The following is a 59,105-nucleotide window of genomic DNA, read 5'->3' on the forward strand; positions in this document are numbered from 1 at the left end:
AAATGTCAGAGTAGTGGTCTTGTTTGGAGAGTGTGTTTGTGTAGTGATTGAGATGGGGCACACAGAAGGGCTTCTCATGTAGATGCAAGTTCTAGTTCATGACATAGGTGTAATTACAGAAGGGTTTGACTTAGAGTAATTCACTAAATTATATTTTTGTTTCATGAGTCTTTGTATATCCTTGTTTTATATTAGAAGAAAGAAAGCTTTTAGAAACCAGGAGAAGCATACTCACAATCTGGAAGCCCCTCAACCTCCCTCCATCCCCCCACATACACATGCTTACCTCCTCTGTTTAGCCTCAAGGCAGTGCTAGTCTCCAGGAAAGAATACATCTTTGGAATTCAGAGACCTGGCTTTGAATTCCAGTAGAGTACTTATTAGTTCTAGGGTGACCAACCCCTTTTAGTTTGTCTGGGGCTGAGGGGATTCTTGGGATGCAAGACTTCCAGTGCTAGACCCAGGAAAATACCAAGCAAACTTGGACAGTTGGTCACTCTGAGTTACCCCCTGAGCCTCAAATCTCTTACTTGTAAATGGGGACATGAATCCCTACGGTGTTGAATTATGAGGATTAAAGAAAATGAGAGATATGAAAACCCTGAATATACTGTTATCAGACTGTAAAAATTTCAGCTCAATTTTGCTCATCAATTACTAAACACATATAATTATAGCTACCACATGTAACATTCACTAAGTGAGGCAGCCTTCTAAGTCCTTGCTACGCAAAGTATGGTCCTTGGATCAGCACCACTGGAATAACCCAGAAGCTTGTAAGAAACATAGTTTTTCAGACCCCACCCCAGACCTGCTGAATCAGAATCTGTGCTTTAACAGGATCCTCACATATTTTGTGTGCATGTTACTGTCTGAGGAGCACGGCTCTCAGCATGTGAAGAAACTCATTTAATCCTTAAGACAATTATTTGGTTCACATTCTGATTCCAGAACCTCACCCAGTCTTAGAGTTCCAGTACCCAGCACAAGACCTGGCTCAAGGTAATGATCCTGAATAAATGTATATTTTATTCCTTTTCCTGTCTGGAAGCGTTGGGGCTGCCAAGGGCAAGATCATGTCTGGGAAGGATTTACATTCCATAGGGTTTAGAGGGACTTAAACTCCTGAGTCCTGGGGCTTTATCTGTTTCAAGTTTATGGTGGAACAGCATGAGAATCTGGATTCCTTATTCCAAAGCTCTGCAGCCATTTCTAGTCCATTAATTCACTCAATTCTTCCTCTGCAAGAATTGAGTGAGAATAAGGAAATCACCGGTTTGGTGACCCAACCTTCTCTTTTGATAAATGGGTGTGTATGTGGTTGCAAAAGAGCCAAGAGGACCCTGAATGGGGGAACAGCCTTGAGAGCCAACAGCCAGAGAAGAGCTGGTGCCATTTGTAAATCAGTGAATGGATTGCTCTGGGTATGTTTTGAAAGCTCTTGCTCCCCTTCTGGGTTCCTCAGCACTTGCCCAGAGGGAATCATTAATCAGCCTGATCACCTTAATTAAAACTCCCCAACAATTTTATTGGGGATTTATAGCTATTTGCAAAAAGCTCAGTTTTCAGCCATTAGGTGCAATGAGCTAAACTCTGAGTCATAGTGGACTCTAGATTCCATCAACACCTCCAGGGCTGAGCAATGCATGGATGGCTTTGAAGGTTTTATGTACGTAGAATAATTATTACTACCAACCACCATTACCACCGCTACCATTACTACCACCATTACTAAATAACAGCAGCTACTGCTACTATACACCAGACACTGTGCAAAGTTTTTAAAATGCATTATTTTATTTCATCTTTACAGCTGTCCTATGAAGTAAGAATTATTATCCCTATTTCATAAATGCAGCAATTGAAATTTCAAAAGATTAAGTAACATGCTCAGTAGCAGAGCTAGTGAATGTCACAGCTGGGATTTGAAAACAGTTAGAGTCCATGTCCTTAACCACTGCCTCCCAAGATGCCAAGGTTTTATTATGCTTCTCTCACTTTTGTGACCTCATGGCATTCCCATGAAGATCTTTCTCAACCCTTTCATTGGTAAAGGGATTGTATGTGTTGAAATTTTTTTTGCAACAAATACCTGAGTACGTGTCTCTATCTGGCTTAAACTATCAAGAAATATGTCACCTTACATTATTGAATAATGGTCCAGAGTAAGGTAGGCATCAGAGAGTGTATCATCACAGTGGCTCTGGAGCTGTGCCTCTGTGATCACTCTGGCTGGATTTTTGCCTGCGTGGAGACTTCATCCTCAGAGGGGCTTCTCTCATGGTGCTAGTGTGGCTATAGCCACCCTGGGCTTTGCTTCCATACGCCAGAGGAAAACAAAGGAGTGATTACTAGGAATGCTTTTTTTTACAGTGAGAAAATTTCCCTGCTTGAAACCTTCTGAAATCCACACTCATGTCTTAAAGGCCTGAATTTGTTCATCTGCACATCCCTGAACTAATTCCTTAGATCGAGGAAATGCCATGAGCTGGAAAAGGCATGGAAAAATTAAAAGTATACTTTTGTTATAGGTAGGCATAGGATTAAGCTGGTTGGGTTAAAAACAATAAGAGCATCATCCCCACCCTCAACCCCTAGATTGGAGTAACATTTCTCCCAAACTTCCTGGAAACTGCATAGTAGATATAGGATGAAAAAGATGTTGGGAAGAGAATCAAAATGTCTCATTACTCCTTCCTCCTCCTGCTGGGTCCTATTTTCTTGGCGGATACTAGGCAACTAACTAGAGCTATGTAGATGGCCTTGGTGTGCTACATTATAGTGGGTGGGGTAGACCTGTGAGTTGCTGTTCTCTTATAACGTGGAAATTCTATGGTCTTAATTTGAACTGGAACCATGGATAAACTCTTGACACTGTAGCAGTGGGCGAGTTATCTTCAGAAAAAAGCCCTTCTGATGTCTCTCATTGCACAGATGTTTCCGGATGGTTAAAACAAACTTAGTAGTCTTGTAGGAAGAACACTAAACTAGGGTTCAGAAGAATAAACAAAATGACTCCTGTAAAGGACCTCGCCAGAGCCTGGCATGTAGTAGGTGCTGGCATATAGGAGGTGCTGAGTAGGTCGGCCATGTACAACATCATTACATCCATACAGATCTGTTTACCAGCTCACGGTCTTGGTCAGGTCACTTAAATTCTTGGAGCTTCAGTTTTCATATTAAAAGGTTTGGTTGCTCTTACCTGTAAAGTGGAAACAGTACCATCTTGCAGCACCTTGGGTGGGTTATTTTGTGGTTTAGATGAATAAAGGTGTTGGATGCGTTTGTAATCAGTAATGTAATGCTCAAAAGAGAGTAGCAGCAGGGTGCTTTGTCAATGCTTTATTTTGAGGAATAAATTAATATTTTCAATAAATGTTATTGAGTATTTACTATTAACTCAAATGTTATTATTTACTCGTGTTTGAGATGCAATGTTGAATAAGATGCATTCTTGGCCGGCAAGGAGCTCATAGTCTAGCTAAGGACACTGAGAAGTGACCAAGAAATCATCCCAGGTCTCTCTGGGAGCCTGAAGGAGGACCACAAACTCAGTATGAGCAGGATCAAGAAAGGTCTTTCTAGGACATGACACTTGAGTCTGAGGGTGAACTGGAGTTAATGAGGAGGAGGTGGTTGGAGGCAGTGGAAACAGTCAGCGAGAAGATAAGTACGATAGAGCTGGACCACTCCAGCCTGGCTGGAGCACAGCAGTGGGGGCATGGAGAGGGCAGGGAGAGGTTGGCAGTGTCAGATCACACAGGGCCTTGTTTGCCATGCTAATAATTTGGAATTCACCCAGAGGGGAAGCCCTTTGTGAGTCATTAACACCCACAATCACTTTAGCTGCTTTGTGGAAAATAGATTGGAGAGGAAAACACTAGAGTAAAGAGACCAAGCAAGAAGCTATTGCAGGAATTCAGGAAGCACTGAAGAAGGGAAAAAGAAATGGACATACCTAGATGATAGTTAAGAAGTCAAATCAACAGGATTTGGGGACTGATTGGATGGAGGGGTGACAGACAAAGATTTGAGGGTTTTACCAAGTCTCTGACTTGGGTGAATTTTTGAGGCCATTCAGAAAGATGGAGAAAGTAGGAGGAAGAGCCAACTAAAGGAAGCTGTACACTTTGCAAGTGTCTACTGGTTCCGGATGCCACTCTGGAAAACCTCCCAAGGATGACTGTAATGAACATCTGGATCTGGGGTTGAAGAATCACTGTTGGGAAGAGTCTCTGTGCTCTTCTTCATGTCCTCAGTGAAGATGGCTTGGCAAGCAGAACACATCAGTGTTCACATGTGTGCCAAGTGGATGAGTCTATACATGCTGATAATTGGTATTCAGTCAACCAAGACAGGCAGTAGGAGGACTTTCGTCTGTGTTTTTGTGGCATTTGCTTGGTTTGTCTCAGACAGATTTGAATGTCTCTTTGCTGCTTGCAGATGTAGCTGCATGAGAATGCATTCCTTTTTCTTGTCCAAATATTAACAAAAATATTTTGCATAGAGCTGTGGGTGCCTTTCTGGAACATCTAAGGGCGTCGAACAGCTCTGGCTGAGAAAGAATTGATCCCTGCAGAGAAGGAAGCTGTGTCTCTGTGTTCCACACCCGAGTTCCTCAGCTGAGGATTCAGAGCTGCTGCTGGTAAAGGGAATAGGATTCTCACTATTTTTCAGAGGTGTTAGCATCTTCTGAGATGGCTCAGTTGCTGTTTCAGTACTGGGAACCAATATGTCTGACTCTGTCTCGAGCTGAGCCTGGAAAGAAGACCAAATTCAATCCACCCAAGTGGAGCTGAGCTTAATCATAGGAAGCATGGTTTTCTCCCACATTCCAGGCCACTCACTACTTCTCATTTTGGACAAAGGAGCCCTGGGTGGAGAAGTGGAAAGAAATGAAGAAGGTGTGGTACAGGTGCCAGGCTAACCATGCATTTCTGTTTGCCCTTTAATTTCCAAGACAGCTCTGTGAAGAAGACAGTCTCCTTCAACTTAGAGATGAGAAACAAAGCCAAGAGAAGCTCACTTTACCCAAGACCACACAGTGGCACTTTTAATATCATTGTGAATATATTAATAAACTCATTCTAAGTGAAAAAAAAAAAAGGGACAGCCTGGGGTGAAGTCATGGCTCTAGTCCTAGGGCCATGCACCTTTCTCATGATGCACATTTCTCAATAGGATACAAGAAGAAAGAAGAGAAGATCCACAGGGAACCTGGGTGACAATCATGGTTCCTTGTCTAAAATGAATATGACACCCCAAATGCCTAGGGAATCAGCAAGGTTTTGCTGAACTAATGGAAACCATGAAAACTGAGGACAGACTCAAGGTCCAAAATGGCCTCAAGGGGCTGATAAAAGGCCGATTCTAACAAGATGATATGGAATGAGTGTCATATGTTAGATTCTTGAAAGCAGCACTAACTAGACCTGCCCGAGCATTGTCACAGGTGCTTTATACAGATAATCTCATTTAATGAGCACAATTATGCTCAGATGTAGGCAGTGTCATCCCATTTTACAGAAAGAGCTATGGTGTAGAGAGGCTAAGTAATTGGTCAAGGTCATGATGCTAAGTAAATGGTGGATCCAGATCTGACTCAGGACGTGGCAGTCTCATCTGGAGGTCCTTCCTCTTGACTGCTATGCATTGTCAGCTTCTGATAGCAGCTAACTCAAACCCTGCTGAGTGAAACATTAGTTGTGTTTCCATTAACGTCAAGGGAAGAAATAAGGATGCTCTCCATTGGTGCTATTTAATAACTTAAAAAATTGAGTAAATAGAGCAAAGGAATGAGCAGAATTAGGGCTGGGCTAATCATTACTCATGGATGATATCAACTTAATAAAAACAAAAAGAGATTAAACTAAAAAACTATTTATAATAATATAAGATTGCAGTATGAGGGTGATATTTAAATGTAGCAAAATCAATGATTTTTCCATGTCAGTGATAGTCACTTATAAATCTTACTTTAAAAATCCCACTGAAAATAGGAATACAAATATAAAGTCCTTAGGGATAAACTCAGCAAGAAATATACATAAACAATATATAAGCTTTAGATAACAAAAATTCTCTGAGAGACATAAAAGAAAACATAAATAATTTAAGGAACATACCAATTTGAGAGTGGGAAGACCCAGTTCTTATGTGTATCAGTAGTTTCATATTAATTGTTGAGTTGCAATTCTGTTAACTCTATGTCAACATATTTTTAAAATCAAGAGAATACATATTCATAGGATGACAATAATCCTCAAATTAATTATTTGGTGATTTCTTTTAACTATTATATATTTTTATTATGGGTTTTAAAAATTGAGGTAATACATGTGTTTGGTTAAAACAATCAAATTATACAAAAAGACTTATAAAGAGAAACAACTCTTTCTTGCTTCATCCTTCCCATCATGAGCCCCATTCTTCAGAGACAGCCTGTTTTTTTCTTCTCAGATAGGGTTTCTGTCCCCCAGGCTGGAGTGCCATGGCACAATCATAGCCACCGCAGCCTTGACTTTCTGGAGGCTGTGTTGTATACTGCCTCAGCACCCCCTCCACTGAGTAGCTGGGACCACAGGCACATGCCACCATGCCCAGCTAATTTTGTATTTTTTGTAGAGACAGGGTTTTGCCGTGTTGGCCAGGCTGGTCTCAAACTCCTGGGCTCAAGCGATCTGCCTGCCTAGGCCTCCCTAAGTGCTGGGATCACAGGCATGAGCCACCATGCCTGGCCCAGAGACAGTCTTTATTAACACTTTTACCTATTTCTTCTGAGCATTACCTCCCTATTTTTAAAATATATTTTGCCACAATTTATAGATTGATCGATTCTAGACATTAATTACTGACTTCTTCCTATGACAGATGAAGATTTAATTCTCTTCCACCACCTCTGCATCTCTCCTTAACAGCTCAATATAATAATATCATTCTTCCCTTTTTCTATGGGTTACATTTGTTACTTTTAGTGATTTGTTTATGCTTTTTTTCTAATTTGGTCAATAAGAGCATCTTCTGACTCCTCATCTTGTAAGATGAAGGTGCTATCATCCCCCACAATCTCCTACCCCTTTCCACTCTCATTATCTGTACTTAGATGTCTACGTTAAGGTGGAGGATGTTTTTATCGTGTTATTTTACCCTAAAGTCTTTTTGTTTGTTCTTGTTCAACTTTAAAAGTTGACAATCAGTAAATAGGGATTACATGGCTGTTACTATGGAATCATAATTCACTTCAGAGCCAACTAGTGCACTGTGAGGACAGTGCTTTCATTGAACAGTTTTTTTTTTCTTCCTGGAGTTAAAAAAAGAGATTTTTTCTTTTGTTTTTTCATTGTTTGCCTTTATTGTCTTTTTAAGTCTAAATTGTCATGAAAATGACACAAATCTCTCCGACTCCAGCCCCCAGTCTGCCTCCTGTCTCCTGTTTGGGCTGATTGCTCATCTTCCCAAGACTTCCCTCCACACTTGCTGATGCCTGGCTCTCCTGGTCCCCACAGGCCACATTTACACCCTTATTTTGTTGGGCCTTATATCCTCATGACTTTCCAAGCAAAGACAGATAGGAAATAATTTTTCTCACTTTTACATAACTAAAATTGACTTTATTCCACTCTAATACCAAATGGCTTTAACTTTTGTTGATGATCTTTGCCTGAATCCTTTACTTCGTTTAGGGCTGCAAACGGGTGATTTTCGAATTCCTTCGTTCCTTGCATATTTATTAGCTGGCATTCTTCTGTAAAGATGATTTTTTCATCATCAGTGAGGTGTAAACTACTATTCCTAAAAGTGGGGAATTGCTTAGTCCCTTTTTTTTTTTTTTCCCCAATTTTCAGGGTAAGGAGTTGATGAAAGTGTCACAGGCCAGTTTTTTTTTTTTTTTTAATGTCAAGTGAACATATATATGAAACAGAAAGCAAAAGTTGGGTTGCCCTCCTATCGGGCCGACACATAAGCAATCCTCTGTGATTGATGGATTTCCTCCTATTTGGGAATCAAAAGGACAGGGAAGGTTGGAGGGTGCTGCACCAAACAAATTCAAATCCTAAACCCTTGCTCAGCACAGGTGGAGGAAGAGGACAGACCTTACCAACTGGGAAGGCTTCCTGACCAGCCTCTCCCAGCAGGAGAGGCAATGCACAGGAAATATCCTGGGCAAAAACTCTACCCATTGTAATTCTGGTGTTTTAAATTTTCATGCCCCAGATGTTTTTAGAATAATTGCTGTGCCTAGTGAAGCTGTGCCTGCCTCCGCAAAGGCAGTCCCTTCCCTGAGCTTCCCGTAAGCCCCATCCTCTCATGGAGCTTAGGTAAAGGAAGAAGATCTCAAATGACTTCCCAGTCCTATTTGGTTAATCTGTTGTGCTACGATGAATACCCCTGGGTTTGGAGTTCACTGAAGCTTCGCAGTAAAACGAGAAAGGGAGGACATTTAAAAGGCTTCATAATCCTCTTGTGTCTTGAAGCAAAGATTATAATTTCTGGTTCAAAGGAACCACAGCACAAACCATCTGCTTTGTTTTGTTTGTCCCAGGGGAAAACATATAACCAACACAATAATACAACCTCTGGTTCTGTTCTGGACCCTGTGCTAGGCAAGGCAGCCATGGAGATGGAGCGCAGATGTGGATGTGTAACCATATTGACGGGGGTAGAGAGTCATTTCCCTGCAGTCCCTCAAGAGAGCGTTTCTGCAAGCAAAGAGTTTCCCTATGAGGAAAGTGATGAGGTGGAACTGGGCAGAAGTCCTGTTCACAAAATGTCCTGTACAGTGTGGGCACAAAATAGGTATCTATAAATTTCACCTTCACGCCCACTCTGTCCCCCACAAAGGCAATCTCTACAATCTCCTCTAGATCTGCAGTTCTGCGCCTCCATCTGCAAAATGGACTGATAGGGAGGATCGAGTGGAATGCTTGGAGTGGAAGTAGAGAAGTAGATGGGAAAGCTCTGTGCTCACAGGCAACGAGTTTAGTAGTGCCCCTTATAAATGAGAAAAGCTTTGGAGAAGACTCTTGGCCCAGAACCTCCCATCCCTGCACATGTAAAGGGGAGCATTTCTTTCTTTTCTTGTGGAAGGAGGGCACTGGAAAGGCAGAGCTGGAGGTGGTGGTTTGGAGTGACCACAGGGACCGCAGGCCTTCCAGATACTCTCCTGGAAGAGAAAGCAGAGTCTAGAAGGCCTCATCTCCAAGGAGGCATGGCTTCTGCTTCTGGAATTCAGTCTTCCCATGGCTCCCACTTGCTTTGCTATACATATATATATATATATATATATATATATATATATATACACACACACACACACACACACACATACACACATATACATGGCTCCCATGCCAGTCTTCCCATGGTTCCCACTTACTTTGCTATATATATACATATATATATGTATATATATATATATGTGTGTGTGTGTGTGTGTGTGTGTTTTAGTTTTAGTTTTTGGAGACAGAGTCTCACTCTGTTGTCCAGGCTGGAGTGCAGTGGCAAAATCTCAGCTCACGGCAACCTCTGCCTCCCAGGTTCAAGCGATTTTCCTGCCTCAGCCTCCCAAGTATCTAGGACTACAGGGATGGACCACCATGCCCAGCTAATTTTTTGTATTTTTGGGAGAAATGGGGTTTCGCTATGTTGGCCAGACTAGCCTCGAACTCCTGAGCTCAGGCAATCCGCCTGCTTCAGCCTCCCAAAGTGCTAGGATTAGAGGCATGAGCCACCGTGCCTGGCCCCATTTTGCTATTTTTTTTTTCCTTTCAAAATGGATCTATTTTTTCCTAAGACTTGAATATTATTTTAAAAAATTCAAACCCTACAGAGAAAGTTCAGGTCCTTCTATCTCATGGAGGAAACTACTATTAACAGGCAGATCTACAGTCATTCAGACTTAAAAGATAAATATGTAGATATCTGAATAACTTACATTTTATTACATAAATGGAATGTCTTTGATTCTGCACCCCCCAACAACATATATATACATTTCTCCCCATTGTTGGTGTAACCTGGTGTCCTTAACATCTCTCCAGGTCTGCCCACATTTAAACAGAATTTGATCCTCTGGAGTTTCAAAGCCCCTTTCCTCTTCCTGGCTGCTCCAAAGATTTGACACTCCGCTCCATCTGGGACTCCTTGTGGAGTTATTGCCGACTTCTCACCTCAACACACTTCCCAGGAAGCAGAGTTGTGGATGCGTATGTCTATGTTTTAGCAAATATTTTCCTCTCCAGGGGCACAAACCATGGTGACATTTTGAGAGAGAGAGAGAGAGAGAAAGAAAACATGCACAGCACCAAGACCCTGATTGTTTGGGGACGCTCACTATTCATGAAATGCGCTTCATGGTTCTCTCCCCAAGAAGGTAAGTCTGAGAAGTTCATAACCGGCCCTCTGCTCTGGCCTTTTTCTCCCCCTTCCGCTTTTCATTTTTGATTAAAGCATAACTGAGATACAGTAAAGTGCACACATCTTCTATTTACAACATCATGTAAATAATATTGTAGCTGTCTGGTGTCAATTTTAGACTTAAGGGATTTTGATCTTTCAAGATTTCTATGTTTGGGATTATGGCCCAAACCCTCAGCTATCTGTGTAACCATCACCCAGACGAAGGACTGGACATTCCAGCAGGGTGCTTCCTCTTCCTGGCCTCCTTTCCCACTGGCCCACGTTGTAGAAGTTCCCAGGGTGCTTGTTAGGCCACCACTGTCGGCTGGGCCGCTCCTTTTCCTATCCCCAGACATCACTTCCTCACTTCCCCCCAGCACCTTTTTCGAAGAAGTCACTACCCTGACAAAAACCAGACCCTTTCCTTCAGCTTCTTGGTTCTTCCCAGCTTCATTTTCCCTGCATCCTCACTTAGTCCTGGACCCAGATGCAGACCAAAGCTCCCAGCAGCACCCCCGCCTGCAGCCCTGACATAGTCCAGAAAGGGTTAAACCCGGGCAAGCACCAGCTCCACGCAGTTAATCCGGGATTCTCGGCACTGATCTCTGTGCCTGTCATTTGCATTTCTCTTCTTTGTGCAGGCTTTTCTTCCTCCCTTTCCCGGGGCCCAGGCGCCGGCATTAGCATACTGCGCCCCGCGCGCCTGCTGCAGGGGGCCCCCCGCTGTGTGCCAGCCTGCGCAATCTGCAGGCGCCATCAATTTTTCAGCACTTTTCTCATTTCTCATTACCGTCAGGCCCATGCGGCTCCCCGCTCAACACCCTCCTCGGCCGGCCGGCCGCACTGCCGGGGAGCAGGCAGGCCAGGGGCTGTCACGTCCCTGCCGACCCTCCGGAGCACGCACTTGGTTGTTGAAACTCCCACCATAATTAATCACAGTATTAATCCTGGCCAAGCCTGTCTTCCTGAATAATTATGTCAACACGCTTGGGTGCCTGTGCCCGACAGAAATTTTACCAACCTTGAGAACTAGACTATATCCCTGAAGCCAGGACTGCCATGGGGGCCCGGGCTCCCTGCCTGCCCTCTGCGGCACACTCACAGCATGCACACACATACATGCACCTGGCCTGCTCGCACACGTGTACAGGCACACACACTGCACAGAACTATAGGCGTTAGAGAGGAGCAGAATGCTGAAACTCACAGTAGACAGCATTTCTTTTCAAACAAGCAAGCATGGCCACACAATGAAGTTATCTTTAGGTAGCCAAGTGGGTGGTTGTCATAGCGATGTGTGCATTATTAAGAGAGTGTTGTTCATCCTGGCAGCTAATCTCTAATGAGGTTGGCTCATTATCAGGTTGAGCCAAAGTTGGCTTTTGCTCTCCTTTTTTGCTGGGGCCTGGGGTCCAGCGAGGTCTCGATTCTAGCTCCAAGCTGGATCACCGACTCCCAGCATCTGTCTTTTATTTGGTTACCCCAGCTTCCTTATGTGCTCTTCTAGGGGAGCAGATAAAGGAGGACAGGGCTGGGCGGGGCTCCTGGTGCCTTCACCTAGTGTTTGTCCTGTAGCAGCGTGCCTGCTATAGTTTGTGAAACACTTAACAGCACTTGAGAACTATGTTGTCCCAGGCAACTGGGACATGTGAGATTAAACCGCAGATTGGTCTGCAGACAATCAGCTACTCTGCTTTCCTTCTGCACCTGTTTCTTTTGCCTACTCAGTTCCACGAAACCAGCTGTAAGGACCAAATGGTACCTTTTGTGTCATGATCACCATTTAATGGGAACTTCTTAATTCCCAGTGTTCACTGCAATTTTGTGAATTCCAAGATTCGTGAAAAGTCTACCTGTCACCTCAAGTTCAGGTGCCTGGTGGCTGTTTCACCTTATGACCAGATGTCCAGTTAATTTTAAATCAATTTGGAGATTGTTTGCCATTGCTTTCTTTATCTGTCTCTGTTTGGGTTTTTTTATAGGATGCTACAATGGTCTATTTGGCTCAAATTTAGATTTCATGCTGCATGTGATTTTCATTCTTGCCTCGTGTTTTAAAAAATTAAGTTGCTTCTAATTTTCTCACTGTTTGGGCCAGCAGAACATCCTCTTCAGAAGGAAAGGAGAAAGCAAACAAAATAATCTGGCTCAAAGCTTCACCAGGGAGATGGTGGCCATTGCCTGAGAGGTGAGTCAGGAAAAGGAAATGGTTTGTACCTTTATCACTAAGTGTCCTGTTGCGGTGAGCAAAGATGTGCCCTCTCAGGTACAGCCCTTGGTGATGCCCCCAGCACTGCCCTTGCAGACGCCCCCAGCACTGCCCATCTTCAGTACACCAGTTCCTCCAGAGCCTTTGGCAGTGTTCTGCAGCCCAGTGAAGGGATGGCATTTTATGGTAGGTTTTCTTAGAGCACAGTCCACTAACATCAGAGTCACTTGAGGACTAATTAGAAATGCAGATTTTGGGGTCCCCTGACAAACTGTTCCTCAGCTAAGCATGATGCACGTCGATTTTTTTTATGAGCCTTTTTGGTGTGTTTCACTTAGTAGTGTTTTTCCTTGTCCTTTTTCCTTTTTAAAAAGTAATATAAGGATATCGTAAAGCTGGTTTAAACAATGAAAAGAGAAAATGGTTTCTAGTCCCCGGTCTGTCTCCTCGGGGACTCCTATACTTTTCTGTTTTTATTTTGTGTGTGTCTTTCAGAGATATTCTTCACATACATATGTATATAAATTCTTTTAAAATCCACAGTGGCAGCTTCCTAAATACACTGTTCTGTCACTTGCTTTTTTTTTTCCCCTCTATGCAATATATCTTGGCTATGGTTTCATACCAGCATATTAAGATCTTCCTCATTTTTAAAAATGACTGCACAGTACACTTTGTATGGGATGTAGCATGTTTTATGGGTTTTGAATAAAGCTGGTGTCTGCTCCTAATCAGGTACCTTTCTCTCCTTAGGCTTTAAGAATATGGTCTCATAAATCTGCAACAACCCTTGGCAAAAGAGAGACTTTTTTTTTTTTTGGCCCTATTTTAACCATAGGATAGCCCATCTTGGTTTGGGTTCACCAGAGGTAGAAGCTGACACCAGGATTCCAGTGGGGGTAATCTGGAAGGTGATCATAGGTAACACCTGCAAGTGAGACAGGGAAGGAGGTCATTAAAGGGGGTGTAATCAAGCAGGTTACCACTGTGGGCAACTGGGGCTTAATTCTTCAAGGGCCACTCCAAGGCAGTGCAGAGCATGCCTTGGGGTTATTCCACCTGAAGTGTGGTGGAGCTGGCCACTGGTGACTGACAGGTTGCTTGTGGGAGTGGGGGTGCTAAATTCCCCTACCATTTCTGGCCTGCCTCACAGGGTATGGGGACTCCATTGACCAAAGAAAAACCTTAGCCCAAGAGATGCAGGTGCCAGTAGCTGGAAGTTGGGCAGTTGTGCACTGAAATGGTAAGGGCAAGGGTTATGATTGTCATACCAACAGCAGTCACCACACAGCTGGAGGCTAGAGCTTCTAGATTCATCTATATACTTAAGAAGAGCAATGGACGTGGATGCAGTGCCAGAAACACAGACTGTTTTCCTAGCTCTTCTCTTAATGGTGACTTTGGGTGAGTTGAGTCATTCAAGCTTTTGGAGCTTAACTTTCATAATCTGGAATATGAGGCTAGTGGCACTCACTTCTCAGGATAACTTTGTGGACTAAATGAGGATTTCCAGTTTTGGAAAAAAGATTTCAGAGTCCTGAGTGCTAGTGATTACTGCTACTATGTAGCAGCCAATACCCAGGAAAGAAGGCCATTAACATCCTTCAGAACCTACCCAAGATCACCACATTTGGTGAGATCAGAGCCCCCATTCCCTGCACTCATGCAAGTTATTCTCCAAAAATGCCAGAAGTCAAATTCAAACCAATCTAAATGGCACCAGGATGCCAACGAGAAGAGGAGGACAATGCTTCCCAGGGACATTCCTTCCATCAAGAGCACAGCAGACAGACCCTTTAATTCTGCAGTAGCAGGAACACCATGTTTGCTTTTCTGAAACAGCCTAGATTTTAGAGTCAGAGAGATTCTTCGGAGTCTCACTGTATTGCTCATCCAGGCTGGAGTGCAGTGGCGCGATCACGGCTCACTGCAACCTTTGCCTCCCAGGTTCAAGCAATTCTCCTGCCTCAGCCTCCTGTGTAGCTAGGACTATGTGGTGGCATGTGCCACCACGCTCAGCTAATCTTTGTATTTTTAGTAGAGATGAGGTTTCACCATATTGGCCAGGCTGGTCTTGATCTCCTGACCTCAAGCAATCCACTTGCCTCTGCCTCCCAAAATGCTGGGATTACAGGCGTGAGCCACCACACTTGGCCAGAAAGATTCTTGAAGCTTGGTTGGCTCATTGGTTTCAAACATTTTTAGCCTTCAAATTCATTCTTTTTTCTGTTTATTTTTATTTACTTATTTTTTTTAGACAGAGTCTCGCTCTGTCTCCAGGCTGGAGTGCAGTGTCACGATCTTGGCTCACTGCAACCTCTGTCTCCCAGGTTCAAGCAATTCTCCTGCCTCAGCCTCCAGAGTAGCTGGACTACAGGCGCCTGCCACCACACCCGCTAATTTTTGTATTTTTAGTGGAGACAGGGTTTCACCATGTTGGCCAGGGTGGTCTCAATCTCCTGACTACGTGATCTGCCCACCTCAGACTCCCAAAGTGCTGGGATTACAGATGTGAGTCACCGTGCCAGGCCCAAATTCATTCTTTAGAGAGAATGGTACTCAGAAGCTTTGTCTAACAAAAGTGGAGGGCTCCTTGGGTGTGATTTGGTGGGGATCCAGGCCCTCTCTCAGATCCTGCCACACCCACCTCCTCCTTTGTCCACACCAGCAGGCCTTAGGCTCCCCCAGGCTCTGCAGGTGCTGTTTAAAAAACAACTTGTCTGGTACATCCCTTTTCAATGAACAGAAGAAGAGATAGGGCACATGGTGACTTCATGCTGGGGCTTCTTTAAATGGGTACAGGGAACCCAGGCCAAGGCACTTTGGTAGGGTAAAAAATCCTTGTCAGTGCTGTAAGACCCCCATCTTGGAGAGGATGAAACTGGTGGCGACCTCCCCCCATTGCTCTGATTCTGTGCTTTAAGGATAGGTTTTTGGGTCCTTTTGCCTCTGATCCCCTTTAACCCCTCTCCTAAGCTTCCAGTCTGGCACCAGGAGCTTGTCAACTCATTTCCTGTCTAGCTGAGCATGCTCCTTCCCCCATTACCCTTTGCTCTCTGGCACATAGACCAACAGAGATTCCTACTTCCTACCTGGCATGGAGGCATTGTACTGCTCGGCTCATCTCCCTCCTGCCAAGCCTTCTGCTTAGGAGAGGGGGCAAGATGCCCAGAAAGATGAGGTGACTCGCCTAGTGTAGTCAAGCTGGTGCAGAGCTCTTTGGACCACATGTGATTCTGAGAAGTTTTTAAGCCACAGTTTTCAGGCATCTTCTGTTTTGCCTTTCTTCTTACCCGGATTAGCCTCTTCTAAGGAGGCCCTGTCTCCACTCCAGCAATCAGCCAAATGGCACTGGAGAAGGGCAGATTCTTGATTACTAATGAGCATATCGTTTCTCCAGGAAGGAACAGTTGGAAATGGGGTTGGATGTTGTCATGTGGGTTGGCAAGAACAACACTGATCTTTCTGTTGTAACTCATTTCCTGGCAAGTGGACCCCTGGAGCCTCAGTTTTCTCGTCTGTGAAATTGGCACTGTGACACCTTCCCTCTTGAGTTGCTTTGAATACTACATAGAATGACATATGTGAAAGGACTTTGGAAATAGGAAAGGCTGCAGAACTGGAAGAGATTGTTTTATTATTGTACTTTGTTGATGACTATGGAGGTATGACTTTACTGAGGCTGAACGCCAGCCTCATAGGGAGCCTGGCATGGTGGGTTGAATGCACCTGCTTCTTCAGGGAAGCTCACTCTGCCTGGTGAGAGCTGTTCTTTCGCATGCCCACCAGCAATGGGGATGGGAGTCAGTGGATGGGGGATGGGAGTCCAACGGCCCACTGGAAAACAGGCTTCCCATGCTCCAGTGGGAAGATTCTGAGTATGTCCTCCTTGGTATCTTAGAGGTTCCCTGGCAGCATCAGGCCCCAGTAAGCTGCTTATTAATGTGTACTTTACTGGCTTTTCTCCCTTCCCTGCCTCACTTTCCCCTTTTTCCCTCATCCCTATTTCCTGGGGGGTCTCCTCCCAAATAAACTACCTGTATCCAAGTCCTTGTTTCACAGACTGGTTTCAGTGGAACCCAAACTAAGATGCACAGCCACTTGGGCAGCAGTGGGAAGAGGGCTGAGAGAGGGTGTAGAAAGATCACAGAAGGTTAACTGTGAGGGAAGCAGGGCGCAGAGACTAGAGATCCTGGTTAAAAGGCCCAGGGAGGCTATAGGACCCCTAGAAATACCTAACCCCTGCTGGCTCGACGCCAACTGGACCTAAGCCTTCCAGCCCTGGTAGCTTGTCTTCAGAGTGTTCTCTGCCTAAGTCCACTGCAAGGCTCACCCATGTTCAGCTGTGGTGGGGACAGAGCACACAGGTGTTTAGTGCCACAGCAGAGGTTCAACATCTCAATTCAGTGCATGCCTGCTGAGCACTGTGCCACGTGGAGCCTCTGAGGCTTTGCCTCTCAGGCATTGGGAAATTCAGGCAGTGGCATAGGCATGGACACACATGGCACATTTAGGGACAGCAAGTGTTCCCTGAATCAAGTGTGGCTGGCCACAGGGAGGGATGGTTGGGGTAAGAGTATTGGGAAGATGAGGCTGGTCAAGAAAATTGGGGGCAGTTTGTAAAGAGTGAAGTGTGGGGCTGAGGAGTTTAGACTTTATCCTGAGGGTAGTTGATGAAAGTTTTAATCAGGGAGGGACAAGTTCAGGGTGGCACACTCATTTTTTGAGATTTCTTCTTGTGTCAGCTACCCCATAAACCACTGATTCCTGGCTGTCCTGAGAACCTCTGGACTTTCACTCTGGCTTCCTAACCTCTTTTATGACCGGATCTTCCCAGGAGCCACTTACGCTAGCGGCTTTTGGTCATATCCTACCTTGTCAAATAGAGAACCTAGGCCCATTTCTTTTCCCATGGAGTTTTTGGGAGTCAGAAAGACCTGAATTCTAATTCCAAGGCTACCAATTTCTGGCTGTGTAACTTCAATATATACATCCATATGTATATCCATATGTATACATCTATATATATACACACACACATATATATATCCAATATATACATCCATATATATATATAAACTTTTATTTTAGGTTCAGAGGTACACATGCAGGTTTGTTATATTGATAAACTGTGTCATGGGGGTTTGTTGTACAGATTATTTTGTCACCCAGGTACTAAGCCCAGCACTCAGTAGTTATTTTTGCTGATCCTCTCCCTCCTTCCACCATCCACTCTCAAGTAGGTCCCAGTGTCTGTTGTTCCTGTCTTTGTGTCCATGAGTTCTCATCATTTAGCTCCCACTTATAAGTGTGAACATGTAGTATTTGACTTTCTGTTCCTGTGTTAGTTTGCTAAGGATAATGGCCCCCAGCTCCATTCATGTTCCTGCAAAAGACATGATCTCATTCGTTTTAATGGCTGCATAGTATTCCATGATGTATACATACCACATTTTCTTTATCCAGTCTGTCGTTGACAGACATTTAGGTTGATTCCATCTCTTTGCTATTGTGAGTAATGCTGTAATGAACATTCACGTGCATGTGTCTTTATGGTAGAATGATTTCTATTCCTCTGCATATATACCCAGAAATGGAATTGCTGGGTTGAATGGTAGTTCTATTTTTAGCTCTTTGAGGAATTGCCACACTGCTTTCCATCAATGGTTGAACTAATTTACACTCCTACCAACAGTGTATAAATGTGTCCTTTTCTCCACCACCTCACCAGCATCTGTTATTTTTTGACTTTTTAATAATAGCCATTCTGATTCTACAGTGATGGTATCTCACTGTAGTTTTGATTTGCATTTCTTTAGTGAACAGTGACATTGAGCTTTTAAAAATATGCTTGTTGGCTGCATGCATGTCTTCTTTTGAAAAGTGTCTGTTCATGTCCTTTGCCCACTTTTTAATGGGGTTGTTTGTTTTTTGCTAGTAAATCTGTTTAAGTTTCTCATAGATGCTGGATATTAGACCTTTGTCAGATGCATAGTTTGCAAATATTGTCTCCTATTCTGTAGTCAACCAATATTTTTAATCCCTCTGAGTCTTTTTTTCTCATCTGTAAAAAATTCATGTCTTTGATGATTAAGTAAAATAATTCTTAGGCGTAGATCAAAGATTTTATCCTCCTCAACAGATACTAATTTCACTAATACTTTAAAAATACTCACAATGTGGGAGACACCAGGATCATTAACACACATTTTCTGTTTTTTGGCAGCCCAACACCTCATGGGAAGGTCTGGCTTGTAGTTTAACTGATGGTGTATAGTAGGTGCTCAGTTGCCTGTTTGGTCCTTTCTCTCTTCTTGATCACCCCTTTCCTCTCTGGCTCCCACATATGGTTCAAAACCTGAACACACACATTGGCCTGCTCCTCTTCTGGCTCACAAGAGAAATGAATTGGCTGGCAGGAGACCAGTATCCACCTGATGAAGCAATAAACCATGTGGCATGTAGATATTGGCTATAAATAGCTTCCCTTCATTATCTCCTCACTCAAAGCCCTTGCCTTTGAGTACCACGTCATCCCTTGGTGCTGACACACCCAAACCAAAGGCAGTCTCCCTAGCAACTGAACCACAGTCAGTGGTGGTCTGACCACACCCTCTCATGGTTGGCAACCATGCACAGTTCCTCATTTTATTTCTGCTGCAGGGCAGGTTGGCTACTGGCTGATTTTTGGAACTAGAAACATCATTTTGCTCCTTAAATGATTAAAAAAGGCACACATGGGGCTTCTTTGTGTTAGTTCTTTTGTATCTCCATATCCTGTCCCTGCATGGATTATTTTGGTGCATGCTGCAGACTTGTTTTTGGAACTTGAATCCTGAGCAAGTGAGAAGACTTATTGGATGCTGTTCAAGGCTCTGCATGACAAACCTTGCACAAACACAAGGTGTGATTGCCACTGACAGGGAGGATCATGAGCTAGCTGGGATGTAGGGAAAGATCAGGTGGCAAAGGTCTTTCAGGTGCAGGTGTATCTTGCCCAGGGTGCCCACCTCAGCAAGTGATAACAAAGGCTAGAGTTACAGTGCTAGGCCCTGGACTTAGACTGGGGAGACAAGGACAGGATGATCACAACAGACATTCCTGTTTAAAAAGAGGAGGAAAAAGAGAGACATAATAGTCACTGGTCCATAGTAATTCTGAAATCTCACAATAAAGAAAAAGAGATGGGGAGAGAGAAAGCCTCATTTCTTTAAAGAGGAGGGTGGTGAATATGTATAGAAAAGGCGAAAAATGATTACATTTTATCTTCCTGAATCTTCTGGGCAGACCCAACTTGCCAGCTAAGGTGATGTCATCGTTGTGGCATCACAACACTTCTAACAGTGTCCCAATCTGGCAGGAGCTGTCATTGAAAACAATCACTGGGGTTTGGCAAAGTGAGGTAGGTGGGGGCTCTACCCTCAGCAGTGACCAGCAGGTTGAAAATGGTTTGACCCAGGCATTCCTAGGAAAACTGGTAAAATAAAATTAAATGTGCATGTTTTGGTTCTGTGCAGTACATGGATGTCAATAAAGTGATTATTTCATACCATATTTATCTGACATTGGCTGGTGCTTGTGGGTTGGTACAAGTGACTACTCCCAGGGAGAGCAGTAAAAAGGCATAAACAGCATTATGGAAAAGGGAGAAAGGACAAGAAGGCACACAGGAAAGGGGCCCACTGGGATATGGAGGATAGGGATAGGAATCTCTGATTCTCCATAAGAGCTCAAGGGGTGTATGTGTGTGTTTGTCTGTGTATGTGTTTTGTGGGTGTCTGTATGCGTATGGGTCTCTGCAGGTATATGTGCCTGCGTGTGTGTGTGTGTGAAAGCATCAAGAAATAGCAAAAAGAGAAGTTCTGTTGTTGAAGGAGACATTCCAGAGTGAAGTCATGGATGAGGCCTGTGTGGGGAAGGTGGGAGGCAGGACATAGGGTCTAGGCAGGCTAAGGGAGCAATGCAAGGAGAAGGAAGTGAGGTGGGCCTGTGAGATAAAATAGGGTTTTTTTTTTCCAAGAGAAAAAAGTAAGCCAGGGACAACTACAGTCTAATTTAGCCTTTCTGGGCTGGGGCACTTGTGTGGGAACCAGTAGGCAAGGATCTATGTGGTCCCCCAGGCTAGGCTGGGTGGACCCAAAGGAGTGCCTTGCTTCTATGTTCTTCCTACCTTGAATGGAGAGGTGATGCTTGCAGCTGCCGCAACCATATCTTGACCAAGAGACAATAAATCGCCAGTCTAAGTGGAGCACAGGGAAAATAAAGTAGAAAGATATCTGAAAAATGCAACTTGGGGGCATCAATGAGCCCTGAACTGCTACCTTAGATTACCATGCCTCCCCCTTTTTTTGTGTTTCTCTGCTGACATCAAGAAATGACTACAGCAGCCCAGAATGGTGGGGGACACAGGAGACATCTGGAGGATGTCCAATTGGTGAAGAAAACCTGGGATCTCACACTAGGACCACAACGTACTATGGATTATTTTTATATGTTGCATAAATGTGGAGGATAATTTTTCAAAAATGTAAACTGATGTTTATATTTTTAGTTCCCTCATTTTTACCATCGTGTCTCTCCTGCCCCCCTACTTTTCAAGAAACTAGGAGGCAATCCTGAGAAAATTGTTTCAGGAGAAAAAGTGACAGCCAGAAAGCAGAATGTAGCCTTCAAGTTTCTTCCTGACTTTGGGCCCTGAAACTGGAGCTCTCAGAAGAGGAAAAGGACCCTGGGCATAGACAGAATGCTTAGGAGACATACCATGAAGGAGAGTAGAGTGTTTGAGGAGAAGAGGCTTCTCCCAGGGTTGGGGAGGAGGAGAGCCAGACAGAAAGTATGAAAGCACAGGTTCTTGTGGCCCTAGAGAGAGAGATCCCAGTTGTAGCTTCTCAATCAATGGAGCATCAGGGAGGCAGCTGAAGCCAACACAGGCTGGTGAGATCTGAGAGTGGAGTTCTATGCTGTTTCCTCTGTGGAGTCCTGGGGAGGTGGGGTATGTGGCATGTGGAAACAACCTGACAGAGATTCTGTTGTCCTTCCCATTCCATGTAGCATGGCATAGAAATAGGGAATAGAAACAGATTTGGGGGTCTGAGGGAGTTATAGGACAGGAACAAGGAACAACTCAAAAAAAACAACTTATACAGACTGGTGAATGGGGACGATGGGATGAGGACTTCTTATCTGATACCTAAGGGGACAGGTGACTTGCTGATCAGTTGTTCAGTCCCATCCTGCCCTTGCTATGCCTTGGACCTCTGGATGTTCTTAGGAATTTAAACTGTACTAGTTAGTTTCCCTGAAAGCAGAGTCTGAGACAAGCATTCATGTGCAAGTAGTTTATTTGGGAGGAGTTCCCAGGAGGAGTTCCAAGGAGGAGTCAGGGAGTGGGATGAGGGACTGAGGGAAGGAGGATAAGTCAATAAAGGAGGCATTCATGAGGAAGTTATCACTGTGAGCAACTGGAGCTCAGTTTCTCTGGGAATCCTCTGAAGAAGGAGCCTCAAAAATTGTCCTCCCAGAGAATAAGGAGGCTAGGATACATTGTCACTGAGGCAGCAAAGCACAGATGCATGGCAGCATGTGCTTGACTTAGGTGCAAACAGCATGCCTGTCTTCCACATCTGGGCTGAAACCAGATGCTTGAGGGGCCTTGGTGTGGAGCATCCCAAGGGCCTATTGCACAACCCTGGGAAGGGCAGAGTCAAGCCATTGCCTGAGTTTAAGTTATCATCACCATGGTGGAATGAGCTTGGAAGATAAATTAAATGGGGTAAAAGAAAACTAAAGAAAGTTATATTTGTGACACATCTGTGTTTCTAAATTGAGATTTTATGTTTGCTTTATATAAAATATTAAGACTAATGTCAGTTCCATATAATGGGATGAATATAAATTTTAGAGTCAGACCAGCATTGGATTTGAATTCAGATTCTGTCACTTACTAGCTGGGTGACTGTGGGTTTATCATGTCACCTCTCTGATTTCTGATCCTGTATGTGTCAAACCAAGAAGGTTGCTGAGGGGTTAACAGTGACTCATGAAAGTCCCAGTGATGAGTTCATATGCATCATTTTACTAAACCTTAGTTAGTTTCCTTTATATGGTATAGGTCCACTCACTATTAAGAGAATATTGTCTTTCAAAATGTTCTTAGTAAAGCTATTTCTTCTGTTGTAAACAGATTTAAATGGGGTGAACCCAGGTGACATTGTCTTCAGGGCCCTGGAGCCTGGGACAGCTGTACCTGGAAAGTAGGCCACTCAGAGACTAGCATTTTGTTATTTTTCTCTCCAAGCATGACACATACTGCACATGGGCTCATTTTCCTAAATCACCTTTGCAAATTAAGCATCTTACTTTGCTACTTGTTTTTGGGTTGGAAGCAGTATAGTAGAGAAATTCTCTTCCTTTCTCCTTTCCAACGTCCCCTACCACAAGTCACTAAAGTCTGAATGTTTTTCAGTTCATTGCTACAAGTGGTGAGAAAAGCATCAGTATTTGCAAATGCCAAATGATACAGCTTCAACGGAGGATATACAAAGCAGTGAGGTAGCAGCGCTGCCTGGTGTGCAGTTGTCCTTGAAAACCAATGGACTCAGTGGAGACTCCTGCAGACAAAATGTCTGCCCTCCTCAGAGGGCTAAACTGGAGCACATTGCAGTTCTCTGAGCTTGAAGGAAGATATGGACTGTGGAGCACATGATGCTGCTCTAGACTCCCTTTTTCTCCCGAGGTTCCCAGCAGAGTGGTCTTTGCTGCAGTGGGCAGCACCCACTTTGGGACCCCCAGATTGACATTTCAGTATCTGAGCACACTTGGAATCCTCAATGGCCCCTCTTCACTCACATTGCAAGCCTCAGGCATGCTATGGAAAGTCCTCAAGGCTCAGGTCCTAAACCTGGCTAGGCATCTGATATGGTTTGGCTCTGTGTCCCCACCCAAATCTCATCTGGAATTGTAATCCCTATGTGCCAAGGGAGGACCTGCGGGGAGTTGATTGGATTATAGGCACAGTTTCCCCCCTGCTGTTCTCTTAATAGAGTTCTCATGAAATCTGGTTGTTTGATAAGTGTGTGGCTCCTCCCTAGCCTCCCCCTCTTTCTGCCTTGTGAAGTAGGTGCTTGCTTCTCCTTCACCTTCCACCATGATTATAAGTTTCCTGAGGCCTCCTCAGCCATACAAAACTGAATCAATTGAACCTCTTTTATTTATAAATTATCAAGTATCTTTATAACAGTGTGAAAATGGACTAATACAGAGAATTGGTACCCGGGGCACTGCTATAAAGATACCTAAAAATGTGGAAGCAACTTTGGAACTGGGTAACAGGCAGAGGTCGGAACAGTTTGGAGGGCTCAGAAGAAGATAGGAAGATGTGGGAAAGTTTAGAACTTCCTAGAGACTTGTTGAATGATTTTGACTGAATTGCTGATAGTGATATGGACAATGAAGTCCAGGCTGAGGTGGTCTCAGATGGAGATGAGGAACTTATTGGGAACTGAAGCAAAGGTGACTCATGGTATGCTTTAGCAAAGAGAATGGTGGCATTTTGCCCCTGCCCTAGAGATCTGTGGAACTTTGAACTTGAGAGAGATGACTTAGGGCATCTGGCATATGAAATTCCTAGGTAGCAAGGCATTCAAGATGTGACCTGGCTTTTCCTGAAAGTGTACAGTTATATGTGCTCACAAAGAGATGGTTTGAAATGGTAACTTACGTTTAAAAGGGAAGTAGAGCATAAAAGTTTGGAAAATTTGTAGCCTGACCTTGTGGTAGAAAAGAAAAACGCATTTTCTTGGGAGAAATTCAAGTCTGCTGCAGAAATTTGCATAAGTAACGAGAAGACAAATGTTAATAGCTGAGACAATGGGGAAAATGTCTTCAGAACATTTCAGAGATCTTCACAGCAGCCTCTCCTATCACAGGCCCAGAGGTCTAGGAGGGAAAAATGGTTTCTTGAGTTGGGCCCAGGGCTGCTCTGTGCAGCCTCGGGACATGGTGCCCTGCATCCTAGCTGCTCCAGCTCTAGTCATGACTTAAAGGGGCCTAGATACAGCTTGGGCTGTGGCTTCAGAGGGTGCAAGCCCCAAGTCTTGGTGGCTTCCATGTGGTGTTGGTCCTGCAGGTGCACAGAAGACAAGAGTTGAGCTTTGGGAGCCTCCGCCTAGATTTCAGAGGATGTATGGAAATGCCTGGATGTCCAAGAAGAAGTCTGCTGCAGGGGCAAAGTCTTCATGGAGATCTTCTACTAGGGCAATGCAAAGGGGAAATGTGGGGTTGGACCCTCCACACAGAGTCCCCACTGGGGTGCTGCCTAGTGGAGCTGTGAGAAGAGGGCCACCGTCCTCCAGACCCCAGAATGGCAGATTCACTGACAGCTTGTACTGTGTGCCTGGAAAAGTGGCAGGCACTCAACATCAGCCCATGAAAGCAACTGTGGGCACTGTACCCTGTAGAGCCACAGGGGTGGAGCTGTCCAAGGCCTTTGGAGCCCACCTCTTGTATCAGTGTGCCCTGAATGTGAGACATGAAGTCAAAGGAGATTATTTTGGAGCTTTAAGATTTAGTGACTGCCTGGCTAGGTTTTGGATTTGCATGGAACCTGTGGCTTCTTTGTTTTGGCCAATTTCTCCCATTTGGAATGGAAACATTTATCCAATGCCTGTACCCCCATTGCATCTTGGAAGTAACTAACTTTGTTTTTGATTTTACAGGCTCATAGGCGAAAGGGACTTGCCTTGTCTCAGATGAGACTTTGGGTTTGGACTTTTGAGTTAATGCTGGAATGAGTTAAAACTTTGGGGGACTATTGGGAAGACATGACTGGTTTTAAAATGTGAAAAGGACATGAAATTTTGGAGGGGCCGAGGGTGGAATGATATGGTTTGGCTCTGTGTCCCAACCCAAATCTCATCTCCAGTTGTAATTTCCACATGTCAAGGGAGGAACCTGGGGATAGGTGATTGGATCGTGGGGGCGATTTCCACTATGCCATTCTTGTGATAGAGTTCTCACGAGATTTCATTGTTTGATAAGTGTGTGGCTCTTCCCCGTGCCCCACCTCCTCCTGCCTTGTGAAGAAGGTCCTTGCTTCTCCTTTGCATTCCACCATGATTGTAAGTTTCCTGAGGTCTCCCCAGCCATGCAGAACTGTGGATCAATTAAATCTCTTTTCTTTATAAGTTATCCAGTCTCAGGTGGTATCTTTATAGCAGTGTGAAAACACCTAATTTCTTACTTATCTTCTTAGCCCAATTACCCTGGTCTGTTGTCCTCGGTTTTCATTCCACCTTGAGCTTGCCTCTCTGCTCAGTTCTCTGGTGAAATATCTATTTGGCTTTTAGAGTTTCTTTTCACCTTTAGATGCTTTTTCTTAGCTGGACTACCTAGGCTTTTTGCTTTGAGGGCAGAGTTTATCTCACTCTGTCAATCACAATGTATACCAGCCAGTTTTAATGACAATGATACAGCATAAGAAACAGCACACATTGATTGTTTTTGCTTATTGCTCTGTGGGACGGTGAATGTGTCCCTGTTTCTGACTGTGGGTTGCTGGGGGCTCCTCCTTCTGATACTAGAGGCTCCTGGAAACATCTCCTTCTCATGTCAGATGGCAGAGGCTCAAGAAGCCAAGCCAGGCAAAGCAAGCACATTTGAAGTCCCTGCTCACTTCATAGTCATACAAAGAAAACGACAGATAGGCAGATAGGAGGCAGGACTAACTTGCAGCTTCCACTTGGATTGACAGAGCAGCGTGTGGAGACTCACATCATGAACTTTTGCTCCAAGAACTACTGCAGGAACATACAGGAAAGCCGGAGAATCCATAGACCCTTTGAAGAAAGCAGATTGCTGCTGCAGGCCCCAGGAGACAGCTGAAAAACTGTGAGTGCTCAAAGTGTGAAAGTGTGAAAGGGGGATCACCCGTCCCTGAGCGCACACACTCAATGGGGTACCTGAAGGTCCAGATCATGGGATAAGGATTTGAACTTACCTGGAGCTGAGACAAATTTAGAAAGCTGAGTGAAATGTAGGGGTAGAAGAAGCAACAAGAAGATCCCTGTGGGCACTCTTGCTCCCCAGGAAAGCCATTTCTGACTTTATCTCATAGTGATCCTTGGGGAAGGCTGCCAGAGGAACTGGGAAAAGACCACAAGGAGAAGAAAACTTCCAGCTGAACTTTGTAACAATTTCAATGCAACGCAAACTTTTCTGGACAGAATCTCAGGGACATGGTGAACCAGGAGTGTAGACACAACACAGAAGCTGCAGCAGGAGTGGAAGTGTAAAACCTGAAAGCCCTGTTTGCTTTCTCAGCTGGGAGGCTGGTAGCCTAAGGCAAGTTCTCAGCCCTGATTATCTGCTGCCGGGAAATAAACTCAGTGCTGTTGGGGGGACATGGTGGGAGCAAGACCAGCCTTTTGGGCTGCGTGGGAGCTGGGTGAGGCCTGTAACTGCTGTTCCCCCCCACTTCCCTGGCAACCTGCATGACACAGCAGAGGCAGCCATAAGCCTCTGGGAATATAACTCCATTGGCCTGTGAACCACACCCCCATCTCCCACAGCAGCTGCAGCAAACCCCACCCAAGGAGTGTCTGAGTTCAGACATGCCTAACCCTGCCCCCATCTGATGGACTTTTTCTACCTGCTCTGGTAGCCAAAGACAAGGGACATAATCTCTTGGGAGCTCTATGGCTCTGCCCACTGCCTGATCCTTCCTATACTACTGCAGCTCATGCTCTCCTGAAAGCACCACTTCCTAAATGGAGGCCAACCAACACAAAACTAGTGCAATAAACAAAACTACAATGAAGGACCCTCACAGAGTCCACTTCACTCCCCTGCTACCTCCAATGGACCAGGTGCTGGTATCCACAGCTGAGAGACCTGAAGATGGTTCACATCACAGGACTCTGCACAGACACTCCCCAGTACCAGCCCAGAACCCTGTAGCTCCTCTGAATGTCTAGATCCAGAAGAGAAATAACAATCACTGCAGTTCAGCTCTCAGGAAGCCACATCCCTAGGGGAAGAGGGAGAACACCTTATCAAGGGAAAACCTCATGGGACAAAAGAATCTTAACAGCAACCCTTGTGTACCAGATCTTCCCTCTGACCTAGTCTACCTAAAAGAGAGAGTACCAGAAAAATTCTGGTAATATGACAAAACAAAGTTCTTTAACACCCCCAAAAGATTATACTAGCTCACCAGCAATGGATCCAAACCAAGAAGAATTCTCTGAATTGCCAGAAAAATAATTCAGGAAGGTTAATTATGTAGCTGATCAAGGAGGCACGAGAGAAAGGTGAAGTCCAACTTAATGAAATAAAAAAATGATACAAGATATGAAGGGAAAAATCTTCAGTGAAATAGCATAAATAAAAAACAATCACAGCTTCTGGAAATGAAAGACACACTTAGAGAAATGCCAAATACACTGGAAAGTCTCAGCAATAGAATAAAACAAGTAGAAGAAGGAACTTCAGAGCTTAAAGACAAGGCTTTTGAATTAACTCAATCCAACAAAGACAAAGAAAAAAAGGAATAAAAATAAAAGAACAAAGCCTCCAAGAAGTTTGGGATTATGTTAAATGACCAAACCTAAGAATAATGGTGTTCTTGAGGAAGAAGAAAAATCTAAAAGTTTGGAAAACATATTTGAGGGAATAATTGAGGAAGACTTCCCTGGCTTTGCTAGAGATCTAGACATCCAAATACAAGAAGCTCAAAGAACATCTGGGAAACTTATTGCAAAAAGTTTATCACCTAGGCACATAGTCATCACGCTTCTGAAGTGAAGACGAAGGAAAGAATCTTAAGAGCTGTGAGGCAAAAGCACCAGGTAACCTATAAAGGAAAATCTATCAGATTAACAGAAGATTTATCAGCAGAAACCCTACAAGCTAGAAGGGATTGGGGCCATATCTTTAGCCTCCTTAAACAAAATAATTATCAGTCGAGAATTTAGTTTCTAGTGAAACTAAGTTTCATAAATAAAGGGAAGATACAGTCTTTTTCAGACAAACAAATGCTGAGAGGGTTTGCCACTACCAAGCCAGCACTACAAGAACTACTAAAAGAGCCTCTAAATCTTGAAACTAATTCTCTAAATACACCAAAATAAAACCTCCTTAAAGCATAAATCTCACAGGACCTGTAAAACAAAAACATAATTAAAAAAAAACCCAAGGTATTCAGGCAACTAATAGCATGATAAATGGGATAGTACCACACACCTCAATACTAACATTGAATGTAAGTGGCCTAAATGCTCCACTTAAAAGGTACAGAATGTCAGAATGGATAAGAATTCACCAACCAAGTATCTGCTGTCTTCAAGAGACTCACCTAACACATAAGGACTCACATAAACTTAAGGTAAAGGAGTGGAAAAAGATATTCCATGCAAATAGACACCAAAAGTGAGCAGGTGTAGTTATTTTTATATCCAACAAAACAAACTTTAAAGCAAGAGCAGTTAAAGAAGACAAAGAGGGACATTATATAATGATAAAAGGACTTGCCCAACAGGAAAATATCACAATCCTAAATATATATGTATTTAACACTGGAGCTCCCAAATTTATAAAACGATTACTACTAGGCCTAAGAAATGAGATAGATGGCAACACAATAATAGTGGGAGACTTCAATACTCTACTGAAAGCACTTGACATGTCATCAAGAAAGAAAGTCAACAAAGAAACAATGAATTTAAACACTACCCTAGAACAAATGGACTTAACAGATATTTACAGAACATTCTACCCAACAACTGCAGAATATATGTTCTATTCATCAGCACATGGAACATTCTCCAAGATAGACCATATAACAGGCCACAAAACAGGTTTCAATAAATTTAAGAAAATTGAAATTATATCAAGTACTATCCCAGACCACAGTGGGATAAAACTGGAAATCAACCCCACCTAAAGGAACCCTGAAAACCATGCAAATACATGGAAATTAAATAATCCGCTTCTGAATGATCATTGGGTCAACAATGAAATCAAGATGGAAATTAAAAAATTTCTTTGAACTGAATGATGATAGTGACACAACCTATCAAAACCTCTGGGATACAGCAAAGGCAGTGCTAACAGGAAAGTTCATAGCCTTAAATGCCTATATCAAAAAGTCTGAAAGAGCTCAAGTGGACAATCTAAGGTCACACCTCAAGGAACTAGAGAAATGAGAACAAACCAAACCCAAGCCCAGCAGAAGAAAAGAAATAATGAAGATCAGAGCAGAACTAAATGAAATTAAAACAAAAAATACAAAAGATAAATAAATCACAAAGCTGGTTCTGTGAAAAGATAAACAAAATTGGTAGACCATTAGCAAGATTAAACAAGAAAGGAAGAGAGAAGATCCAAATAAGCTCGATTAGAAAAGAAACAGGAGATATTACAACTAATACCACAGAAATACAAAAGATTATTCAAGGCTACCATGAACACCTTTACATGCATAAACTAGAAAACATGGAGGAGATGGATAAATTCCTGGAAATATACAACCCTCCTAGTTTAAACCAGGAAGAAGTAAAAACTTGAAATGGTAATAAAAATATTGCCAACAAAAAAAGTCCAGGACCAGACAGATTCACAGCAGAATTTTATGTGACATTCAAAGAATTGGTACCAATCCTATTGACACTATTCCACAAGATAGAGAAAGAGGGAATCCTCCCTAAATCGTTCTATGAAGCCAGCAACACCCTAATACCAAAACCAAGAAAAGACATAACAAAAAAAGAAAACTACAGACCAATATTCCTGATAAACATAGATGTAAAAATCCTTAACAAAACACTAGCTAAATGAATCCAACAGCATATCAAAAAGATAACCCACCATGATCAAATGGGTTTCATACCAGGGATGCAGGGATGGTTTGCCATATGCAAGTCAGGTCAGGCACGGTGGCTCATGCCTGTAATCCCAGCCCTTTGGGAGGCCGAGGTGGGTGGATTACCTGAGGTCAGGAGTTCGAGACCAGCCTGGCCAACATATTGAAACTCCATCTCTACTAAAAATACAAAAAATTAGCTGGGAATGGTGGTGGGCACCTATAATCCCAGCTACTCAGGAGGCTGAGGCAGGAGAATTGCTTGAACCTGGGAGGCGGAAGTTGCAGTCAGCCGAGATCGCACCATTGCATTCCAGCCTGGGCTACAGAGTGAGACTCTGTCAAAAACAAAACAAACAAACAAACAAACAAACAAACCACAGTGGCAAATCAATAAATGTGATACACCACATAAACAGAATTAAAAACAAAAATCAAATGATCATCTCAATGGACACAGAAAATGCATTTGACAAAATCCAGCATCGTTTTATGATTAAAACCCTCAGCAAAATTGGCTTAGAAGGCACATACCTCAAGATGATAAAAGCCATCTATGACAAACCCACAGCCAACACTATACTGAACAGGGAAAAGTTAAAAGCATTATCTCTGAGAAGTGGAACAAAAACAATGATGCCCACTTTCACCACTTCTATTCAACATAGTACTGGAAGTCCTAGCCAGAGCAATCAGACAAAAGAAAGAAATAAAGGGCATCCAAATCCTTAAAGAGGAAGTCAAGTTATTGCTGTTGGCTGATGATATGATCATATACCTAAAAAACCCTGAAGACTCTTCCTAAAAGCTCCTAGAACTGATTAATCAATTCTGCAAAGTTTCAGGATACAAAATTAATGTACACAAATCAGTAGCTCTGCTATATGCCAACAGTGATCAAACTGAGAATCAAATCAAGAACTCAACCCCCTTTACAATCCCTGTAAATAAATAAATAAATAAATAAATAAAAGACTTAGGAATATACCTAACCAAGTAGGTAAAATAACTCTATAATGAAAACTACAAAACATTGCTGAAGGAAATCATGGATAACACAAACAAATGGAAACACATCCCATGTGCAAGGATGGGTAGCATCAATATTGTGAAAATGAACAGACTGCTGAAAGCAGTCTACAAATTCAATGCAATTCCCATCTAAATACCACCATAATTCTTTGCAGGGTTAGAAAAAACAATTATAAAATGCATATGGAACCAAAAAAGAGCCCACATAGCCAAAGCAAGACAAAGCAAAAGGTACAAAGCTGGAAACATCACATTATCTGATTTCAAACTATACTACAAGGCCATAGTCAGCAAAACAGCATGGTACTGGTACAGAAATAGGCACATAGACCAATGGAACAGAATACAGAATCCAGAAATAAAGCCAAATACTTACAGCTGACTGATCTTTGACAAAGCAAACAAAAGCATAAAGTGGGGAAAGGACACCCTGTTCAACAAATGGTGCTGGGATAATTGGCAAGCCATATGTAGAAGAGTGAAACTGGATCCTCATCTCTCGCCTTATACAAAAATCAACTCAAGATGGATAAAAACCTTAAACCTAAGACCTGAAACCATACAAATTCTAGAAGATAACATTGGAAAAACACTTCTAGACATTGGCTTAGGCAAAGACTTCATGACCAAGAACCCAAAAGCAAAAATGAAGATAAATAGATGGAACTTAATTAAACTAGAAAGCTTCTGCACAGCAAAAGAGACAATTAGCTGAGTCAACAGACAACCCACAGAGTGGGAGAAAATCTTTGCAATATATATCTGACAAAGGACTAATATCCAGAATCTACAAGGAACTCAAACAAATCAGCAAGAGCAAACCTTGACATGAATAGACAATTCTCAAAAGAAGATAAACAAATGGCAAATAAACATATGAAAAAATGCTCAACATCACTAATGATCAGGGAAATGTAAATCAAAACCACAATGTGATACCACCTCACTCCTGCAAGAATGGTCATAATAAAAAAATAATAGATGATGGCGTGGATGCGGTGAAAAGGGAACACTTTTACACTGTTGGTGGGAATGTAAACTACTACAACCACTATGGAAAACAGTGTGGAGATTCCTTAAAGAACTAAAAGTAGAACTACCATTTAATCCAGCAACCTCACTCCAGGGTATCTACCCAGGAGAAAAGAAATCATTATACAAAAAAGATACTTGCACATGCATGTTTACAGCAGCACAATTCTCAATTGCAAAAATATGGAACCAGCCCAAATGTCCATCAATCAATCAGTGGATAAAGAAATTGTGGTATATATGTATACCATGTAATACTACTCAGCCATAAAAAGGAATGAAATAATGATATTTGCAGCAACCTGGATGGAATTGGAGACCATTATTCTAAGTGAAGTAACTCAGGAATGGAAAACCAAACATCATATATTCTCATTCATAAGTGGGAGCTAAACTATGAGGATGCAAAGGCATAAGTATGATACAATGGATTTTGGGGACTTGGAGGAAAGGGTGGGAGGGGTGTGAGGGATAAAAAGCTACACATTGGGTGTATTGTACACACTGCTTGGGTGATGGGTGCACCAAAATCTCAGAAATCACCACTAAAGAACTTATTAATGTAACCAAACGTCACCTGTTCCCCAAAAACCTATTGAAATAAAAAAAATAAAGCCCCTGCTCACTTCATATCCACTGACATTCCACTGGGCAAAGCAAGTCACACAGCTAATGCATTGTCAGTGGTGTGAAGACGTACACTCTGCTTCTTTTAGACACTGCAGAGTCACATGGGGCACTGCAGAGTCATGTGGCAAAGGACGTGATGGGGTCAGGGAAGAGTTGGAAAGGTAATCCAACTTACCACACTATGCCAGGCCCCATGGTCTGGGCAGCCTCTGGGCAGCCTGGGACAGCCAAACATCTGACTGTTAAGGAGATAAATTACCCTTGGTGGTGAATCATCTTTCTGTGAATTACCAAAAGATGTCTTTTGTGGCAGATTAGTTATCAAAGGTGCCCCTTCCTTTAGAATAACACAGTCCCTAGTCTGGGTGTTTGGCTTGGCAAGCAGAGTACAGTCTGGAACTCAGCCTCCACTTGCTCCCTGGGTGGGTCACGTAGTGCAGGGGACGCTGCAGTCTGTGTTCTGTGACCCTGTGCACACCCAGCCAGTGGTTTATAGGGCCTAGGAAAGTACCTTTGTCATGACTGACTCTAAGCTATGCAGGTTGGAGCAGTCTGGGATAGCTTTTTTGTTGTTGTTGTTGTTGTTGTTGTTGTTGTTTTGATAGACCCAAGTCAAAAGGCTTATTATTATTATTTTTTTTTACTTCACTTTTAGAGAAGAAATGGGAATTTTTTCCTTTTCAAAAGTCACCTTGCCAGTCAACCACATAAGCCAAAGCTAATGTAGAAGAAACTGATGGCTGTGGAACCTCCCTAATTGTAGAGTAGTACACATGTCTTTGAAGAAAGGCCCTGTTCTTCTTTCCCTGGGAATGACCACACAACCTGCAATTACCCTCGCCTTCTAACGTCAGAGGAAATGCCACACCTCTTCACATAACAGTAATAACTGAGTCTGACCATGCAGGAGGCTCCTGAGTGCCATGGTCCGCATTGACTGGTTCTGCAGTGTAGAGGAAGTGGGCAGTGTGCTCCATCACTGTCCTACAGTTTTTGTGGTGGCCAGATGAGGTCACAAGGTGTCATTCTCACCTTCGTCCTGCCCACTTATCAGAAATCTAACAAATAGATTGGAACTCTGGAGTCCCTATAGGCATGGCTTCTGTTTGGGTTGGGAGGTGAGACTCAGGCTTTGGTCCAAGGGATTATTGGCCCCAAATCCTTTACCCTATTCTACCTCCTCACCCTTGACATAGCCTCTTTGTGGGTAGTTCCCCACCCCTTGACTTTGACCAATGATACATGGGCAGAAGCGAGGATGTGTCACTTCCAAGCCTAGGCCTTAAGAGGCCTTGGATGTTCCTGCTTTTTCTCTGTGCCTCAGAGAGGCACCCCTGGGTAACAACATTCCCCTTAGTCTGGTCCCGGGAGTGGATACTTGTGGAGTAGATATGAGCCAAACCTCAGTGAGAGCCAAGACCAGCTACACTCACAGTTTGAGGCAGAGCCACTCAGCCAAACCCAGTCTCATCAGCCAACCTCCTGCTGACCCCTAGACACATAGGCCCACAGATCTGTGGATGCATAAATGAAAATGCATGATTATTACTAAGGTTTGGGGTGATTTGTTATATAGCATTATTGCAGCAACAATTAACTGATACATTTGTTTTTTAGTAGATTGCCACAGTATATTGACCTTGGATGCCAGCCATGGCTGGGGCACAGGAAGCGCCCCAGCAGAGAAGCCACTCTCTTTTTGACTTCAGGGACAGGATCTGCATGAAGGAGAAAGTGTGTGACTCAATTAAGATACAATTAAGATCTCCTCCATGGTCTCCCTTTTATCTAGTGTCCTCATTATCCTGGTTTCTTTTCTTCTTGCTGTGGGGATGGCACTGCCGTTGCATGCTGATGAGCATGTCTGTGGCCCAACTTCTGAACTAGAGATTTCTGAGTAATTAATTTGGATTTAAGCTTCTCTAGCCAGCCCTTGATAGACCCATGATTGAGTGCATTGGAAGGCATTGATTTCTCCTCGGCATTTTTTTGGTGCTTAGAGGTCAAGAGTCCATTTGGTACCTGCCTATCTAAAGTGAGTCTCAAAGTGAGTTTTGAAAAATATGCCATTGTTTCAAGCAACTTGGCCTACTCCTGGGATCCCAAACCCCTCCCCAGTGCTATGAACGTTTTTGCATTTCATCTCTACCATTTTGTCACAGAGCAATTTGACCTCATGAAACTATAGAGTACTGGCTGGGCATAAGGCTTGGCTGGAGCTCAGGCAGAGTACGGGCATCTTGACACAAGGCCCTTACTAATTTGAATAGAGTGATGAGCAGGTAGAAATAAAGATGTAATTCCAAAAGACGAGTTGAGAATTCACTCAAGAACTAATAGCCCCAGTTTTGAACATTGTTGTTTGTGGATATACAATGTACTCTGATTTTTCCTATTTCCAAATCTCCTTTAAGACCTAGTCTTCCTAGATTTCATCAGATTAAGTAAAACCACTCTTGCTCTGAAATTATGCAGCGCTTACTACAATGGCTTTCAAATTTTTGCTGTGTTCCAGGGTAAGAAATGAATTTGGTGTATTAGTTCCACACATTTTTATATAAGTCTAGTTTAAAGTTTTACTCTATGTTCTCCTAGAGGTAGACCTTGAGACAAGGGTTCATATGCAAGTGGTTTATTTGGGAGATGATGCCAGGAAAGACCAGGGAACAAGAGAAGTGAACCTGGAAAGGAAAGGGGGACATTAAAGGGTGCATTATCAACAGTTGCTTAATTTCCCTGGGAAACACTGGGAAATAGTTTTGTGGGAACCAGCCTTCAAGTTGGCCCCAGCAATCCTCGCCTACTGTATTCATACCCTTGTTTAATCCCCTCCCACACGAACCGTGTGTGTGGCTTGTTTGGCCAATAGAACATGCTGTCTGTGGTCAGCAGTCCTTGAGATGGCCCCAGTTATCCCTATCTCCTGGTAGTCATACCCTTGTATAATCCCTTCCCCAAGAACATGGGCCACTTATAACCAATAATAAGCGAGTCACTTCTAGCCGATACAATATGGTCAAGGTAATAAATGTCAATTGTGAGATTAGGTTACAGAAAGACCCTGGTTTTCTTCTTGTTTGTGCTCTCTTGGTCTTTTCCTCACTGGATCCGAGGAAAAACCAGCCACCGTTTTGTGAACTGCCCTATGGAGAGACCCATGTGGTGGAGGAAGTGAGGCTGCCAACAGCCAGGGGAGTGAGCCTAGAAGTAGATCCTCCCTTAGTTGAGCCTTGAGATGCCTGCAGCCTCAGCCAGCACCGTGAGAGAGAGCCTGCAGCCTCAAGAGAAACCTTGAATCAGAGGCACCTAGGTAAGCTGTCTCCAGATTTCCTGACCCCTAGAAATTATGAGTTAATCATTTTTTAAAGCTGCTAAGTCTTGGGGTAATTTGTTTTGTAGCAATAGATAATCAATGCAGTATCTGACTTTTGAGGCTAGGTCATAAAAGACATTGCTCTTCCCACTTCGATCTCTCTTTCTCTTGGATTACCAGCCCTGGGGGAAGCCAGTCACAGATCATGAGGAGACTCAAAATGTCCTATGGAGAGGTCCATGTGGTCATGAGCTGAGGCCTCTTGCCAACAGCCAGCACCAACTTGCCAGATATGTGAATAAGCCATCTTGGAAGCAGATCGTTCAGTGCCGTCAAGTCTTTGGTTGGCTGCAGCCCCAGAAGACATCTTGACTACAATCTCATGAGCAATCTGGAGCCAGAACCACAAGTTAAGTTGCTCCTTAATTTCTGATCCAAGGAAAGTGTAAAATAGTGAAGTTATTGTTATATTAAGCTGCCATATTTTGGGCGTAAATTGTTTTGCACCAAAAAATAATGAATGTAGCATAGAACAAGAGACTCAGAGTTATCCTACCTAAGTAGAGGAGCTGGGGTATTTATACACCAATACCCATCTATCAATGGATGAGAGCTGTTTCTAGGGTCTATTAATTCTCCAGCAGTTCCCTGTGGGCACAGAGGGCTTCAGTGGCCAGAAGAAGCCTGCAGGCAAAGAGATCCAGATGTCGGCAGTTGGAAGTCAGGCCTGGGTGTACCGAAAAGTAAAGGTGAGGGGATATGGGATGGGTTGCTCACGGGACTTGCTAACTTGCAAACTCAGTTGAAATTTCATCTACATTACTTCCCTCCTCCCAGGCAAGCTTGGAGTACCTACTCCTTCTTTAGGGCTTGGTCCCTCCGGGTGGTTTTCTGGTAGAAGGAAGAGGAAAAGGACAAGCATCTCTTTATATAACTGTGCCCATCTCTGACGTTCCCTTTGTTGGATGGTGGTGGTTCTTGGGCCAGCAATGACTGGTTGTTGATGCCCTCTGTGGCAGGAGTTCAAAGGCTAGACCTCCTTGCAGTGTGCGTGTCTAGATTTTCTGAATGGCCCTGTGTCAATTCCCTGATGGATATTCACCTCTTCAACTTCCACTCAGCTTTCACTACTGCCTCCCTTTGACTGGTGGGCAGCCCTGTTGGGTGGAGTAGAGGCAAGATAAGTCAAGTGCAGCCACTTTAGGTGATGTTGCTTGACTTTTGGGGGAATCACATCGTCAGCCTCACCAAAATGCTGAGGTGCAGGTTGTTCTGGGCTTTTCTCTGCCGTGTACCTCCTCTTCAGGAGTATGCCCTGCTAGGGTGGACACAGGACACAGGGCATTCCCATCTTGCAGTAATCTCAGATCTTTACCACTGATTCAGAGCCCTTTCCATTGTCTTCTAAATGGGAACAGCACTCACACCTCTCGGGAGGAATCATTTCTCATCCAGCACTACTTTCCAGTTGGTGACTCAGGTGTGCATCCCAGCTTCTGTTTTTGGAGCAACAGAAAAAGTCTTGCCAAGTACCCTGTAATACAAATAAAATGCTTTCACAGTGCTGGGCAGTGGGTACTCCACGAATGTTCATTTCCTGCCTCTTCTCAGTGATGACAATGGAGGTTGCACAGGTGTGGTTGGCTTGAAGACATGAGGTTTAATACAATAGGCTCAGAGAGAGGGAAAGAAAAGAGCTCATGCATTCTTGGCTCCTAGTGCAGAGCGTAGCATAGAATGGGTGCTGTAGGTATTCACTGAAAGAATGAAAAACATAGCTGATGTAGGAGTCTTTTCAACAGAAAGCAAATGCATAGAGGCATAGAGGTCCATAGCGCCATCCTCTGGGAAGACACAGGGTGGTGGCCTTACCCTGTTCATCAGTGGCCAGCTCCTTCAGGCCAGGAACCTTTCCTTCCCAGCCAGGCTTCCGTTATTGGGCACCAAGCCGCTGCCATCCCACTTGCTTTTTTTTTTCCCTGTAAAATGTGGCCATAGCCAAGTCCCTCACCATACACCCTCCCTTCCAGAGGAAGGCTGCTCAGGCTCCCTCCCCCTTCCCTTTCTTCCTTCTTTTCTTGTTCCATCCATATATTTCTGTATCTACTACAAAGGTCAGAAAAACAAATCAATGAAGAGAAGGACCCAATAATCCTAAGACCTGACTCAGGGATGGGAGGTGGCGAGGGAAGCCGCTCAATAAAATGAAAGAGAATTTAAAAATTCCCTGAACAAGGCACAGCATGGGGTCCCGATCAAAGGACTAGGCGCTTTGGTCCTGTGTGCACGAGCTGGATGCTCTGAGGCTGGGGGAGAGATGGGCTTCCAGGCCTCGGTCTCCCTGCCTGTTTCCTTTCCATCACACACACAAAAACACATACACACACAAAAAAACACATACGCACACATTCATTCTCTCTGTCTCGCTCGCTCGCTCTCTGTCTGTCTGTCTCTCTTCTTGGACCACCATTTGTTAAGGAAACATCTGACTATGGATTTCAGGAGTCTGGGAAGCAGAGGGAAGAAGACATTGACAGCTTACTTATTTCCCTGTAGAGGTCCCATTTGCCAGCGCTGCACCCAAGATCTCCACCCACTACAAGAGAAGTACCAGGTCAAGGGTATTGATAGTGACTGAGGAACAGAACGTTACAGATCCCACCTGGAATTTTCTGAACCTACCTTGAAAGAAGGTATGAAAATAAAAGCTGGTGGATCTTAAAAGAGCTAAATCAGCTTCTAAAGTCCCTTCTTCGTGAACAGCAGCTCTTCCATGAAGTCCTTCCTGACACCTATCACTCCCTAACCCCCACGGAGCACTCTTTCCTCAGAGCATCCACTATACTCCAGTACTCTTCTACCAGAGCACCAGGGTTGCATTATCATTCCTCATTATTTGTCTGTCCCATTCTATTCTAGGAGGGTCGAGGGTAAAGCAGATCAACGGCAGACTGCCTGAGCTCAAATTGAGCCACCAGCCCTTACTGGCTGTGTCATCTTGGACAAGTAACTCAACCTTAGTTTCCCCATCTGTAAGCCTTTGTGGCTTTTCTCCTCCAGGTTCTATAGCCTCTGTTCTTCTCACAGTTTTTCATGTAACATGGCTTCCAAAAACCCCAAAAAGGTTTTTTTTTTGTTTGTTTTTTGTTTTTTGTTTTTAGCAAGAACAGCATCATCAGAATAAGACTAGAAGTTCCTCACTTTGGGAAGGCTCCCTTGGATGTATATGTTCTAGCATGTTTGCTATCAAGGGACACATCACTTTATGCTTATTGTGCAGAGCTATAGAAAATATGTGGACTTCCATATATTCCTAGGTAGAGAAGACAACATATGTGCATGTCTATGTTTATGTGCATGTTTGTGTGTGTGTGTGTATGTGTTGTGTGTGTGTGTGTGTGTATGGGTATATGTGATTCTTTCCCTGCTTGTTTCCAGAGTTTGGAGGTGGCTAGCTGATTGAAACAGAATAAAGATTATGGGAAGGATGCAGAAATAGATACTTTAAGATTTCTGAGTTGAGCAGATTAAACATGTATGGGAAATTTGGCTTTTTTTTTTTTTTTTTTTTTGAGATGGAGTCTCACTCTGTCGCCCAGGTTGGAGTGCAGTTGCACAATCTCGGCTCATTGCAAGCTCCGCCTCCCAGGTTCAGCAATTCTCCTGTCTCAGCCTCTAGAGTAGCTGGGATTAGAGGCGCCCCGCTAATTTTTGTATTTTTAGTAGAGACAGGTTTCACCATGATGGCCAAGCTGGTTTCAAACTCCTGACCTCAAGTGATCTGCCCGTCTTGGTCTCCTAAAGTGCTAGGATTACAGGCATGAGCCACTGCACCCACCATTTGGCTGTTTTTTTGTTTGTTTGTTTGTTTTTAAGTTAAAATTCTAAAGGAAACCTTCTTGGTTACCATGTTTTATTGGGAGGAGGAAAAATGGTTTTACTTGCTGTCCCTAACTATTTCTTGCTTCCAATAGGTCAGAGAAATGGCAGCTGGATCCAGGAAGATGAGAAATTTGAGCAGGCTTAGAAGTTGGCAGCCTACAACACATTGATTTGTGTCTTTTTTTTTTTTAAGCCTACCTTTTCTTTGTCTTTTTCTGATTTATAAAGCTACAAAACCAAATATAAATCTTTTATTTGTAAGCCACTTTCCACATTATTCATCTAATAACCCTCTGTGTGGCATACACATTATTTTTTCCATAAATTGAAGCACCATAGAGGGTGAGAACGACTTGTCCATTATTTGGATATACAATTTATCTATTCATTCTTTTATTGATAGACATTTCAGCTATTTACACTTAGGGACTTTTATAAATAAAGTTACTATGAACATTATTGTACAGGTCTTTTTGTGCATTTGTGTTTTCATTTTTTGCCAGGTCATATAATAGGTGAATGCTTATTAGAAATTGATCACCAGTTTTCCATAATGTTTTTTTACCAGTTTACATGCCCACAAGTGGCGTCCAAGGGTTATAGTTCACTACATCCTCATCAATGCTTGGTATTGCATCTTTGGTTTTAGCTATTCTTGTGGGTATGCAGATGTAATTCATTGTGGTTTTAATTTGTATTTCCCTGATGGCTAACAACTTTGAGCATTTTATTACATGTGACCTGGCCATTTGAATATCTTCCTCAGCACCAGAAGGAATGAACTATTACTATTCGCAATAACATGGATTAATTTCAAGCACACTGTGTTGAGTTAAAGAATCCAGACACAAAAGAGAACCTACTGTATGATTCTATTTTTATGCAATGAAAGAAAAGACAAAGCTGATACATAGCGACAGAGGTCAGAATAGTGTCTGCCAAGGAAGATGGAGGTGTGGAGGGTGTGTTGATGAATGGGTCATTAGAGAAGTCTCTGGGGGTAATGGGAGTGCTATTGATCTTCATCTGGGTGAAGATTACACAGGATTTGTTTCCTCTGGCTTTATGAGCTCAACCTGGTCCTGTGCCAGAACATCTCTGTGTGTGGTCACCGAAGGCCAGTGGCTGACACGCCCTGCTCCACCAGCCCAGGAGGAGGCCAGAGAAGGGGGCCTGGCAAGCCAGAGAGCCACATTCTGCCTTCTCCCATAGTATTAGCATTTGCTTCATCATATAACTAAGCAAAACCGCTTCACCCAGTTGTTCATTTTGTACATTGTACAAAGTTACATGGCAGAAGAAGTGAGTAGGCACTGGAATCCAGCTGTAGGCCCTGGCAGTTTCAGATCAGAGCAGGTGCCCTTTCCTAAACATCCTCTGAGAGGGAAGCCTTTTAAAAATTTTGTAGAAAGTCATGCTTTAAGCTAGCATGGCATTGTGGCTAATGTTGGGTCATAAACAGCTGTTCATAAGCAAAGTTTGCCTTGGTACTTGTTGAAATGGCAGTTTCTAATCACTTTGGTGGGGAGACATCTCTTCCTAAAATAGAGGCACATTTGGGGAGTTTTTTTTTTTTTTTTTTTTTCTCGAAATAGAGGCTCGTTGTATTGCCTAGGCTGGAGTATAGTGGTGTAATCTCAGCTCACTGCAGCCTCCACTACCTGGGCTCAAGAAATTCTTGTGCCTCAGTTGCCCAAGTAGCTGGGATTATAGGCATGCACCACCGTGCCTGGCTAATTTTTTTTTTTTTTTTTTTTTTTTTTTTTGTAGAGACAGGGTTTCTTCATGTTGGCCAGACTGGTCTTGAACTCCAGGCCTTAAGCGATCTGCCTGCCTTGGCCTCCCAAAGTGCTGGGATTATAGGCGTGAGCCACAGTGCCCAGCCTTTGGGGGTATCTTTATGCTTGTTCTTTCATTCTTCTCCCATCCATCCGTCCATTCATCCATCCATCCATCCATCCAGCCAGCCAGCCAGCCAGCCAGCCAATGTTTTCTGTGTATCTAGGATGGTGCATGCTATGTACTGAGTGCTGTGCTAGCTGCCAGGGATGCAATGGCATTTTTCTTTTTATGCTCATGTCTCTGACTCCCCAGTACTTTGAAACATCTCTGGCCACAGTATGCAACATATTTTTGATTTCCTGGCTGAAGAGTACAACTTTGCCCTTGGATGTCACATACAAGCTGGAGTAATCTTCATGAGGCAGTGTTTTCTCAGCTTCACACCATCAGCTCCTCTTTGTCTGTGGTTAAGAAAAAGTCCTGTCAGGTTGGGCTCATCTGTAGTGCTGCCTGCTCTGGTTTTTGGCCACCAGAAGACTACGTGGAGGGACTGGTGTAAAATCTTACTGCTTCTTCTAATTTAGACTCAACTAGAGAGTATTCTTGCATTCTGAAATAGGGGAAAAATGAGATGGGGTGTCATAATAATCAAAGTGATAATTCCTTACATTCGTATAGCATTTTAACTATTTCCAAACCATTCTCACATTAAATATCTTTTTCACATTAAATATCTTAACATCCAGTGATAAGGGGGTAGATGGTATTAATGTACCAGAAACTCCATTGGATTAACTGGCTAGATACTCTGCCCCACTGCCAGCTAATTAGAACTGGGTCCTAACTTCTGGTCTTTAAGGAGCCCCAACAGATAAGGAGTGTCAGTCAGTTACCTTAGAATTAGCCAAGCAGTCGCAACATTCTCTTGGGATGAAGAGATTGCTATTAATGCTTAGCATTCTTGTTCAACAGCACTTCTACCTAGCTGGCCTGGGAGTTAGAAGTCTAGAGAGGTGGTGGGCAGCTGGTAGCCCACTCCCATTGGGAACAGAACAAGGAGAGAAGGAATAAAAGGCTCAAGGAGACAAAGTGTCTCAATAAATACTTCTAGCTGGGTTGATAGCAGAACCAAGAATAGAATTTTAGATGATCAGATGGTACAAATTTGTCTTGTAGCAACTGACCTCATGTTGCATTGTGAGATTTTTGTTTCAAAATAAAGATTTAAGTCATTTCCTATTAACCTTTTTATAATTTCTCATCTAGAAATAGACTTTGCAGAAACAAGATGATGTCATATAAGTCAAAGAGGACCAGGCTTGAAGAGAAATAGCCCTGCTTTCTGACTGGAGTGTATGTTGTTAATATCAAGTTGGCCTGGAGAAGTTGTTAGCCAAGAAAGGCTATGGTTGTACTTGGAAAGTGGGAACATTGGGAACTTACTGGGGGACTCCTGGTACTCAAACCTGGAGGGGTCTTGGAGACCTAGGTGGGTGGGCTAGAGCTGACTGGGACAGTGTAAAACCAGATGGTGCTTGGCTTTATAAGGCATGTTGATGTTCACTATAGCAGGAAAGGACCTTGAATGCGGTTATGATGGAGACTTGGAACTTGGGCATTGGCAAGTAGGTGTCCAGGATAAAGGCAGACATGGAGAAGAAATCTGAAAGGCCCTTAAGCCTTTTGGCAGAGAGAATCAGATTCTATGCTGAAAGACCTAACACAGTGCTTGGTGTTTAGTAGGCACTCAACAGATATTGGTTCCCCTAAAGATACTGGGTGGTCAAAGTTGAATAAATCCAAATAACCACAGTGCAATTCTAGGAAAACATTTGTATAAGGAGTAGCAGGATGTTTGCAATAAAAGTCAATGGCTTCTTTGTTATAAAAAATTGTGGATGTTGTTGTTGAGGTAGTGTGGGGAGGCCCAGAGTTCTTCTGCACTGCTATTTGGTGTTTGCCTTTCTCCTCAGTGAATCTGTGAATCACCTTCTGGGAGTCCTCATTGTTCCGTGGAGCACAAATCTAAAAACCTGTAGATTAAAGGATCTCTAAGGACAATTCTGACTCTAAGCATCGATAATTTTTATCATTAGCAAATTTGTCCCTAAGTCATCTGTTCTTTTGTCATCTGCGCAGTGTCCTTGGTTTACTTTGGTACCCATGACTTAGCTGTGTAGATACTGGGTTTGGATATCAGGGATTGTAGAGGTGGCCCCATATGGCCTTTTGTAGCAGAAGGCTGTCTTTTTCATCAATTCCACTAAAAAGTTTTCCAAAGAAGTCCTAGACATGGATGTGAATCAATTTTCCCCAAAAAAACCTTTGACAGAACTATGGTGGATGGCAAACATGGCCATGATCATTTCCTTCCTTGTATTTACATCCCCATACAATGTGACTTTGCAGAGCCTCTTATCAAGCTATGGAGTATATTTCCTCCCCCTTTTAGTCAGAGACAACCCTGTAGCTCAAGCTGACCATTAGTATGTGATAGAAGTGACACTGTGCCTGTTCTGACCACAGGCCTTGGGACACCTTGCAGCCTCTGCTCTCACTAATCTGCTATCAATAATCAAAGTGATAATTCCTTACATTTGTATAGCATTTTAACTATTTCCAAACCATTCCCATGTTAAATATCTTAACACCCAGTGATAAGCGGGTAGATGTTATTAATTACACAGAAACCCCATTGGATTGACTGGCTAGGTACTCTGCACCACACCCTTTTGGAACCCTGCTCAGTCATCACATGACTGACCAGCCCAGTTTAGCAAGCTGGATGATGAAGATCATGTTGCCTAGAGATGAGCTGTCTTGGCTGAGGCTATGCTGTATCAGCCAGTTTCCAGCTGGCCTGGCAGTTGATTGCAGAGGCACGAGTGAGTCAAGACCAGAAGAACCACTCGTCTGAGCACAGCTCAAATTGTCAACCCACAGAATTGTGAGCTAAATAAAGCATCGTTATTTCAAGCCATTGGGTTTTGGATAATTTTTTATGCAGCAAAAGTTAATAGATGTAAGGGGTCAACTAAGGCAGTGACCAACAGACTCTCTAGAATCTTAGTGCAGTCATCATAAAGGCCTAGGATGATCCTTAGTGGCAGAGATCATGTTATGTGTTTCACAAACCATTTTGTTTTCTTCTTGGGCATACAAGAATACCACATTTCCCAGCCTTCTTGTATCTAGATAAGGCCATATCACTAATTCTGTCTAGAAGTAATGTGAACAGAAATGATGAGTGTCATTTCTGTGCTGGGATGGTAAGTCTTCAGTTTGCTTTCTCAAATTCTCTCTTAATTCATCTGCCAGATGGGTGAAACCATGACTTCAAAGACCATGATGGCAGAGCCACCAGATAGAATTGAATTGCTTAGAAGGGAGTGCCTCACCTGTATCCACCTGTGATGTGAGCTATTTATATTATCTTAAGCTACTGACATTCAGAATTGTTTGTTATAACAGCTAGCATATATTACTCTAATACCTAGTTAGAGACACGGTATAGTTAACATCCTAGAGCTCCAAGGGAATTTATTTTCAAGATATTAAATATATTTATTTTTAATTTTATTATTTATTTCTAATACAAAAATAAGACAATACATTCACATGCTTCAAAATTCAAAAGATAAAGAAGGATTTAGAACACACGCAATAAAACTTCTTATACCTATCCACTAGCTATCCAGATCTTTCTTTGAAATCAATGTCAGATATTTCCTGTGTATCCTTCAGAAATATTTTTGCATATGCAAACAAGTGAATGTATGTATGTGTGCGTGTAGGGTAGCATGATGTTTTACACATTGTTGTGTACCTTAAAATTTTAACACTAAATTTTGGAGATCTTTCCTTATAGTACATAAATAGCTTCCTTATTTTTTTCAGCTGTATACTAGTGCATTGGATGGATATATTATAATTAACTGAACCGTTCTCAAGTTGATTACCATTTAGCTTGTTTCTACCCTTTTGCTAAGACAAACAATGGTGCAGTGACTCCATCTTTACACATATGTCACTTTGCACAAGTGTGAGTTGACCTTAAAGAAAAATTACTAGAATTGGAATCAAATGGCAGTATACATTTACATTGTTGAAGGAGGTTTCCAAATTTTATTTATAGAGATTTTACAATTTAAACTTCTTACAGTAATATATGAAAGTGCCTGTTTTTCAACACCCTCCTCAACACAGTGTGATAATCACCATTTCAATGTTTGATGAGCTGATAACTTTTCTATTATATGTGCTTTGTGAATCTTTTCATATGGTTAAAAGTCATTGGTTTTTTCATGAACTGTCATTTGCTAATTTTTCTATGATATTGAATGACTAGTCTTTTTTCATTACCTGGAGCCATAGGAATACATAATGTTCATGTTGAGAAGAAGACAGGGTCTACCTTCACTACACACAACTAAGTACAGCTCAGGGAATCCAGACAGTGAAGTAACCACTGCCAATCCATCTGGACAGGAGGAGAAGGGAAACTCTAGCTTTGCTCAAGATCATATCCATAAGGCCTCCCAGGATGCCTGGCACACAAGAAGCCCTCAATAAATTTTACTATAGTTTTAATTAGCAGATGAATGAATATCAAATGATGGAGTTTGGCAATTCTTTTTTTTGACACTGAATTCCTTCTAGAACTTGGTTTCTGCCCTTACGAATGGATCCTGAGACCAGGAAGGTGTCAGGTGTTGGTAATATAGGAACTAAGGATTCTTCTGCTACATCAGCTAGAAGAGAGTGCCAGAGGCTGCTTAAGGCAGGACCTTGTGCTCCAGAGACTCTCCCCACAATCTCAATGCTCCAGGCAGTGTTGAGGAGCCGAATGATGACATGTGTGTTGGCTGGGATGGGTTCTGCCAGTTGCCACTTGGTCCTTCGCGTTACTGTAGCAGAACAGAATGAAACAGGAGATATTGGTGAGTTTTATCCCCTGTGAACTCCAGAGCCTTCCTTCTCCTGTGGAGTCCAGTGCCTCCCCTCTCGTCCTCAACATCAAAACCACTTTTAGAAAATGTTTCTCTGTTACTCACCTTCCTGGTTTGGGTTCCTACAGCAATCCACCCTGGGAAAGAATTTGTGTGCACGTAGTTTTTTTGGGAAGTGAAGACAATTCCAGTGGACAAGAGATGACCGTCAGGCAAAGAGATGCCAGCACTGGTGGCTGGAAGAGAGACCAGTAGGCACTTCAGTGATCTGGGTGAGGGAATATGAGTGGGGCACTGATAACTTCTGCTCCAGCCACTTATACTCTGGCCTTGTCTCCAGTCTGGCCCCACCCGTTTCTTCCACCTATTTTTCTCCTAGCACCCAGAGTGATCTAAAATGAAAATCAATCCCTTCACTTTTCTGCACTTAAAGCACAAACTCCTTAGCAAAGCCTCAAAGCTTACAACTGCCCCTTGCCCTTCAGGTTTCGAACCAGAGACACCTGTGGTTCCCAAACAGCACTCACCCCAACCCCACCACCGCTGATGCAATCACTTCATTGCCCTGAGACTGACTGACTGCCCCGTCTGTGTTCCCCTGATGCTCCAGCTGATGCGAGCACCTCCAAGGCTAAGACTAGGTCCCTGAGCTTCTGTATCCACAGCCCCAGGCACCCGGCATGCAGCAGGCCCTTAAGGGCTGCCTGTTGAACAGATATGTGAATTTAAATGATGGAAAGAAAGCATCAGAAAGGGCATCAGGAGCAGTTAAGAGAACGGTTTTGTTTGTTTGTTTTTTGAGACGGAGTCTCACTCTGTCACCCAGGCTGGAGCACAGTGGCGTGATCTTGGCTCACTGCAACCTCCACCTCCCGGGTTCAAGCGATTCTCCTGCCTCAGCTTCCCGAGTAGCTGGGACTACAGGCTCCTGCCACCATGCCCGGCTAGTTTTTTTGTATTTTTAGTAGAGATGGGGTTTCACCATGTTAGCCAGGATGGTCTGTATCTCCTGAGGTCGTGATCCACCTGCCTCGGCCTCCGAAAGGAGGCCTGGGATTATAGGCATATTTTGAGGGAAAGGGAACAAATAGGTATTTTGCTAAGCACCCACTAGGAACAAGGAGCTTCCTAGACATTATCTTACTTAATAGTCATAACGATCCTGTTACTATTCCCATCTAAAAAAAAAACAAGAAAACTTAGACAAAGAGAGGTTAAATGACTCTCCCCAAGTCACGTGGATGGTGGATGGTGAGTGTCATAGCCAGTATGCAAATGCTGCTGTCACAAATAAATGACCAGAAAGCCCACACACTTTTTAATCACACCACTGCTTGCAATTATACCCTCTGTGTACACTGCAAAGTCAGCTTTATGGATGTGAGTCTTTAAACCTCTCAGCTGAGAATGCCTACCCCTTCTTTCAGGCAGTGAGGCCACACTGGGCTGAGGGCAGATGGGGCAAGGAGACTGTGCCCCACCCCTCCTCCTCTCCTAGACATCACTGGTGGAAATGCTTGCGATGCTTGGCTCCTCAGAGCCTCTCTTGGTTCTGAAAGTCAGCATTTCTGTTATCACACGTTATCAGTGCCAGGTCTCCCTGGGACAAAGTGCTTATTGGAATCCTCCAGAAGCCTACTTTACTTATCACACGTCCCACACCAGAAAGGTCCTGGCTCTCTGGAAACAAGCCCCTTTCCATCAGTCTGAGATGGAATTAACCTCCCAAAGGACCCCGTGCAGCCTTTATGAACCAATCAAAATTGGTTCCACATTGAGTTTCCATGGGTTTTATTTTATTTTCCCTCCAAATCTCACTGCTGTTGCATTAGGCACCAGCTTCTGCAAGTTGCTTAGAAACTGCTTTGCATCAGCCGGCTCATCCAGGTCCCCATGTGCAGGCAGAGTGATAAGCACCACTACTTATTTTTTTTTTAAATACAGACATATAATTAAGGAAAACATTCTGATGTCTGCAAAGTCCAGCTGGCAACAAATAGCCAGTGAGAAAGGGCTCAAGGTGGAACAGAGCTAAGGATTTCAATGTGAAAATGAATAAATAAGACCCCCATTCACTCCTCCCTTTGTAAACATAGGGTCAGCACCAGTTTTAGGTGACTCAGTTTTTTTCCAAAATTGGTTCTACTCTGGGTTTGCCCAATCCTTCAGAACTAAAGATGTTTCTCAAGGGGGAGACACTTCTAATTCCATGTGTTACTATTCTGAATGAGAACAAAAAAGAGAAGAGAAGATACTACCTGGCAGTGGACATGTGTTGTGTTTGTTAGCTCAGCCGCCATGCCACCTCCTTCTGCAAATGGCACTTGGATTTTGCTTTGGGGTGCCACCTCCTCCCTGTTCCAAGTCATGGGATTTGTGGGGGTTACTCAACCCACAAGGCTCCAGGGAGTAGACACATGACACTGGCCTGGCCAGTGGAATTGCTAAGGGTTTGGCGTGTGACCCGCACTGGCTCCAGGAGAGTCAGCCCTGGCACTTGGTTGGAAGTCTGGGAAAGGTGGTATTTTCTTCCTGTTGTGTTTGCAACCCCGGTAGAGTAAATACCTGATTCTGCTGGTGGTCATCTTTGCTACCATGTAGGAGGGCCTGCTGAGGATGAAGCCAAAACAGAATAAAATTAAGAGATAGAGACCATATTGGTGTATCCACTGAAGCCAGACTTTCCAGTTAAGTGGGTGCTAAATTTCCCTTCTATTTTACTTGAGTCTGTTTGACTTGTGCTTTTTGTCATTTGCAGCCAAATAGTCTTGGAAAGCAATTGTGCCAATCCCTCACTTTCACCAAAGATCTGCTTCCTACCTTTTAGATAGGGCCAGGACAGAAGGACTCTGCTTTATGGGTTCTCATGAAGGTCTTGATACTCATTGGTAAAGTACTTCTCCCCTGTAGGGGGAGCTGGGGAAAGGGGAGTGGGTATGTGCTCAACAACATGGAGAAGGGGAATGATGTCTTGAAATTCTCTCTTTTTTTCCTTCAATTTTTATTTTAAGTTCCAGGGTACATGTGCAGGATGTGCAGGTTTGTTACATAGGTGAATGTGTGCCATGATGGTTTGCTGCACAGATCATCCCATCATCTAGGTATTAAGCCCAGTGTCTATTAGTTATTCTTCCTCTCCCCAACCCCCCAAACCCCCTGGACAGGCCCCAGAGTGTGTTGTCCACCCCTCATGTGTCCATGTGTTCTCATAGTTCAGCTCCCACTTATAAGAACATGCGGTGTTTTGTTTTCTGTTCCTGCATTGGTTTGCTGAAGATAATGGCTTCCAGCTCTATCCATGTCCCTGCAAAGGACGTGATCTCGTTTTATTTATTTATTTATTTATTTATTTATTTATTTATTTATTTATATGGCTGTGTAGTGTTCCATGGTGTATATGTACCACATTGAAATTCTCTTTGAAGTCAGCAGAATTGTGTGCACGGATACAGTGCATGGATGTGGTGGCTGAAAAGAAACATCAGACATGGGCTCTTAACTCCAGAAACTTAGATGTTGAGAAACAGCGACAGGACACACGTGTAGTAAAGCTAAAGACAAGCCCACAATATAGGCCCTGACAGAAGACCTAGACAGTCAGAGTTGTAGGACTTCATGGAAGGTGGAGAGGAAGGCTTCCTAAAGCTGTTGGGTCAGGGAATTAGAGTGGTAGGTAGAGGGGAAGGTGGAGGGATGATATCACTGGAACCAGTACAAATTTGCAAGACTAGAGACTGCCCAGGCCTTTAAACCCATGTGTCCATTTCTGGGTGAGAGGTCCTCCTCTTGTCCTCTGTTCCCTTCATTCACTCTACATCCTCTTCCCTTCTCCTACCTTCTCTCCATCCCTGAAAGTTTTCATGTAGCTGGGGACTAGTGAGAGGCTGTGATTGCAGGGATTCATTTCTGTCTGCTCTACCACCCCTGGGAATCCAGCACACGAGCTTTGAATTATATTGGGGCGGAACTAGGTTAGACTGAAGGAAGAACCAAGCAGGACTCCTAAAAAAGCCCACATCAGTTGCCATGACAATATGCTGACTCTTTCCCCGAAGGAATTTTAAAATAGGTCACACTTTCCTTTTTATGGGAGGTTGAGAGTCCTGCCAGGAACGATGATGGGGCCGGCAAAGGACTCAACACTGAAAGGTCAAATTCTGTCAGATCACAGATTTCACTTATAGAAATCTGTACAAAAAGACAATTCCTTCTCCTCCGCTGGGATGCTCCCATGTGCTACCTGTTTGTGCAGCCTGGGAAGCACACGTGGTGGTCCAAGTGATGGAGAGGCCTGTGTGGTTATGGTTTCTTGACATGCCCCTCTCTGTGGGTTTAAGCATTACCTGGGTGCACCCACCCATCCTTCACAGCAAGCGCTGGTGCCAGTTTGTGGCTTTCCTTTCAGTGCCAGAGTGAGATCCCCTTAAGCATCCCTGTCTTCTGTTACTAGCTCCTTTGGATCCAGATTTGACTCCTTTATTTACCACTTACTGAACATGAGATGCACTTAGGCTACTGCAACTTTTGGAGCCTTGGTTCCTAATCCGCAATAACTGGGGGCATATCGCCTACCTGGAAGCACTGGAGAGGAGAAGCCAAGATAGTGCAAAGAAATGGCCCATCCCTGTCTCTGGCACAGAGCAGACATATAGTCATTAACTGTATCCTTTTCCTCTCTTTTGGAGGAAATTACTGAATTTAGGGCAGTCATACCTTTTTAGGAGCTGCTCCCAGCTCAGCTCAGGTGTCCCTTAGGCCAAGATGCCTTTCCTGAAGCCGCACCTTATGCAAATCTCACTTCATACTCTCTCCTGGCCTCCTTCATTCTCCTTTCAAATCTGTACTTAAATGTTTATGATCATTTGATTAATATCTGCTTCTGCGGTAAGAACGAGAGTGCAGGCACCGTGTCTGCTATGCTCTCTGCTGTATCCCCAGTGCCTGGAACACAGTAAGGGTTCAGTAAATGTTTGTTGAATGAACAAATGAGTGATCAGAAACCCTGCTTGGTAGTTGCATATGTCTTTGCTTAATAAGACATAGGGGAAATGAAGACATTGCTATCTAATAAGTGTAATTTATCTGGGAGGAAAAAATTGTTGCCAACGTGAGCCCATGTGATATTTATAAATAATTAAATGGGCCCTTGATGGTGAAAATGTGAGTAACTCCTAGAGTTATTGTCTGGCTGAATTTTGCTTTTGTTTGCTCTGGTTTAATGCAGCAGTCTTCAAAATTTGCATCTGTTTCTTCCACCTGCTGAATTCCATGGACTAGATCACATCTGTGTTGCTTTAGGTGCTTAGAAGAGGTATTCAAGTCAGAATCTATGCCTAATTGTTGCCTCTCAGATAACTATTTATGTGTTTCTTCCTTCCTACATGGAAGCATGGTCATGAGTATATTTGTGCCTTGCACCTTCCTACTTGTGTTCCCTTGGGCTTGAACATGGTGATAGCTATATCACAGGCACACAGGCATGCATGCCTATGCATGTATGTGCACATGAGTGTAAGCACATGTGGAGGCACTGGACAGACAGTGCTCGGAGGATGATTTGCCTTTGTCTTCTGGGGCATGAAGAAGCTATTCCTGTGGGAAAGAGTGCTGGAATTGGAGTCAAGAGAGTCAAGAAAAGAGCACACACTTGGTCATTGAAGAGCTGGCCGTCTTGCCATTAAATAGAAGAGAAACTAAACAAAAAGTCTGAGGGGATCTCTCTGTGATGAGAGAATCAGAGATGGGTGATGGGAAAAAGCAGTGATGCTGATTTTTGTACTGGGCCACATGGAAGCTCAGGGTAAGTAAGATCTCCAGCTAACTCCTGTAGCTCCCTAGACTCTGTGTTCACCATTCCAATTGGAGAAGAACTTCTTCATCATCAAAGTCTCCTTCATATCATCAGGGACTACATCAGGGTTTCTTGGACAGTCTTGCTGGGTGATTGATGTCTGCTAACCCTTCCAGAATTCCTTTAGTAACAGAGAAAGAGATGGTGGCAGAGATGGGTAACTCTCTCTTCTCCCCTTCTATGGTAAATGTTGAGATGGGAAGAGGTTGCCCAACCAGGGACTGAATTTCCCACTGCCACTCTGCTACTCTTGCACTGACTTGGTGTGGTCATGTGACTTATTCTTATCAATAGAATATGACAGGAAGTGATGTGTGCCACTTCTGCCCCTGAATGACCATGTGGAGGGGAGCCACCTACAGACTTAAACACCCTTCTAGGTATGTGAGAAACAAACTTTTATCATGTCAGACCATTACATATTTGGGTCTGTTTGTCACAGCAGCTTGGTCCACACTGAATAATACAGATGGTGTATTAGTCTGGTCTGGCAGCTGTAACGAAATATCATAGACCAGATGGCTTAAATAACAAATTTATTTCTCATAGTTCTGGAGGCTGGGAAGTTCAAGATCAAGGTATGGGTAAGGCAGATTTCATTTTGAAGCCTCTTCTTTTGGCTTGCAGGTGGATACTATTTTGCTGTATGCTCACATGATCTCTCTGTGTGTGTGAGGAGAGAGAGGGAGAGAGAAAGAGAGAAAGAGCATACTAAAATATTCTGCATTTTAGATTCTTTAACAATAAATCTTAGACACCTGTATTAGTTCGTTCTCACTGTGCTAATAAAGACATACCTGAGACTGGGTAATTTATAAAGGAAAGAGGATTAATGAACTCACAGTTCTACGTGGCTGAGGAGGCCTCACAGTCATGGTGGAAGGCAAATGAAAAGCTAAGGCAAAGGAGAAGCAAAGGCATGTCTTACGTGGTGGCAGGCAAAGAGAGCATGTGCAGGGGAACTGCCCTTTATAAAACCATCAGATCTCATGAGACTTCTTCATTATCATGAGGACAGCATGGGAAATACCTGCCCCCACGATTCAATTACCTTCCACAGGGTCCCTCCATGACACATGGGAATTATGGACGCTACAATTCAAGATGAGATTTGGGTGGGGATGCAGTCAAACCATATCAACACCAGTCCATGTCAGTACATAGAGAGCTTCTTCTTTTTCACAGCTATGTAGTGTTTCATTAAATAGCTACCATAATTAATTTAAGCAGTCCATCCTTGATGAATATTTGAATTGTCTCTACTCTTTTGTTGTCACAGACAGTGTAGTAAAGAATAATCTTTTCGTGAGTGTAGAAATATCAATAGGACACAATTCTAGAAGTGGGATTATTGGGTCAAAGGGCAAATGCATTTACAATTTTCATGAATATTTGCTTCTCCCTTTTGAATCTAGTTTCTGGAAGGGTCCAAGGCTCAGCACTTGGTATTTCATTCCTTTAGAGGCTCCTACTACCAGTAGAAGTACTCAGCAGAGCTCAGAGAGTTTCCACACTCTCTAAGTGTGTGCAGTATCTGAGTGGTGCAGTATCTTGCAACACTCCAGGGTAGATGCTGCGGTCCTTTCAGATTCTTTGTGTCTCTGCCCACCAGAGGTTGGGTGTCTGTGCTCTGTTCTCTTGTAACATGGTGTCCACTAGAACTGTGAGCTCTGAGCTGTAGTTTCCGTCTGTCATATGGGGAATAGAAGCTCTCTGGCCCCCATGGGTTGGTGGCAACACTGAAGTGAAGCAATGCATATGGCAGAGCTGCAGAAGCTGTGTGTGTCAAAGGCAGGGCTCTGCACTCAGAACATTTGGGTTTCATTCCCCACTCCATCTTTTCTTAACTCTGAGCATGGGCAGGTGTTTGATCTCTTCAGAAGATCTTAATTTCTTTAGCTGTAAAATGGGAAAGACAATAACAGAGTTCTTTTGAGAATTGTAGAAAACAATGTAAATAAAACACTTAGCACAATGAATGACACAAAGTAAGAGCTCAAAATATATGTCAGTATTAAGTGCTCTTTGATGAGTCAGCAAGCATGATATGCTTCTCTGATTGGCGTTGTGTCTGCCCGTATAACTCTTTTCATGCTCTCCATGCTTCAGACTGTGGTTGAATGATGTATACAGGACACCAGCAAGTTCCTAGCTTCTGTCATATTTAGTCCACTGATCAACTCTTCTTGATGACAAACTGACCTAGCATAGTAACGGCATATCTCAAGTAGAGGCTTTTGGCCCAAGAGTCATCAGCTCAAACATTAAATAAAGTCATAGCCTAAAAGGATGATAAACTCATGAAAAAATGTCCCCTACCTATTTTAAGCTGTTTTTCAATTTGGCCAAACCAAGTGACATTTATACTGTGTCAGTACAGCACAGAAAGAAATTGAGAGCAAAACAATTTCTAGCAGATCTGGGTGATTTAGACAGATAAGCCTCATAGATTGGTGTCCACAATGGATGACCTGGCTGTAGTTATGGTTCTGAGGGCCATGCCATTTTCACAGGGTACATACAACCTTGATTGAGGATCCTCTTTTAAGCCTTAGAATTTACTGGTGTTCTTGATGTATATTAGGCGTTCAGAAAACATTTATGGAAAGAATAAATGAATGAGCCAATGAAGAGAGACTCCATTAGTGAATAAGACATAGAAAAAAGGAGTAAATTCATGTTTTGCAGAGGACCAGTTTTGTTCTGCTGTGGGTTTTACTTCTCTCTGTGGGCCATCATTTCCTCTGACCCAATGTTGGTTTTATTCAATAACCATGATTTATTGGGTGCTTCCTGTGTGAAGGCCTTGTGCTAGAAGCCTGGTGGGCATATAAGGGTCACCAATAATCTATGTGGTTTATTCCATTTTAAATTAGTAAATGTATTCTCCTGGCAGGGGTTGAGATATCATAACAAGCTGTTTGACCCTGTAACAATTGTGCTCCAGAGTGATAACTGACTTTAAAAAATGCAGCTTTGAATGTTCTCTGCCTGTGAAGGCCCAGGTATGAAAATCATTACCAAATAGGAATTAGGGCGAAACACAAGAAGACTGACCCATAATCCAGGCCTAAATCTAAGGTCAAACATTCCCCTACTGCCAGATATCCTGCATTGCTAGTGAGAAGGGAGAAAGGAGAAGGCCAATGAACAAGCCATTTCTGGTGCTTCAAGGATTTCACAAGTTCCAGTGGCCTCTGCCTGTCCCTTAGCCCCAGCCCTACTTCCTGCTATTCTCTTGCCAATAGTTAAATGCAGCCCAGGTCCATCCTTTTAAAGGCAGAGGCCCACTCACCTTTTGAGGGAAGACATGAGTGTATTCTCAGCTGCCAACTGACTTCTGACCTTGGTCATTTAGGAGGGCTTGATGAACTGTATCTGAGCACATATCTTATAACATAACCTTCTTATAAATGTGGCCTGATGTGAGCATCCTGCCTTTGTATTCATAAATATTATGTTTTCTGTTTAAATGATACGTGTAAGGATATGTTTCTTTTTATTTTTATTGTTTATTTGTTTATTCTTACTGTCCTGTGCCAAACACCATGCCAAATCAAATTTTCTGATTTGTAAAAACTATGATTCAGGTTATGGATGACTGCTGAAAGACAACCCCACCCCACTGCCTTCAGCAGTGGGCAAATTTCCCTAATATAGAACAATCGTAGGGCTGCAGAGAATGTCTCCCACCAACACCTATGTGCCTATGTCCCAGGTGCAAAGGGAAGTACGTAGTTATGTTTCATTGAGAATAGGCTGTGCTAGCCATTGTGCGATGTGCCCAATATGTATTAGCTTAATTCTAACTAAGCTTAGTTCTAACAAAATCTTTCAAAAAGGGGCCATTTTCTCATTTTATAAATAAATAAATCAAAGCTCAGAAACACTGACTCATAATAGACCATGCAGCTGGTAAGCTATGAGGAAGTGTTGATTCCTTCAAGGGGTGTATATCATCCAAGGCAGAAACTGCAAACTGTGGGCCATATCTGGCTTTACTTGGCACACATAGTGTTTAAAAACCACCAAAGTTAATTTACTACATTAAAGAGCCAGGAAATTTTACATGAAAATCTAGGCTTTGGACTTCTCTTAAAGAATATCTGGCCACAGCAGACCTGCACACATGTAGGGTAAAAATCGGCTGAAAAATGGCTGCTCTCTCAGGTGGAAGGAGCCCTTCCTAGATCACTGAGGCACCCATTTGGCTGGATTTGTTCATTTTTATCCCTTGACTGGTCCCTTGGCCATTGGAACTTGATAGCTGTCATCTAGATTTCTCTATGAATAATGGTAAGGTATGTGGTATGGAGTAGGGGTAGTGCTGTAAAGGATGAAGAAGTAGGTAGGGCTGTAAAGGATGAAGAGTGATGAAGCAGGAGACATTTTCTAGAATATTCTGGAGCCAGGTCAGCCATTTCAAGCCGAGTTAGCCATTTGGAGTTTGGATTGCTTGGGGTCAAATGAAAGGGCTGCACTAGTTGATTTCTGATTTTCCATCTAGTTCTGAGTTTCTCTTTAGATCTTGTCTCTCCTGGAAAACTATATGCATTTCTTACTGCGAGTGGGTTTGTCATAATTGCTATCAGAAAGGGACTTCATTATCCAGGTTACTATTGAACAGCAATTTTGTGTTGGTCAGCACTGCTAAGTTTACAACTCCAGGGTTCCATTTCCATGGTATTCTACATGAAAGGTGCCTCCTGGGGTTTTGCAACATGGCAGCCATGTGGTGGTATGTCCTATGGTTCTAGATGGATACTGCAGTAAGATAATCTTTCCTCAGGGGCTTCATGTCTAGGACAATGATGTACACTTGTAAAGGACCTATGGACAACTAAAGAAATGTGTCAAACTGTCCATAGAATGCTAGACTAGAATACATGAAAAAGTATTGAAAGCAGGGACCGGTGTTTCAAATTTGGGCAGGATGAGATTGAAAGCTGTCATGCTGCTCCTCACTCTCAAAAGGTGTCATGAAAAAGGCATATGTTTATGAGCTAACTCACGGTGGGGAAGCTGGCCAGTTGGGCCGGGGTCAGGAATAGGAATGAAGGGAAAGAGGAATAGCAATATTTTTAGGGAAAACAAATTTGCCTAAGAATTTTTCCTTCCATTAAAAAAAATTCAGATGGAGCATTTCTTTGGGCATGAAGACAATTATTCAACATCAACAAAAAAGGGTTGCTGCTTCGTTTTTATTGCCCTCAAATGATTTAAAAAATCTACATACTAGGAAAAATTGCATGTACAATTTATATGTATTTTCTGCTAATCACACATCCCTTTTCCGCTAGCTCAGGTAAAAATCAAGTTTTTTTTGTTTTGTTTTGTTTTTAATCCAAGTATATTTCCAATTTCAAGTGCAAAAGAGAGCCAAGTCAAGGACTTTATGAAGAAACCAGAAGTAAGAATTTGCTCTCAGCTAATCCATTCAGTTTCTCAGAGCCTTGTTGGCTCATTGGATCACATTAGAAAATGGGCAGTCTACTTAGGATTTGCTGTGAAATTTCTAGGTGCTTAGACCCAGGGCCACTTGCGCTTCTAGTAAACTGATGGACCTTAGAATTCTGCCAGACATGTTTTTCCTGCGACACAACAGCAATAACTTTATACCACATACTCTCTAACTTCCTCCTTTCTCACAGACTCCTAATTCTGTCATCTTCTGCATGCTATAAAAGAATCAGCTCATCTTTTGATCCACATACATAAGGGTACAAATGTGGAGAAATATAATGAATCCTGAAGAAAACATGAGTTTTGTAGTTATCAGTTCCCCATCCCATTCCCTCAGAATTTATTAATATTTTTAAAGACAAAGGCTGCTGCTGTGACTTTTGTGAATCGCCTTGAGAGCTTTTTATCTGTCTCTGAGCACACAGCCTGCATACAAGGCAAGCCAGAAAACAGATGTTCTGGAAGCAACTCTCAACCAATCACTGAAAGGAGGGCCTCGGATTTTTCACTCCTTAATAAGTCTACAGTATGTTGTCCTACACCGGCTCCTAGAATTCCCCACTAATCACACCCCGGCTGCCCCAGCAGCACCTTGATGACACTATTAGCTGCCTGTCCTTCCCTGTCTCACTTCCCCACTCTAATGGTATTTCCCAGATCACCTCCCAAATCAACTACTTGCACTCAATCCTTGTCTTAGGATCTGC

General features: G+C 43.2%; 1 long non-coding RNA gene across 1 annotated transcript; it reads left to right on the forward strand.

Annotated features, from left to right (window-relative positions):
• Nucleotides 1-961: 961 nt before the first annotated feature.
• LOC134809437 (uncharacterized) lies at nt 962-40,585 on the forward strand. The gene is made up of 7 exons (XR_010155165.1): nt 962-1,002; nt 10,242-10,372; nt 12,500-12,586; nt 34,779-36,468; nt 36,652-37,220; nt 39,028-39,164; nt 40,446-40,585. It is a non-coding gene; the product is annotated as an uncharacterized LOC134809437 (long non-coding RNA).
• The last annotated feature ends 18,520 nt before the right edge of the window (nt 40,586-59,105 follow it).

Source organism: Pan troglodytes, chromosome 2, assembly GCF_028858775.2.
Source record: "Pan troglodytes isolate AG18354 chromosome 2, NHGRI_mPanTro3-v2.0_pri, whole genome shotgun sequence".
Classification (NCBI taxonomy): Eukaryota; Metazoa; Chordata; class Mammalia; order Primates; family Hominidae; genus Pan; species Pan troglodytes.